At 46.1% G+C, this 72,089-nt stretch overlaps 3 protein-coding genes and 3 pseudogenes across 3 annotated transcripts; 2 read left to right on the forward strand and 4 right to left on the reverse strand.

Annotated features, from left to right (window-relative positions):
• Positions 1-5,185: 5,185 nt before the first annotated feature.
• LOC125507023 (uncharacterized) lies at positions 5,186-10,288 on the reverse strand. Its single transcript, XM_087525330.1, has 2 exons — positions 9,668-10,288; positions 5,186-9,453 (listed from the first exon to the last, which is right to left on the reverse strand). The coding sequence occupies exon 2, from the start codon at positions 6,279-6,281 to the stop codon at positions 5,322-5,324; it is 960 nt and encodes a 319-aa protein (XP_087381456.1). The 5' UTR covers positions 6,282-9,453; positions 9,668-10,288; the 3' UTR covers positions 5,186-5,321.
• A 165-nt stretch (positions 10,289-10,453) lies between these two features.
• LOC125507021 (protein P21-like) lies at positions 10,454-11,437 on the reverse strand. Its single transcript, XM_048671723.2, has one exon. It carries the CDS (start codon positions 11,279-11,281, stop codon positions 10,604-10,606), a length of 678 nt encoding a protein of 225 aa, XP_048527680.1. The 5' UTR covers positions 11,282-11,437; the 3' UTR covers positions 10,454-10,603.
• Positions 11,438-22,344: 10,907 nt separating this feature from the next.
• Positions 22,345-23,086, reverse strand: LOC125507022 (thaumatin-like pathogenesis-related protein 3). The gene has a single exon (XM_048671724.2). The coding sequence runs from the start codon at positions 23,037-23,039 to the stop codon at positions 22,524-22,526; it is 516 nt and encodes a 171-aa protein (XP_048527681.1). The 5' UTR covers positions 23,040-23,086; the 3' UTR covers positions 22,345-22,523.
• Positions 23,087-28,490: 5,404 nt separating this feature from the next.
• LOC125506633 (brassinosteroid LRR receptor kinase BRI1-like) lies at positions 28,491-31,185 on the reverse strand (annotated as a pseudogene).
• Positions 31,186-33,200: 2,015 nt separating this feature from the next.
• On the forward strand, positions 33,201-33,908 carry LOC125507024 (thaumatin-like pathogenesis-related protein 3 pseudogene; annotated as a pseudogene).
• Positions 33,909-63,103: 29,195 nt separating this feature from the next.
• LOC125555457 (protein P21 pseudogene) lies at positions 63,104-64,012 on the forward strand (annotated as a pseudogene).
• Positions 64,013-72,089: the final 8,077 nt, after the last annotated feature.

Raw genomic sequence — 72,089 nt, forward strand, 5'->3', positions numbered from 1 at the left:
GATAAAGATTTCTCCATCCATCCTTGCACATGCTTCCATATTCGATCCTTTAGGTATTTGAAAGAACCCTCCTTAGCTCTCCCCACATCCACGGGAAGGCCAAGGTACCTATCGGAGAGCTGCTCATTTTGGACCTCAAGGATCTGTTTAACTTCATGCTTCAAAGAGTCCGTACAGCCCTTGCTAAAAAATATAGAAGACTTGTCCTTGTTGATGCGTTGCCCCGAAGCATCACAGTAACGGCGCAGCAAAGAATCCACCCTAGTTGCCATCTCAGGTGTAGCATTAAAAAACAATAGACTATCATCAGCAAAGAGCAAATGATTTACCTCGGGAGCATCCGGTGCCACCTTAAGACCCCTCACGCTAGCATTCGGATCATCTGATTTCAGCAAGCAAGAGAGCCCCTCGGCTGCCAACAGAAAAAGGCAAGGAGATATTGGGTCACCTTGCCTTAGGCCTCGGGATGGGTTGAATTCCTCTTGTTTTTCACCGTTGAAAATGACAGAGAAAGAAACTGAAGTAACACATCTCATAACAATCTCAGTAAAACGTGGGCTGATACCCATCTTCAGCATCACCCGTTCAAGATAATTCCACTCGATTCTATCATATGCTTTCATCATATCAAGCTTCAACACACAAAATCTGTTCCCCTTTAACTTCCTTGTCTTCATGTAGTGAAGACATTCATAGGCAGAGATGAAGTTATCTGTGATAAGATGACCCGGTACAAACGCGGATTGTTCCTCAGAGATGATGTTGGGGAGAATAAGTTTGAGCCGATTAGCCAAAACCTTAGATGCAATCTTGAAGATCACATTGCATAGACTGATCGGTCGAAACTGTCCTAGAGTTTTCGGACTTGCAATCTTGGGGATTAAAACAATGAATGTTTGGTTTATCTCCTTCGGGGAATCCTCTCCCTTTAGAACACGGAGCATCATACCTGTTACCTCATCACCACACAACTCCCAGCACCACTGAAAAAAGTGCGCGGGAAAGCCATCGGGTCCCGGAGCCTTGGTGGGAAACATTTGAAATAGCGCTGCTTTCACTTCAGAGTTGGTATATGGAGCATTGAGCAAATTATTCATGGCTGCATCCACCCTAGTTGGGATGTGAGATAAAACTTCCTCGATCCCGATCGTATTTTCAGAAGCGTATAGGTTGCCGTAGAAGCTAGTAGCCATGCTCGCCATCTCTACTTCGTCCATGCACACCGTGCCATCTGGTCGCTGTAGTTCAGTAATGCGGTTCTTGGATCTTCTCGCACTAGCTTTCCTGTGAAAAAACTGTGTGTTGCTATCTCCCTCCGCAAGCCATTGTATGCGTGCCCGCTGGCGCCACATGAGCTCTTCACGTAAACATAGCTCAGCCATTCTAGCTTCAATGCGCTCTTCTTCCGGCGACGGGCCAACACGGTCTGGCAGCGCTCTCCGCTCCGCAAGCTGCGAACGTAGCGAACGCAGCTCCGACCGGACCGCCCCGAACGTGGTTCGACCCCATTTTTTCAAAGTCCCCGCTACAGTAGCCAGCTTGTCAGAAAGCTCCCCAACAGTTTGAGCCTTGCCGGTGGTGTTCCAAGCTTCCACAACCACGTCGCCGAAGCCCAGATCATGTTCCCACATGCACTCATACCTAAACCGCTTCTGCTTTGCTCGTACACCTGTAGTAACGAGCTCCGTTTCCAGTAATATTGGACAGTGATCAGACTTTGCGGCAGTTAGATGTTCAACCGTAGCAAAGGGAAAAAGGGTGGACCAGTCAGCCGAACCCATGGCTCTATCCAGCCGAACTCTGCAAAAATGTCCTCCTGCCACTTTCTTCTCCCAAGTCTAGTCCAGACCGCGGTAACCCAAATCAGCAAGTCCACAAACATCCACCGCTTCCCTGAAAGCTTCCATCTGTGCACTATCACGCTCGTTCGGACCAAATTGTTCCCCGGCCTGCAAAATTTCATTAAAATCTCCAATACACATCCATGGGAGCGTACTCTCTCCCCTCAACCTCTTCATTGTGTTCCAAGTTTTGTATCTGAGGGATCTCGTTGCTTCACCATAAAAACATGAGAGGCGCCACTGTTCCTTCCCTGCTTCAAGTACCCAAGCATCCACATGGTAGTCTGAAAAGGTTTTTATTGCAACATCAACCGAATTTTTCCAGAAGATACAAATGCCTCCACTTCGAACACTACTACCAACACCGAAACTAAAATCAAAACCAAGAGAAAAACGAAGACCTTCAACACGACTCTTCTGTAACTGAGTTTCAACTAAGCAAAGGATAGTGGGCGAACTAAGCTCCACGAGGTCGCGGAGTTCTCGAACTGTCGCGGGATCGCCCATCCCATGACAATTCCAACTTAAAATTTTCATTGGGCCTGGCGGCGCTCCTCGGAGGAGCCCACCAATAACGCCTGCTTTTCTGTTCCCTGCTTCATCGGTGACCCAAATTTCTTTGCTTTCTTAGCGTCCCTTGGGGAGACGTATGCTGGTGGTAGTGGCGGGACTGCATTAGCACCTGAATCAGCTGCTATGTGCCTCTCCATCCCATCCCTAGGAGCCGAGCTGTCGACCAGGGCTGGGGACAGGTTCCTGCGTGCCGTTGGGGCGTCGTGCACTTCCTCCCTTGCATCTCCCGTCTTGAGCGGGCTGGTAACTTCATCCTCTTCAGCAGCATTGTCAAAACCAGCATCTTGAGAAGAGCGCTTGCGCTGTGGAGAGCGCTGGCGGGGTGCCGGAGTGCCTCGGCCTGCCCTGCCTCTTCCTCTTCCACCTGATCGGCCTCCACGGGCTGCCCAGCCGCCTTGTTGCTCTGGGGCAATTTCCCTCCTCTGTGCCAACATCCAGCCTCCCCACTGTTTGTTTTTCTCCTCCCAGACACCATAGCCACACTCCTCATGGTTATGCCCCATGAGTCCGCAAACCTTACAGAAATAGGGGATCTTCTCGTATTTAACCGGAAGAAACAGTCGGCCCTCTCCCACGACATTCAATGGGGTGACTCGTGCGAGAGGTTTGTTGACAAGAACCTTGGCCCGAACCCTGACATAACCCCCTTCATAAAACAATCGAGGAGCGAGCTGGATTTCCTTCACCCGCCCGATGCGACGAGCTAATTGATCAACCACCTCTGCCTTGCAATATAGTTCTGGTATGTTGTGAATCTGAGCCCATACATACAGTCCCTCAAAGTCAAAGGATGTGGATTCCTTCTTACCATCATAGTCCTCAATCAGCATCCCCATCCCCCTGAATAGCCATGGACCACCATGCACCCCCTTCTTCCAGTCGCCAAGGCAGAACATCTGGAAGATAAACAGGTTTTCGCCCGCCTCCCTATACTTGGGGATGTGTGCTAGCGACCAGATTGACTTCATGCACTCAAACATCGAGGACGAACTGAAAGTACGGGTCGTGTTCACCTTCGCAATCGCTAGCCACCTAGCGTCCGCTGCAAACTTCTTTACCTCCTCCTCCCCTACAACCACATCATCAAGCTCATCATCTTGCAGGTCCAAGTGCTGCAGCATCTCTTCAAGATTCTTCCCTGACCACCCCGCAGACGATGATTCCGCACGTCCTGCCATCTAGGGTTTCTTCCTTCGACGATAGAACGCTCCAAAACAGCCAATCCGACTCGCTCTCCTGCCGACCAAGGGGATGATCTGCGCAGGAGGAACAGCCGGCGGTCAATTCACCGGTGAGATCTCACGGCGGCGATGGGATCGCCACCAGAGCCGAAAAACCCTAAGCGAGAGGGTCAATTCACTAGCCCTTTTCCTTCGTGGCATGCCCATCTCTGATTGCTCGATCGCTTCCTTGCACATTGGGCCCTATTTGATGTTCTCTACCGCTGAATGTCGTGGCTTCGCACAAGCCAGCAACCGAGCGTACCGCAGATGGGCCGACCCAAGTAGCTAGGCTCTGTTTGTTTTGTTGTCGTTTCTTCGGGAGCAACTATTTAATGAGCGCTCCTTCGGGAGCCTCGCAACGATCAGCGCCACTTGGCGCGCTCTCAACCATTCGCCACGTGTCGTGCTCTGGACGCTCCCTTCGGATTTTGTTTTTTTATTTTTTCGCACGCGTTTTCAGCTTTTTAAACGGTTTTTTTCCGGGTTTTTTCGACGTTTTGGTTTTCTCCCGGTCTTTCTTAGCTTTTCGATAAAAAAATTAAATTTTTTTCGTGAAAAAACGCGTTTTCTTTTTTTTTCTTTCGTGAAAATCACGGTTTTTCTTCCGCGAGAGGCACGGTTGTGCTTTAGCGAGAGTCACGGCCGTGCCTCTCGGAAACAAAAAAACGCGTTTTTTCTTTTTTTTTCTTTCGCGAGAGTCACGGGTTTGCTTTTGCGAGAGGCACGGTTGTGCTTTCGCGAGAGTCACGGCCGTGCCTCTCGGAAAGGGAAAAACAAAACGCGTTTTCTGTTTTTTTTTCGTTCGTGAGAGTCACGGTTTTGCTTCCGCGAGAGGCACGGTTGTACTTACGCGAAAGTCACGACCGTGCCTCTCGGAAAGGGAAAAAATATGTGTTTTCTGTTTTTTTCTTTCGCGAGAGTCATGATTTTCCTTTGCGAGAGGCACGGTTGTGCTTTCGCGAGAGTCACGGCCGTGCCTCTCAGAAACGGGAAAAAACACGTTTTTTGTTTTTTTCCTTACCCGAGTGTCACGGTTTTGCTTCCACGAGAGGCACGGTTGTGATTTTGCGAGAGGCACGGACGTGCCTCTTTCAGAAAGGGAAAAAAATCATGCTCCCGGTTCGTTTTTTCGCCCGGTTTTTTTCGTCTGTTTTTTTTCATAAAAAATTTTTGTCAAAACCTATCAACATGGGATCTAGTTTTGAATATCTCGACGCGAGGAATCCAACGGTGAAAACGGTTCGAGATTTGGACGCACGGTTTAAGAGATAAAACGTTTTGAATAAATGGATCTACGAGAAAAGGGAAAACTCTCAGGTTGCCACTTGTCACGACCTAGGAAAGTGAAGTGTTCTTTGCAATGAGTACTCCTTAGGGCATCTCCAGCCGTTGGCCCCCCAGGAGGGGCAAAAAATCGCCCCCTGGGGGCGCACCAGCGCTAAACCGCGCACTGGGGGCGTGATGCCCCCCAGTCGCGGCCCCCCACGGGTTTTAAAAAAAGTCAAATATGGAGCAAACACGACTCAAATTTAACGCAAACATCGGGGAGTTCGTTCAAATTTAAACATACTTTACAAAAAAGGGAAAAACTACCGCGGGCTACCCCCGCCGTCTCCCTCGCCGCCCGCCTCGCCGCCCGCCCACGCGGTTCTACATGCCGAGGAGGCAGTAGAACCACGTGTAGTCACCGCCGCCGTCGTCGTCGCCCCAGCCGACGCCTCCGCCGTCTGCATCCCTCCCCCAGTTGGCGCGGCGGGTTGGACGGTCCGGGGGCGTCGTCGTCGTCGCTGTCAAGGACCACGACGCCGTGCTCGTCCTCGCGCCCAAGCTTGTGGGCGGCGATCTCCTCCAGGGCCGGGCGCTGCCGGACCATCTCGTCGCGAAGGTAGTCATCCCGCGCCCACCGCAGGGCGTCCTCGTCGGAGAAGCCACGCCGGGCTACCTCCTCGTACTCCGCGGGGAGGCCGGGCTCCGGCTTGGGCTCGACGAGGACGAAGCGGCCGGTGGGGGAGGCGTTGTCGCCGATGCGGACGCCGGAGCTGAGGGTGCGCGCGCTGACAGGCGCGCCCTGGGGCTCCGGCTTGACGGGGCGAAGGTGGAGGCATGGGGAGCCGCCGGACGAGGAGGAGGACCCCCCGGTCTCCATGCGCCTCGGGGTCCAGGAGCTTCCCCGGCGGCGTGTGAAGGACGGGGGAGCGGGGTACTCGAGGCGCGGCGTGTTGCCGCCCTCGATGTACTCGAGGACGGCCTCCAACGTGCGCCCGGGCACGCCCCACCACCGACGCCGGCCGACGGCGTTGAGCCTGCCGGAGGGCTCGACGCCGTTGGTGGCCTCGAGCGGCTCGGCGTGACGGCGGCGGAAGTAGGGCTCCCAGAGCGGGCTGTCGGGGACGTACCGTGGCCCCTCCCTCGCCGCATGCGGCAGGGACGAGCGGATGCGTGCGATCTCCGCACGCCGCGCCGCGCCCGTGGGTATCGGGGGCACCGGCACGCCGCCGGCGCTGATCCTCCACGCCCCGGGTACCCGCATGTCCGGCGGGACCGGATACTCGGCCTCGAAAAGGAGGCGAGCCTCGCTCTCGTGAAGATGGCGGCGGCCGAAGCCGTTCGCAGCCGCGCCGTCACCTGGGAAGCGCTCGGCCATGGGTGCTGGAGACGGCGAGAGAGATGAGAGGGAGGAACGACGACGGCGAGAGAGAGGAGAGGGAGGAACGACGACGGCGAGAGAGTACGAGTCGCCGAGTGCGCTGGGACGCGTCTTATATAGGCCGAGGCGCCGCCCGTGCGCGAGCCGCCGTGAGTACGCGTGGCGGACGAGGGACGCGCGTCATCCGGTCTTCACTTCGCCGCTCGTGAGGCATCAATGGCGCAGGCTGACCGGCGCGGCAGCTTTGGCATTGATTCGCTGCGGGAAACGAGGTGATAAGGACGACGAAGGGGCGAGAAGAGGGTAGAGTCGCTGACGCGGTGGGCCCGCGGCTGTTTCGCGCCAAAACAGTTTGCCCCGGGGGCGCCCCCCAGCGTGCCGGGTTCGGCCTGGGTCTGCCGGCGCTGTTTTCGGCCCAAGCCGGCAAAAATCGGGCTCCTGGAGGCGCGACTGGGCCGATTTTTCGGCGCCGGCGCAAAAAAAACGCCTGGGGAGGCCTTCCCGGGGGCACGGCTGGAGATGCCCTTAATTAGTGATTTCGCGTTTCTTCCCAGTTTTCTCTGGTTTTTTTCCTTTTATGTAATTTATTCATTGGTTTTCCTTTCCTACTTTTATTTTAAGTAGAAAATTTTGAAAAATGTTCTCTCATTTGAAAAAATGTTCATGTTTAAAAAAAAGTTTGCATGTAGAAAAAGGTTTGTATTTTTTTAGAAAAATAATCATGTTTTCAAAACTATTTGTGTTTCCAAAAAGGTTCTCAATTTATTTATTTTCTTATTTTTAAATAATCTTTGGAAAATACAATCAATGTTCTCATTTTAAATTTTTTGTAAAATTCAAAAATGTTTACAATTTCAAAATTTGTCTTTGTCTGTGAAAAAATGTTTGCGTTTTTAAACTAGGTACAATTTTTAAAAAAATAGTGATTACCAAAAAATTTTCTATTTTATTCGTAAAATGGCTACTACAGTGCTACTTCCTTAACAATTCAATATAACCGTTGTTGACACTGTCGTCGACTCTAAAAACGTCTTGTAAAAATTATAGAGGGAGTAGTTACTACATTGCCTGGCTGCAGCGATTGGGCGCTGCAGCAATTCGCCGCTTCAATGGGCTCATGTGGGCTGCTCCTATGCAGCTCGCTACTGTTGAACACAGTGAGCATTACACAGGTGGTCCGGTCGACAAATTGAGGCAAAAACGGCATATAGGAAACACGATATTCATGTTTTTTTTATGAGAAATCTTGCCTTGATCCAAAACAATATTCATAGGAACAAGGTTTGGGTCATCTTAGGTAAAGGCAACAAAACTTGGGCCGGCCCTAGGCCTACAGCCAATGTCTTGTTTCATATACTCCCTCCGATCTGCTGAGAAGAAAAACTCCCTCCCATTCATATTAATTATCGTAGATTTAGTTTAAAGGGAAACGGTTTGACCCGGCGTGCCGGCCGAACGCTCCACCGGACGTGCGCGGCTCGTTGGATCAAATTAGATCCTACTGCCCAGCAACGCATGCACCCCACCTTATACTTTCGCTCTGTTTATCACTTTCGACGTCTTCCCCACATCTTTCTCTTTCTGTTTGTTTCACCTCGTGCACAGGCCTCTCTCTCCTCCTCCTCCTCCTCCCTGACCTCTCTCTCCTCCTCTCAGGCCTCTCTTTCCTCCTGTCTGGTCGCGAGGTTCGGCTTTCTCGCGCGTGTCGTGAAGCTAGTTCACGGGGAGGCTGCATGTTGCATGGTGTGGCCATGGCCTGCAAGCTCTCGGCATGGCTTGCGAGACCACATGAAGTTTTGTGAGCTGCAACCGGCGAGGGCGTTTGCTAGAACCGGCTAAGCAGGAGTTGTAACCGGCGACACCAACTGCTGGCACGGGAAAAGCTTCAACCAATGTGTAAAATAATTTCAACCGGCGAAGGATAGAGCTTCAAACCCATGGGAAAAAGCTTCATGGAGTGTGGAAAAAAAGTTTCAACAACAGAAAAAAGCTTCAACCGGTGTGTAAAAAAGTTTCAACTGGCGAAGGAGGAAGCTTCAACCATGAAAAAAAATCTTCAATTGATGTGGAAAAAAAGCTTCAAAACATGGAAAAAGTTTCAGCCGGCGCGAAAAAAGCTTCAGCTGGCACAAAAAAAAGCTTCAACCGGTGCAACATGCTGACGATGGTGCAGGCTGCGGGCGACGGCATGGCCGTGCTACGACGGCGACGGGTGAGCCTTTTTTTTTCTACGATGAGCGACGAGTGCGGCAACACCAACGAGTTTTTTTTTGCTGCAACCTGCATGTTTTTTTGCTCGACCAACGGACTTTTTTGCTACTTCCGACAACCCGAGTAGAGTACAGTTCGCGAGCTCGTCGTCGAGGGTGCCTCCACCGGGGGACCGTCACCACCGGAGTTGTGGCGTCGCATCGGTGCTGGGCCGTCGCCACGGAGAGCTACAACCACGGGCACACACTGCTGCACTGGCGTAGCCGACGAGAAACGTAGGAGACGACGGTGGCGCGGGCGGCGACCGGCGGTGAGGGTGGCGACCGGCAGCGAGGGCAGCAACACGCGAGACGAATCGGGGTGCGGTGCTTCGAGGCGGGGCATGTCGATCGTCAATGGAAGTTGGAGTTTTTCTCCAAGAAGATGGCGTCGGGGGAGGAACAAAAACAGATCGTGCGGTGTGCACGGGCGTTGACCCTATTGAATCGGGTGGCTGGCATGCAACCGGCCCAAATTTGGGTCGGCGCGCCGGCGCCTAGCACTGCCTTAGTTTAAAATTACTAAATCAACGATAACTAAAAGGCCACTAATAGGCGCCGGCGCACCGGCCTAATAGTGCGGCCGGTCAACTTTAAGCCGTTTGATTATGTCGTTTGTAGCCGTACGATCGATGCAGTTGTCTTCCTCACGAGCGCGTACGGAAAGAATCCCCCCTGCCTCTCATCGCTCCCTTCACCTTGCCGGGTTAGACGCTCTCCAGTTGCCGCACCTTGCCGGCCGTCCTCGTCGCCGGTCAGCCCTCGCCGGTCGCTGCACTCGCCGCTGGTCACCGCGTGCACTTGTCATTGACTCTACACATGCAATAGCTATGGCCTGCGGTTGCAGCTCCGATAGCGACGGTTGCAGCTCCGGTGGCGGTAGGCCCCCTCGCTCGCCGTCGAAGCTCACCACGGGCATGCTGGCCATCATCAAAATTGCAAACAAAAAGGCATGTTGGTTCCAGCAAAACTGAAGAATACTTGTAGCAAAAAAATACACTGGTTCCAGCAAAAATCCAGGACAATGGTAACAAAAATAATAAATGTTTATTCCAGCAAAAATCAAAACGATGATAACAAAAAGAAATCATGCTTGCAATAAAACAAGAAAATGGTTCCAGCAAAAGTACTTACAGCTTCGAGCAAAACTATGAATCATCGTTGCTGGGGTCGTAGCAAAAAAATTCACTGCTTCCAGGAAAAAAAATGCTGGTTCCAGCAATGATGGATCGTCGCCGTGACCATCGCAACACGGCTGTCGCCGGTTCCAGCATTTGTTTTGCTAGTTGCAACTCCATCGGCCTATGGTTGTAGCTCCGCCGAACTATGGTTGCAGCTCCGTCGCGCTGGGGTAGTAGCATCTCCGCCGGCGAATCGCATCGGTGGTTGGTGGTGGCCGCTCACTTGTAGCCCATCGTTGCCTCCCCAAAAACACGGGGCTCCGCTGCTTGCAGCACCCCCCGCCCACCGTCCCCTGCCCAGAAAAAGAGGGCAGCGGCAGGTGCGGTCGCAGCATTCTACGGCGACGGCGTGCGCACCATGGCGACGAGCTCACCTAGGCGGCCCATGGTGACGAGTGCATTCTGGCTACGCAACTCTCCCCTTTGCAGCAACTCTGAAGGGGTGTCGCGCGGATGCTCTCAATAGCCCTCTGCAGCTCGGGGTAGAGAGAGGAAGGAGATGAGCAAGAGCTGCCGTTCCCATGGCTGGTGATGTAAAAGGAAAGGAGAAAGAGAGATGCGAGGGGGAGATAAGGATAGGAGGGCGTTGGGCGGTGTTGAGACCCACAAAACGAGTGGTCAGGGGCGCTTCTATCGTACAGCGCAGGAACGACCGGCCCGAGCGTTCCGCCGGCGTGCCGCACATAAACAATTTCCTAATTAAAATGGCTCGAAGGGAGTAGTATTTTTGTCCTCAAAACAAAGAAGACTATTCTATCCTCAAAAAAGAAAAAAGTTGTCGAACAATTTTCCCCATAAAGTTTTTCAGTAGAAATTTTGTGGAATCATCCGTCATACATTACCGATACAGACGTATCCATTGACGAAGTAAATTGAATCCCAATCGCCTCTATGGGCAGAAGGTGAGTTGGTAGTCTGATCCGACCGGGCAGGTAAATGTGCTGCTCTTGTCGTCGTAGGCGTAGCTGTAGGCGTCCGGGCAGTGCCCCTTGAAGAAGCGCGAGTAGTCCGTCGGCCCGCAGGTCGACGGCGTAAGCGGCGGTGTGCAGCAGTACTGTGGGGTGCCGAACTTGAGGCAGGCACTCGAGCAGCCTCCGTCCACCTTCAGCTCCGGCGGGCATTTTGCGTTGATGTCCGCGGCGCAGCTGATCGCGTGGCAGCTGCCGCCGGTAGGCCCAAAGCTCATCGGCACGTTGAATCCGTCGACGAGGGAGATGTCATAGAAGTCGGGGCTGCCGCCCTTACCCAGCGTATACTCGGCGAGCGTGGTGGGTGGCTTCCCTCCGGCGGCGCAGGCCAGCACGCCGCCGCAGTCGCCTGTGGCGCACGACCCGTGGCCGCTGGCATCGAAGTTGCAGCCGGTGCGGCCCCAAATCCTGCCAGCCGCCGTGCCCGGGGGGACTTGAATGGCTGCCACCTGACCAGGGTCGAGCCTGCTCCCGCCGCCGACCGGGACGGCGCCGGGCCACACCGTGTAGGGGCACTTGTTGAGTAGGTGGACAGTGACAGCATCGGTGGCAGCGATTGCGAGGAGAAGAGCAAGGATGAAGCTAAGTGAAGATGCCATGGTCGTCGTTGTTGTTGTGTTGCCTCTAGTGAATGATGGAAAACCTGGGATGCTCCTGTATGCTAAATATAGATATTTTTGATATCTGTGTAAATGTGCCCTCTTATATGCATTTTAAATGGCATTAGATATGTCAGATTTTATACACCTCCGAATATATAAGCACTCATTTATATGATCTTAATGAGCCACCTCCGAATATATATAAGCACTCATTTATATGATCTTAATGAGCCATGGTGGCGTTTTCATCAGGCGATTAATACGTATTCACTCTGTTTCTAAATATAAGTTATTTTAGGATTTCAATACAAACTATATACAGATGTATATAAACATATTTTATAGTATAGGTTCACTCATTTTGTTCCGTATGTAGTCCATAGTCAAATCTCTAAAAAGACATATTTACAAACGGAAGGAGTACGACGCAAAGGCCGGGCATATTAAATGGATTCTCGGTTTTCATTCGTTTCCAGCGCTGCTCAAAATTAAAATGGTTAGCCTTGCAACGATTTTTTTTGTTTGAAATTAAGGAGGCAAAACTTTGCCTCATCGTATTAATATTGACGCCGATAAGTATGAATGTTCAGATTTTGACCATGTAAATTGGATTTTTTATGACAATTTTAGTTGACGCGAGACTGACAAGTTTAGTTGACAGGCATGGTAAGTCTGTCTTAGTTTATTTTATGCCAGAAAATTGCCGAGCTTACCAACTAAACCTTGCCATCCACAGGTCAATTAAAGTTGCCATTAAAAACATTCGATTGGCCATGGTCAAATGCCGAACTTTGGTACTTATCATTTCCATATTAATTAAGAGATGAGTACACAGGAACAAAGGCGGTCTAGGTTTGACCGCGCGACATCAACAAGCTCAGGCGTTTGGCAGCCGCCATCGCCATAAAATGGACTCCGCTCTAATACTCGCAATTATTACATTCGACATGGAAGTGACCTTTCAATGAGGTCCGGAACTGAGAGGCCCAAACTTATGTTGATGTTTTGATTCCAGATACCATTCTACCTCATGAATGGAGCCCGCTTGGAGATTGAAAAAAATGGATGGTGCAATGTATTTGGGTTTGTGACATCCTAGCCAAGAAGAGTACAAAAATGCAAGGGTGCCCGGAGATGACCCAAACACAACCTGGGTCATTCCAAGCTAGCCATGGCCATCGTACGTTGAAGCGCCCTTGCGAATTTGTCCATATCAAGAATGCACGGTCCTCCAGACTCCTTAGGCATGCACACGAGGTCCCATTTTATTTTGCACTTTCCTATACACTTTATATGTTCCAACCCATAAATATGCCGTTTGAAGCATCACAATATCTTGCATGAACCCCTTCGGAGGCCGAAGTGACGTGAGGTGATAGATTGCTTGCGATGTGACGGATTTTATCCAAGCACACCTACCTGCCATCATGATGGACTTCCCATTTCCGCACCTAACCTTCCCAACGATCTTGTCAAGAAGGTGTTGGAAGACAACGCTTCACAGTCGGTGCACCGCTAGAGAGAGGTTGAGGTATCACAATGGGTACTGGGACCACATAGCCGGGAAGGCGGCTAGGATATCATCATGATTAATGCCTGCGCATCTGATTGGGGCAACCAAACTTTTCTGGACATTTGTTACTAAGCCAATGACATCTCCAAAACATTGCAGAATGCTCGCTAGCATATGAATATCCTCCTTTATCGGTGAGGGATAACGGCACCGACAGCGCCGCCATCATGTGGTCTGGGAGACCCAAATCAAGGCCTCCCCCCGCAGCATCCCGAACGAGGAGACGATGACTGCAACTCCCGAAGTCAGAGCTCGATTTTCACTAACTGCCACTTCTGCCCAACTCGTAGCCGGCTGGATCGTTGCCAAGTCGCATAGATAAGCTTTGTGCTAGCCCCCAACCGCGTCGCAGTACGACCATTGTCCACGCCACCGACGGATCTGGACGAGTGCCAGATCCGCAGCCCATCGCCACCAATCATCACCAAAGCAGAGCAGCACACCTGAGCCGGCTCAAACCGTCAGGCCATGGAGGCAACGGCCACCGACGCATAGGGGGGGCGTCCTGACCACCGCGCCCGATCACGCACAAGCACCACCCCCAGTCGCCTTAGAGGACACCGCTGCAATCCACCTGCCCAAGCACCTTCGACGCCGGTCCAGCCGCCACCATGGTCAACGCTGGCGACTGTAGCGACATGTGAGATGCCGAGATCAGGGCCTAGCGACGCTACGGATGGGGCCCCAGCGGCGCTCTGGGGAACAATGCGAGGGGTTTTCTTTCGGTTCCTATGAGGTTTGTGCTCAACACTATCATAGAGTTTCCTAGATAAGCGTTATTAACTGAATTTGTAATTCCTTTCTTGTACATGATCTGATATTGTAGGTCCGTCATTTTTGTCATCAACATGGTCAGGTCGGCTCCATTATGAGAGCAGTGATAGCGGCACATATGGGGGCCTCATTCCGGTGGTGGTAGTGGTCGTTCGTTTGCCCGGAGAGCTCAATGTAGTCTTTATTATGTTTGTCGTGTTTATACATCCGTCGAATCTTTATATAATAGATTTGGCTAAAAATAAAAAAATTGTTCAAGATTTTCTTTCAAGCTCCGTGTTAGTCTTCGACATCGCTTTTTTCCCTATTTTTTTCTTCCTGGTTTTCTTTGTCTTTTTCCTATGTTTTTTTCTCATTGGTTTTCCTTTCCTTCTTTTAAGTAGAAAATTGTGAAAAATGTTCGCATATTTGAAAAAGTGTTCATGTCTTTAAAAATGTTTGTATTTACAAAATAGTGTTTTTGCTGCGTTATTTGGAAAAAAACACGCTCCCTTAACTCAATAATCATGACCCAAATCCCAATAAGTTCACGTCCTTTATTTCAACACATAGCATCCCTCTGTGTTTTGATTCATTCCCCTTCCCATCCTTGCTGACGGTAGCCTCAGTGCTCACAGAATCGCAACACGTTTGAACGTTGTCAAGTCTATCTCCTAAGGTGTCTCTCTCTCGGCATAACATGAACGGCTTTATTTTTCCGTGTATTTTTGGCGAGGTATGCATGCATGCATGGTTATAGATGGTTTCTTTCGTCTCCAACCTTCGTTTTGTTGAGGTGTTCATTTCTAATCCGGATCAGTACCGATATGAAAGAAAGATGGATCATGCGCTATTGATGAAGGTTGCACCCTAAATAACATTTCTTAAATGGTTAACAGGTCAAATAACATCATATTAATATATATTTTCACATTTTTTAATCAAATTCCATGTATAACATGTTAAATTTGGAGTTCGTGTTTAAAAGATATGGATATTTTTAATAAGCATTTAATCTGTACTGTGGGTTGATTAACCCAGATATCAGGGGTTTCCTGCATACGCAAAAAATCCGACTTGAACTGGCCTGCAGGTTTATTACCAGAAACATCAGACGGTATTTTGCAAGATTGAAAATCTGACTTAAAACCGGATTGTTGGTTGATTACCAGAAACAAGAAGGGATTTTCTGCTAAATAGCAGTAGGACCGACCTATTTTCTTTATTAGTAGCTAATATAGTTAGCAGTTATTTTCTCAAAAATCTTCACTATTTCACAGTCAGTAGTGAACAGTGTTTTTCTGGCTAACAAGTTGCTACATTTCCAATCGGATTTTTTTGTTGCATTCAAATCAGTAGTATGCACGACTTTTTCTATGTTTACTTCTACTGCTCTTGCTTAATCCGCTATGTTTTGCAACAACAACAAAAAATCCGATGCGACTTCTCGACGAAGAAGTCTACCAACGTGAAACAGATTCTTGCAAAATAGAGAAATAATGCAGGGACGAAAACGGAAGGAAGTTAATTTTAGGGCTGTCAACGAATAAGGCTGCCCAAGTTAGAGGCTAATGGACGCCGCACCGTTGACTATACTCAACTGAAAATTAGTTCTTATATTTTAAATTTATATAGACCAGATTAAGAGCTATTAAAGGTACACTCCTGGTCCAGCTAAGAAAATGAAAGAGCAAATTTGCTCAATTAGGTCCAAATTGATCAATCTTGCACACTCCGGCAACTTTAGTATGTGGAATGAAACATTAATAAAACTTTCTGAAAACAATTCCTTTTGACGATGCTAGTATTATATGACTTTCGATGTGCATGGTTTCATGTGTTCATATAGTTTCGTACAAATTTAAGCAGATTTTGCATGTATTTTCATACTATTTCGAGTTCTGCTTTGGCTTTATGCATGCCAAACCTCCACTTAAACATTTTCAAAATAAGTCAAAACCTCAACAAACCATTAATGAAAGGTCAGAAAAACATGGGGAGGGGGTGTTGTTGAGCAAATAGGAAGAGATCTTTTACGGTACCCCCAAATGAATGTGAGCCATCCATCCACCTTAATCTGACGGCTAATCTTACATGGTACTCAAATACATATCCTAGGGAGTACTATCTCAAAAAAATATGGAGTACCTTGATGTTAGGGGTAATACCGTAATCATGGGTGATTTATTTATTTCTCAATCATATATCAATTTATTACAAAAATTCTAAATAGAATAAGATTCCAATTTAGTATGAACTTGCTTGTAAGGGTGTGAACGCAGACTTCAAACAAAAAATTGTCATGAACCCTAATCCCAAATCAATATCATTCGCCAAAAGAAAAATCACAAAATCGAGATGATGATCATGTGTGGCGGAGCATGATGATCACAGGGTCATCACCATTGAAGGGATTAGGATTAGGCCACATCAGTTCACAATCCAGGTTATGCACCCGCGATGTGCATATCAATGGCCGCTGTTGGTAGTTGCACCTACGCGAATTGGTCGGGGGATGACTCCGCCTGGGATACTGGGGCATCATGGATGTATGCGGAAAAGTCCTCCTACAGCGCCATAGTTCAACTAATCTGCAATTAACAGGAATTCACGGATGGCTACAAGACAAAGTCTCCAGCCGCTACCACGATGGGGAAACAAATAGTGCGATCGCTGCGGCCTGATGCGGTTGGAATAAAAGTCAAAACGAATAAGACAAGAGTTCTAAAATACCCCAATAGATGGATGGTTGGACTTATCCGGCACTCCCTCCTCTCCCTAGGGAGTAACAGGGTACTGTAAAAACTCTCGACAGGGAGAACATATAAAGAACTGAAAATATTAGAATTTTGAACCTCCTGTTGCCGCTGCAAGCTTTGGTCCTGACGTGGTTGCGCTGGTTCTAGGCGTCGGGTCAGCTAGGGTCGCGACACTAGATGTTGAACCCCTTGAGCCTCGTGACGCCGTACTAGTAGCTTCCCTCCAAGACGGAGACCTCGGCCTTGGTCACCGGCGCTACCGGGTCGCCCTCACACCGCACGCTACTGTTGCAGTCGCCGGTCCGACACTGCCACCTATTGGCCTTGTCGAAGAAGCAGCCCGTGCGCCACCAGACGGTCGTGGTGGCGTTCATGATCACCAGCGCGTCGTTGGTCCAGTTGGCCCCTGCGTGCACCTCGGTCCACAAGCCCACTGGTGTGACCGCTGGCCACACCATGAGGAGCACCGGTTGGTGATGGTGATCGGTATCCTGCTGGCCCCGACGGTGAACGCAGTGACGAGGATGGGGAGGAGGACCGGACAGGGCTAGTGCTTCGAGCCGATGATGCCATTATGTTGAACACTAGACCATAATGGCGTGTGTTGCCGCGCCCGTCCATTTTTACAATATATTGATAGAAATTTCTGCCAGGAAGGTAAACATGGATGTTAATTTGCATAAATTAACCCATACATTGGAGTTTGAACTTTTATTCCCATTGAGGCGCGTTGACGCAAAAAGAATCATGAAGCCGCAAAATTGTAAGTTAGATTTCTGTATACAATAGATTGGTTCTCACAAATACGATGTTGATCATTGCACTTTATAAAGGTGCCAGTGGCAAATAAATTCTCAGGAAAGAAGTACCAATGAAAAAAACTCGGTTTCCCTTGTATGTGCGTGTCTCTAGCTATCTATTTATTTTTGCTGCTAGTGAGTTCACGTAAGTGGTGAAAATATCTGGTGCATCGGAGCTTGTGATACGACCAGTGCACCGAACCCACATTGTGGTTTTATAATGTTAAAAAAATTGAAATGTTTTTAGCACACTCACACAACATCAATGTAGGTTGTCACAAAATTTTAAGTTAAAATTTGAAACATAACTAGCAAAAAAAGACAAATTCAACACTAAATAGTACATAACATGATTTGGGCTTTAGATTTGGCCCATTATCACACTAATGTGAAATTTTCATTTTTGTATCTCAAAAACTATTTCAAATTTTTACACGAAATTTTCTGACATCATACATTTATGTTGTGTTAACATGCTAGAATGTTTTCAGATTTTTGAAAAATATTCTATGGCATTCGGTGCACCGGTAGCACCACAAGTGCGGGTGCACCAGATACATTCCCCACATAAGTTTCATTACTCATTATGTCCTCAGCAGTCCTACGTCGGTTGGATATAGTTATGTAATCTTTGCATGATGACAGAGTAGTGAAGAAAGAGCGAATTTGTTGTGTGGTAGAAAAGAGAGAAATAAACAAGTCATCATCACCCTAAATATGCAAAGAAGATATCAAATGAGGTAGGCACTGAACTGCACATATTACAGTTGTTTCCAATATCATGGAAATGTAAATACGAAACCGATACTAAAAGTTTCATCGTCAGAAAAATGTAATTTTGCCCCTTGGCATCTTTCCTATCTAAAAAGAAAACTACTAATATATTCACATACCAATTTGATTGACACATTGAATGTGTTGGTGCTCTCCTTGGAGCTACTTGCATATCCTATGATCGGCAACTGATAGAAGACATGGTACCATCAGACAGCTGAAAGTCACCGAACATTGCCTCATGGTTCCTGCCAATATTGTTATTAGAAAGTGTCTCATTAACCTTCGACATATTTAGGCTTCAAACTGGATGTACATGTGAAACATTAACAGTGCATCGTTTCACAGGGATATGCTCAGCTGCGAGGACATGTGAACTACTACGACGATGTCATGGGAGAGGAGAGAGGAGCCACAAGATGTTCGAGAGAGGATGTCACTGTCATCTGGGCGCCGATCATGCATAAGGTTTCGAGAGAGAAGGAAAGTGTAGCCAATCGATGGAGCCCTGGATTGCGCGGACTCACGTGGCCTGGCAGGCCCTGCGAGAGTTTTTTGGCCCGATCAATGAGAGGGCTTGCTGGTCCATCTCCAGAGCGGCGGCCCTGTGACGTTTTCGACGCGTAAGCAGGCGTTCGATTTAGTACATCCGTTCACGTGATCCAACGGTATAGGATGCCAAATCCTTGTGAAGGGCCCTAACTAGCTGAGTTATACTATTTAGTAATGTGTGTGTAATGGGAGAAAGGACATGTCATGCTTATTTATCATGCCAGGATTGAGTTAAAAATGGCCACTAGCTACTCCCTCCATTTCTACTACGGACTACATACGAATATATATAAACATATTCTATAAGTGTAAATTCATTCATTTTGCTTAGTATGTAATCCATACTAAAATTCCTAAAAAGACTTATATTTAGAAACGAAGAGAGTACTACCTACTTGGATGTGATCAATGTTGGGGTCCAAGATTTGCCGCCTTTTTCCTTTGTCTCGTTGAAGCTTGACGACAATGCCAGGCAGGGTGCGGATCCGGCTTGCCTGCTCCCTTTCCATGCTCCCATCCGTGCTTCCATCTCATCCAACGGTTGTCTTTTTTCTTTTTTTCTTTCTAATCTAATCATCTCCCTCCTGATTTTAAGGGGGTGGGGCCAGGCTTTATTTTGTTCCAATCAAATCAAGCAACATATGCGAGAGCACGGATGGGCACACGGGAGGGGAGCAGGCAAGTCTCGTCCGGCAGGGTGCATGCACAACAGTCCGCAGATTGCTTACACATGCACCCATCAGATAGAGCCGGGCCAACTGAACGATTTTTGCACTATATATATATCAAAGCCTCTAAAAACTCGTGTCCTCTGAACGTGACCAAAGCCTTTTTTTAGGGGAACGTGACCAAAGCCTTGGATGGTATATCGACTGCGGAGCAGTCTTAGTAGTTGTTGATTTATTCAAAAATGCTAGTCATCAGCCGGCTGTTATTTTTTAAAAATGTTTGGTAGTTTTGCAGTCTTTAGTTCTCACACATTTACTTTTTTTTCATGAACAAAAGTTGCTGCATTTAAATCAGTATAGTATGTACAAAAAAATTCTATATATGTCGATTATCGCGCTCTTGCTCAGTCCATGCTCTGAATTAAAGCCACGACACTTTTTTTAATCAGAGGGTGTACTTAACTGAAAGTCGATCCTGCCACTACCAACGAATAAGTCTGCCACACTAGTAGAAAACATGGCTTTGATTGAGGTCTAGGTAAGGGCATTAATCCCGGTTCACTCACAAAATGGGACCAAAGGGTGCATCAATCCCGATTCATGAGGTCAGGGCGTCGGTCGGGCGTCGGGGGCCATTGGTCCCGGTTCATCTAACAGTTTTGGTCCTGATTCCAGACACGAACCAGGACCAATGGGCCTCACTCCTGGCCCAGCACCTTTAGTTCCGGTTGGTGGGTGGAACCGGCACCAAATGTCAGTCTTCTGTCCCCCTTCTAGCCACCAACCAGACTAAAGAGACCCCTATATATACCCCCGCCCCTGCCTGCGAACAGAGTCATTGCTCTGTTTTTTGGCCGGCCGTGGGAGAGGTGTGTGTTGCTCTAGCTCATCTTCTATGCATATGAGGTGTTCGATGAAATGTCCGAGCCACACTTAAGCTTTCTCCTCTCCAAGCTCCTTGTTCAAACTTCATTTTTCTCAAGATTTGTCTAGATTTGACGGTCCGTCCTGTCCCATCCCCGTCCTCACCGCCGTCAATCGCTCGCGCCAATCTCGTTCTTATCTTATTTCTAAAAGAAAAAAAAATTCTTACTTGTATGATTTAGATAGATACTTGTATACTTTTCTTACTTTTATTATTGTTTGTTATTATATAGTGCGATGGGTTTGGTATCCGCACCCGTCGGCCTTCGTCCTGTCTATGATTCAGATGTGGTATATATTATCTTTTATAACTATTTGTTTCATTTAGTGTTTATGACAATTATGCCGACCAACGTGATATAGATGTTTTTATCTAGGAGATATGTGAACCGGAAAAAACCGACCCTCTTGTCGAGATGTTAAATTTAGTTGAAAAAAAACAATTACTTGAAGAAAAATTGAGGAAGAGAAGATGGAATTGAAGTTGCATGTTGCGGATGTCGTCGATGATCAGAAGATTAAGATGGATGCAATGCGCTTGAAGATTAGAAAATATGCCATTCATACTGAGGCTTGGTATCATTATGCCGTTGGATCAATTGTTACCTTAGTTACGATTATGATCGCATTTGTTGTTGTATTGAAATGTTTTACATAGTTTCAATGTATGATTTAATTAGATGCTCTGGGAGCTATATGTTATTCAATGAGAACTATGTATGAACTTTATGTATTTTTTTTAGTAATAACATTTGATCACTACTGTACTATGGTTTTAATGTGATGATGAACTTCTTTTAGCTAGCTAACACAATATGAAACCCCTAAATTAACCCTCCAAAACCCCTAAACCGTCCCTCCCTAAAAAAACAAAAACCCCAGCACCTGCGAGCTACCGACGCGTGGCTGCCTTTTGGTCCCGGTTGGTGTTACCAGCCGGGACTAAAGGTCCTCCTGCCTAGGCGCCCCGCAGCGGCCACGTGGAGCCCCTTCTGTCCCTGTTCGTAAGCAAACCGGGACTAAATGTTTTGGGCTTTAGTCCCGTTTGTTTTGTCCCGGTTCCAGAACCTGGACTAAAGGGTCTCTGAAATCGGGACTAGTACCCTGTTTTTTACTAGTGCCCACGTGAAACAGTTTCTTGCAAGATAGAAAAATAATGAATAGATGAAAAAGAAGAAAGTTAATTTTAGGCCTGTCAATGAATTAGTTTATCCAGACGAGAGGCGAATGAACGCCGCACCTTGACGAACTATAGTCAACTAAAAATTAGTTTTAATATTTTCGGCTCATATAGCCCGGAGTGAGAGCTAGGAAAGGAACACTCCTGGTCCAGCTAAGAAAATAAGAGTATATTTTTTTCTATTAGGTCCAAATTGATCAATCTTGCACACTCCAACCAATTTTCGGACTGGAATTAAACATTAATGAAGCTTCCTGGAATCAACTGTTTTTGATACTCCAAGTATTGTATGGCTTTCAATGACTTTCGATGTGGTTTCATGTGTTTATGTAGTTTTGTAGAAATTTCAGTGGATTTTCCATGTAGTTTCATACGTGTTTGAGTTCTACTTGGGTTTATGTCAAACTTCCACTTAATCTTTTTCAGAATAAATCAAAACCTCAACTAATGATTAATGAAAGCGCAGCAAAACATGAGAAAACTTTGTTTTTGTCACTCTAACTTTTGCCTATTTTGCTTATGCAACTCTAGAATTTAACATATCACTTTTACCACTCTTAGTTTTTGACAATACATCACAAATGTCATTCCGTGGCAAAAGCTATAACTTTTCATTTTATGTTTGTCACTCTTAGATTGTAACAATGTATCACAATTGACTCTAAAATTATTGCTTTTGCCACGGAATGGCAATTGTGATGTATTGTTAAAAATTAAGAGTGGCAAAAGCAATATGTCAAATTCTAGAGTGGCATAAACAAAATAGTCAAAAGCTAGAGTGACAAAAACAAAGTTTTTCGCAAAACATGGGAAGGGTGGCTGTTGTCCAAAGCAGAAGAACCTAAAGAACTAAAAAATTATATGAAACTAAAAGGGCTTCTTAGAATAGTCTGTATGAATCTTGAAGATACGAGGAAGCTAGGGTCTAGATCGATGGATCGGCGACATCAAAATAATGGGGTGTTGTATTTTTTGCTACGATAGCGTCCTTCTGTCCTTGGTGCCTGGTAGTCAGTTTCTAGGTGCGCTAGCTGTTGATCGCGCATATGCTAATAAATCTTGAACATATTAGAGATGTGAAATTAGATATTCTTTACCTTTATTTATGGACTTTATTGGCCACTCGTACACGTATATATCCGCGGCCGGGGCCATTATTACATGGAAAATGGAAGTACAAATATTATGGTCGTATATCTGGTCCGTCCGTGCCACGGCACGCATGCGTATGCGTATGGTAGAGCTATACTAGCCCATCATGGGCAGAAGACTATACTGAACCTCCTGTTACCGCTGCAAGCTTTGGTCCTGACGTCGTTGGGCTGGTGGTAGGCGTCGGGGCAGCTGGAGTCGCGGCACTGGATGTTGACGCCGGTGCTGCAGGAGAAGTCCATGGGGAGGTTGTACCCGTCGATCACCGAGATGTCGTAGTAGTCTGTGCCGCCACCGAGGGTGAACTCCGCCAAAGTCAGCGGGGGCTGGCCGGAGAGGGTGCAGGAGAGCGCGCCGCCACAGTCGCCGGTGCTGCATCTCCCGCTGTTGCCGTTGAAGCTGCAGCCGGTGCGGCCCCAGATCCTGGCGGAGCTGGTGCCGTCGGGGATGTCGAGGTTCCAAGTTTGGCCGTTGTTGAGCTGCCGTCCGCCGCCCACCGGGGTGGCCGCCGGCCACACAGTGAAGGAGCAGCGGTTCGTGATGGAGAAGCTCCTGGCGCTAGCCCCCGTGGTGAGGGCCGCGGCAAGGAGGAGGATGAGCGCCGACGAGGAGACGGCCATTGTTTCTTGCTTTCTTGATTGCTGTGGTATTGTTGGTTGAATGGACGGGATAGCACGTGGTTATTTATAGTACGTAGATAGCTAGGAGAAAATTCAAGATTGGTGGGAACTGCAGTTTCCCCTACATGGATACGTATGCGCCAGCCAATGCTGGCTGAGAAAAATCTCCAAGCTTCACTCCGTCGACGAGCCACTTCACAGTTGGTCTTTGCTACCCCCACTGAGAGTGACGTCCGGCGTAGCTTTGCTAGCTGGTATCTTTTGAATTTTCTCGCCGTGTCAAGTAGGTTGGAAAAAATTGCAACGTTTCTTGTTATTCGTCTTGTGCTGGAAAATATGGGGGATCCGAGAGGGACGTGCACGAATCGATGGAGTCTATACCCTTTGCATGCGGCTACTTGATCTTGCGGACTAAAAAAAACCGGTAGGCTGGAGGTATGCAGCTACCAGTGGCGAATCTAGACAAAAACTGGAGGGTGGGCTCAAAGCCTGTATCATGCCAATATCTGTTGGGTTGGGCTTGCAAGTGGCTGAATTGGGCCATGAAACTAGTAGTAAAAAAATTCTTGCAATGCTGGAGGGGGGGCTCAAGCCTATTAAAGCCCCCCTAGTAGATTTGCCCCTGGCAGCTACGGTTGAATGACGTCCTCCCGCATTCGTGTTCGCGTACTGGTCCCCCCCCCCCCTCCCTTCCCCGTCTGCGAATGGATGCAGAAGAAAATTTATGGGTTGCCGTTGGATGCCCTTAGCTAGTTGGTATCTTTTAACCTTCTCTTCGTGTCTAGTAGGTTGGAAAAAATTGCAATGTTTCTTGGATATTGGTCTTGTGCTGGAAAATAAGGGGCATCTGAGCGTGCACAGATCGATCGAGTCTGTACCCTGTACATGCGGCTACTTGATCGTTTGGACTAGGAAAAAAACCGGGAGGCTGGATGTATTTGGCTATGCTTGAATGCGGTCCTTCCGCGTCCGTGTTCGCAGACTGGTCCCCACCCCACTGTCCATGAACGGATGTGGAAGAAAAATTGTGGGTTGCCGTTGGATGCCCTTAGGTAGCTGGTATCTTTTGAACCTTCTCACCATGTCTAGTAGGTTGGAAAAAATTGCAACGATTTCCTAGATATTGGTCTTGTGCTAGAAAATATGGGGCATCTGGGAGGGATGTGCATGGATCGATCGAGTCTGCACCCTTTGCATGTGGCTATTCGATCCTGAGGACTAAGAAAAAATCCAGGAGGCCGGATATATGCGGCTACGGTTGGATGACGTCCTCCTGTATCCGTGTTCGTGGATTGGCCCCATTGTCCGTGAATGGATGCTTGCCGCCGTCGATCCATCGGCATTGTAGCAATTATTAAAAAAAACGCGGCTCCGCTGCTCTGCTCTATTTTCATGTACTATGTATATGCTTCAATTTGGGTTCCCGTCCGTCTTCCCTTACTCCGGCGAATGACCGTGGGGCTGGCCCGTTCACCTCCTCGAGCTTCCTACCGTTGTCCCTGACCCGACCACGTCCACCAGAACCAAAAATCGACCCCATTCCACCTATGCTCCCCTCTTCCTCGTCTCCGGTCAACAAGTCGGCCGGCCACCAATTCCGAGCAAAAGCAGCCGCCTTTTTCTCCGATTCCTCGCACCAATATACCATCTCCATGACACGGGGAGGAGAACGACCTCCATGCAAACTGCACGTTCTCCACACAGGCTAATGAATGCATGGCGCGGGGAGGCATTTCTCTACAGGACCGAGGTGCAGCTTGCCGCCCTAGTCTTCCCCGGCATAGCTGTTGCCATTGCCGGAGTCCATGCCTCTCCGGCGACTCAAATTTTATCAAAGTTTCAAAAAGCCGGCTATAGACCAGCTATAGTGGTTTGAGCAGATGCCGCTATGTGGCATAGCCTGCTAAACTTGCAAAATAGTTGGCTATAGCGGGCTATAGCCTCGCTATAGCTAATTCATAGGGCCACTGCTATTTGCCATAACCCGCTATTTTAAACATTAAATTTTATATGTAGACTAAAAAGAAACAGAGGGAGTACTATGCTTCAATTTCGGTTCCGGTCCGTCTTATGGGCTTCGGCAAATGACCATGGGTGCGGCCCTGACAAGAAGTCGTCGGCATAGAAAAGGCTGTCGAAATAGCCAGTTATTCCGATAGTGCTTCGGCTAGGGGAATGGATGCATGGCGCATGGCGGTGTCCTCCTCTAGCCAGAAGGCGTTTCTCTATAGGAGCGGGGTGCAGCTCGCCGCCCTCGTCTTCCCCAGCCCAGCCGTTGCCACTGCCGGAATCCATGCCTCTCCGGCGACTCAAATTTTATCAAAGTTCCAAAAAGCCGGCTATAGCCCAGCTATAGCGGTTTGAGCAGATGCCGCTATGTGGCATAACCTGCTAAACTTGCGAAACAGCTGCCTATAGTGGGCTATAGCCTCGCTGTAGCTGATTCGGAGGGTAACTGCTATTTTCCATAACACGCTATTTCAAACATTAAATTTTTTATGTAGACTAAAAAGAAACGGAGTCAGTACCATGCTTCAATTTTGGTTCCCGTCCGTCTTCCGGGCTCCCGTGAATGACCGTGGGTGCGGCCCCGACAAAAAGTTGTCAGCATAGAAAAAACTGTCGGAATAGCCAGTTATTCCGATAGTGCTCTGGCCAGGGGAATGAATGCATGACGCCTGGAGGCGTCCTCCTCCAGCCAGGAGGCGTTTCTCTACAGGAGCGGGGTGCAGCTCGCCACCCTAGTCTTCCCCGGCCCAGCCGTTGCCACTTCCGGAATCCATGCCTCTCCGGCGATTTATGGCGGTGGTTTGGCTGCCGATGCCTAGCTCGTCTGTTGTCGGCCCCAATGTTCGACCGATTTATGTGCTCCAATTTATGTGCTTTCCACCTCCTTCCAGCGTTCGGCCACGTCCACATGCACACCATCGATCGACCCTTCCAACGCCAACGACCTTCTCTTCCTTGTCTCCAGCCAACGACATGGCCGCTACCGATTCCAAGAACCAATTAATAACCTCCCCCACACACCACGGACCCTTCCATCAACCCTCCAATTTTTCGCACGCGGACCTGCCATCGATTCGATTTCATGCTCACCGTCTTCCCTAGCTGGACGGAGAGGAGAAGGACCTCCCTGCCTGACCATATTCACGTGATCTCGCCATCCGAATAGAACCCATCACCGGCGAGCTCCTATGTTTGTCTCAGACGCGCTGCCACGCTCCAGAGCCAGGCTTATTTCCCTAAGACGCCCTCTGTGTCCGAAGTTTTACTCCTTCCTAGATCTGCAATCCTTTTGAATTATTTGGATTGCTTACCACATGTGTCCGTAAATACCCAGCTTAAGCGCAACAATATCTTTTTCATACTAAGAGCATCTCCAACAGAGACGGAGCGCTAGAATAGTTTTATAGCGCAACTGTAGCACTTTTAGCGCGCCGCGGCCAACATTGATTTTCCACATACCTAAAAAGCGCGCCCAAAAAAACCAAGCAGTGCAAATTATGAAGCGTGCGCTGACCAGCGCCCAACATTTACAGCGTGCGATAGCGTTTCTAAGCGCGTGCGCTTAATTCTTTTGTGCGCGCACTATTTTGCAACATTTCCTGGGCGTCTTCGGCGCCCAAAAAAGGACGGCTTTTAGCGTGCGGAGCAGTTTTTGGGCATATGTTGGAGATGCTCTAACTCCTATCTTCTCTTGGATCAATACATAATTGCTGGTGGTGCATTGCAGATGACTGGGGTAAAGGATAGCCAGAGAGAATGGTCATGGAATCCTATGCACCGGCCAATGCTGGCTGAGAAAAATCTCCGAGCTTCACCCTGTCGACGAGCCACTTCGCAGTTGGTCTTTGCAATCTCCACTGAGAGTGTCTTCCGGCGTAGCTTAGCTAGCTGGTCTCCTTTGACACTTCTCGCCGTGTCATATTGGTTGGAAAAACTTGCAACGTTTCCTGGATATTCGACTTGTGCTGGAAAATATGCAGCATTTGAGAGGGACGTACACGGATATCGATCGAATTATTTTGTATAGTGGACAAACTAGTGTTCCCTTCTCAAGCTAGCTCCTCTCCATCGACTTGTTTTTTCTACACAAGCTGCCAGAGTGAAGTTTTTTTTCGGACACAAGACAAACCGAGTGAAGACATCACAGCACGGCTCCATAAGTTTTCAAAACAAATATAGCTCCTGTTGATTTTCCTCATTTTATTCCAACAGATACTATGTTTTATTTTTGAAACTGCATAAGATTTGCTTCATCCATTAATTAAGAAGATAATAGCCATGTATAACAAAATGATTTCTCTCCCAATATTAGTGTCCCTAATTTCTTGGCACTCGCTATGATCCAAAGATTTTATCTCGTCCATGATGATGTTCAGCAAGACCGGACTAAGAATTAACTTTTGGTCATGCCAAACCTTCCAAACCCTATGCTCCATGGGAGAAAGAATATAACTCTGGATTTGACTCCATCACATCTCGCGCACTGACTCCATCACACCTCGCGCGCTGACCGCATCCCCTTCGAGCCCCTCTCCCCGCACGACATCGCCTGCATGGCCCATGCGCCGCCCACATATAGCCCCCGCGCCCGCACAGCCGTGCACCGCTACCACCAGGCTGGGTAACCACCTCGGCATCCAGACTCCACCTCGCGCAGCAACAGGAGTGCTCCCGCCTCGCTTTTGGAAGGAGGCATGCCGCACCTGCGGCAAGGGCTGGCTACAGCGGCGGCGTGAAGGGTAGGCAGGGAGAGGCCTTGCGGCAGGTGGGGCTAGGTTTACCCCGTGGGGGTCAAAGGGACACAACAGGTCTTGCTAATGGAAGGAAATTGATTGCGCAGGAATATAAAATTGGATGTATGTAATATCGTCGTCCAGTTGCGCATTCATGTTGTTATGTGTTTACCTGGTTTTGTCATGCGTATGCATGGAGGGAAGAAAAAACGTCACACTAGAAAAATAATTGGGTCGATGAAGCAGTAAGTTTAACAGAACACTGAGAGGCAAACATCATGCCAGAGTCACGGTAATGGTTGTGGTAGTTAGTATTTCCATGGGTTTACCTCGGGCTATTGGCTGTTGTGAAGTCAGAGTTGTAGTAGTGGAGTCCCGATGGCAACGACGACAGACAATGAGTGGTTCGTTCTGTAGTATTTTGCCGCACCAACATTGTGTTACCCCCCTTCTTTACTAGATGAACACTATTTAGTTCCACTTATCGTTTTGTTGTACTAATAGTCCTGAACTATCATGTGACTTTTTTTTCAAGTACTGTTGCAATTGAATTAAACCAAATCAATAATTATTTTACACATCCATACACATGCCACTCTAAGTAGCATTTAGCTTTCAAAAATATACATAGAATGGCATAGATCACGGGCAAGACAGTAGTCCATTTTCTTAAAAATATATGTATATATATCTAAGCAAGAGTGATTAATTATTGTGGGGCACTCAATGTTGTCTTTGTTGTCCATTTGATGTACTTCATTTGGATCCTTTTTAGCATGATGACAACATCATTCATCTTTATCCTATCACCAGGTGAGTCGTTGGAGCAGAGCAAACCAACTTCCAATACTGGCAAAACACAGTTATCGTGCAAGTCGCATCTTGAAGAGGAAATGACTGGTGAACCCATAGCCTAAGGCTCAGTTCTCCAACGAACATAGCATCTGTAGGCTTCCTTCCAGTGAAGACTTCAAGGAGCATTATTCCATAGCTAAACACATCACTCAGTCGTGATGCTTTTCCATATGATGCATACTCATACAAAAGAAAACGATGAACAAAATTTAAACATGATTCATTAGTCAAAGGAAACGGATATGTATGTTAAGCAAGATAGCCAATCTTAAGGACCCAACTAAACCTGGCATGTTGGAGGACATCGTTGAGGATATGATCACCGTGTAATAACCTTGCAATAACAAAGTCTGCCACACGTGGAGTCATGTCCTCGCCAAACAATACATTGCTTGGCTTCAAATCACAATGCAAGACCACTTCATGGTATCCATAGTGCAGCTACTCCATTGCTATTGACACATCAAGCATAACGCCCAGCCTCTCGCGGAATCCAAATTTCCTATCTCCAACCTGCGAGTGGTGCAATACCGTGTCTATGCTGCCACTGGGCATGTACTGTAGCACTAGCGGCATGAAGTCCATTTAGAACATGTGCCGACTATCCGTATCAGGTTACAGTGTCGTGCCATGCGGAGTACACGACACTCGGCATCAATCTTATGTCGAGAACCTTTACTGCAACCACTAAACCGCTGCTGAGCTGGCCCTTGAAAACTTTTCCGAAACCTCCAGAGCCCAACAAGTAATCTTCACTAAAATTATCAGTGGCACGGACACAGTGGAGGTGAGTGATTAATTGATGGCCTACCGGGTGTCCCAGATCCATTAAAGCTTTGAACTCGCCTTTTTCATGTTTCTTTCTGATTGATAGGTACCAATAGTATAAGGAAAAAGTAATAGCAACGAGAGCTATAGTGATACTGGGGAGTACGATTTTGAGCAAGTGATAATTGTAATATGGAGGCTTGTCTTTACTGAGTTGCGAAAATGGTGAGGACGGAGACGGAGGGAAACCACACAAGCCAGAGTTGTTCTCATACTGACTCTCCGGGAAAGTGACAAGGGATCCAAGCTCCGGTATTGATCCATTCAGCCTATTGTATGACAGATTAATCTCTTACAGGTCCAGCAAGGAGAATGAAGTTGGGATTGGGCCTTCCAACGGATTGTGTGACAGGTCAAGCACTACCAGTTTCTTGACACCTCCAAGCTCCTTAGGAATGGCACCAGAAAGCAAATTGTGTTGGAATAATCCAAACATATGATACCTACGATTAGGTAAGTTTGATTAGAACGTTGTCCAGTTGGACTTTGCATGGCACATTCTAGTTGGAGTACTCTCTCCGTCTAGGACTTTGCATGACACATTCTAGTTGTAGTACTCCTTCCGTCTAGGTGTATAAGTCATCTTACGGAAACTAAATAATCCTTAAACACTTAGGCGCGATACATTAACTTTCATCTCATTTTTTGACATAAATAAAGGAATCAACCAATGAAACATGCGAGGCGTGTATGCTTTCAATGACTTGAGACTACCAAACCCGAAATGCAACGGAAAGTTTATTGCATGCAATGCTATTAATTAGAAAATAAACATTAAGTTCTTTCATTTTCCCTCCGCCTTGATCGCGATGCACAATATAAGATGATTTATACACCTAAATGGAGAGACTACCAAGTATTTGAGTCTATACGTATAGAAGCTGGAGTTCGAGTCATGTTAGGCTTGTGATCAAGCTTGCCGGTGATTCGTCCGGAGAGGTTCCTTTGTGCGTCCGTATTGAAAGTCTTGTACGAGTCGGATAGCTAGCTCATGAGTGAGGCCGTGTATATATATACACCAGGTTGTGTGAGTTTTGTAACACCGTTAGAAAATAGAAAATGAAATAAAGAGAAAAGATGACACATCAGGGATCCTTGGCTATCAGTTTTTGTGCGCAATGTGTTCATCATGATTTGATGTGATTGATCCTGTGAATGAATTTTCAATAAATTGTGCCCAAGATTCATGACCGTGGGGTAGAACATGTTTCCAAGCTCCTTGGGGATCTCAGAAACTAGCTGGTTGAAGGAAAGGTCTAGGAATATCATGGAGCCATCTTCAATGGAAGTGACTCGTCCATGCTTCCCAAGTACATGATGGTGAATTTGCACAGCTTCTTGCTGGACATCCGAGTTAAGTCCTCCGAACAGCCGCCGCCAAACTCGAGCAGGCTCCCCTTGTTGCGACATTCACTGCTCTGCCGCTCGTCGTTGCGCAAGAAGGCATATGGTCGCCCTGTGACGAAGCCCGACGACATCTTCCTTGACTGCCTCGCCAGCTCCAGCGGTATAATTCCATTTAGCTGGTTGTCATTGAGGTCCAGCCAAACTAGTCTCTTGCAGGCTCCTAGCTCCGGCAGTATCAGGCCTGAGAAGGAGTTGTTATTTAGCTTCAAGATTATTAGGTTGTTTGGCCGCCCGAGCCATGCCGGCACCGGGCTGCTTTCGAGCGATAGCCAGTTCAGATCCGAGCAGTTCATCAGTTTGTTGAAATAAGCCATGGCGTGTGTGGTCGGGCTCGTCAGGCGCGACGGATGCGCGCGGGACAGGCGAGACGCACTGGTGTTGTCGGGCTCGTCGGATGCGTTGGTGACGCGCGGGACGGGCGGGACGCAGCAGCGTGGCGTGTGTGTAGTGTGTCTACTGGTAGCGTGTAGGTCTAAGTGCACGGGTTCGTACTTGTGCCAGTTTGAGTTAGTCTGCAGTTTGTTAGTGCATGCAGCAGGGGCCGTTGGAGGCAGCCGCGTCGTGCGTATAGGAGTGCGTCGTCCGCGCGGCCGGAACGTACGGATCAAGTTGCATGTGTAGATGCATATGGTGTTTGTTGTGTACGTGCGCGTATCGGCCGGAAGAGTTGCGTGGGCGCTGCGTCGCTGTATGGCTACAAAAGGCCTTGTAATCATTGATGTAACCTTAGCCAGCAGAAAGAAAAGGGGCGTTTGAGCGCCCGGGCGTTGAAGCGCCGGGCCGTTGGTCGTCAGAAAAAAGTGATGCGTCTACCTTCAGTCTAGCGTGAGAGAGAGCGGCAACAACAATTGGTATACATAGTCAGGTTCGAGGGGCGGCCGTGGCGCGCGGCGGCGTCCGCGATGCGCGCGGTGCACGGCGGACATAAAGGTTTTGGCGTCGGCAACGCGCGGCGAGTCCATGGCGGTGTGGCGTGATGCCGGGCGCACGGCGAGCGCGTGACGTCGGCAACACGCGGCGAGTCCACGGCAGTGTGGCGTGATGCCGTGTGCGCGACGAGTAGCGGCGGTCGCGGAGACGAGAAGGTCGCGGAGGACCTGCGTGGTGTCGCAGAGGCCGCGGCGGCTCGGCGCGACCACCGTGGAGGCGCTGCGCTGCGGTTGACGGCGCAGCGGTGCAGGGCAATAAGCGCGGCAGCGAGCCGGACGCGATCGGTGCGTGTTATGGGTGTGCACCGGATGTGTCGGGCGCGTCGAGACCGTGGGAGTGGACCGCGTCGAGGCGCTGGACCTGGTTACGCAGATCGCGTACGTGCGCGGCGGGAGCGCGGGGACGTGGGGAGTGTGGCTACGACGACAACAACGACGACGGACTCCTCTAGGCCGTGGCTTAAGGGGTGTGTGTTGAAATAACCACGGCGTGTGTGGTCGGCCTCGTCGGGCGCAACGGATGCGCACGGGACGGACGGGACGCACTGTTGTCGTCGGGCTCGTCGGGTGCGTCGGTGACGCGCGAGACAGGCGAGACGTGCGGGACGCAGCAGCGTGGCTTGTGTGTAATGTGTCTACTAGTAGCGTGTACGTCTAAGTGCACGAGTTCGTACTTATGCCAGTTTGAGTTAGTCTGCAGTTTATTAGTCCTATGTCTGATTCTATATTTGATCAGCTGATCTACGTAGTTTGATTGATGTTGCATAATTTAGTATGAATATAGAGATTCGGGTATAAGGTACACGGATGTGGACCACGTGATTTGAGGAGTGCGCGGTCATTGTCCGCGGACGCGCCCGAATGCGTCCGCGGACGTTTGAAGGGGTGGATTTGTCATGTCCGATTATAGATACTCTTAATAACTCCATTCAGTAGTGAACATCAGACAAATTTTTTTTTTGCCGGGTGAACATCAGACATTTCGTGAGCTGCCATATGTTTAGTGGCATAAACTAGGCTAGTGGTCTCAAACCAAACCCACCACATTGTACGTATAATATCTTTGGTGCTCACTAAAGCAGACATTGCAATACATGGATAGCCATATGTTTAGTGCCGGGCAAACATATGTTTAGTGCCGGGCAAACATATATTTTTTTAAGCTACATGGATAAACATGTACTAGACTTATTTGGACGTCCCTGTCAAATACACACTCCTTTTCCAGGCCGAGATCACTAGCTAGCTAGCAACCGTTGCAAACTTTTTCCAACCATTCTCGCACGGCGATAAAGCTCAAAGATACCGTCGCTCTCGGCGTGGCGGCAAATTTTGCAAAGCAAAATGTTCACTTTTCTCTCTAGTTCTCTTCACCCCGGTCATCTATAAATAGGCACGTAATAGCTAGACAAGTACAGCAAGCAGCGACACTAACTATCGTAGTGATACATCCATCAAACAAAATAATGGCGGCCTCCCCGTGGGCGCTCATCCTCCTCCTGGCCGCGGCCTTCGCCGCAGGGACCGGCGCGACGACCTTCTCCATCACGAACCGCTGCTCCTACGCAGTTTGGCCGGCGGCCATCCCGGTGGGCGGCGGCAGGCGGCTCAACAGCGGTGACACGTGGAACCTCGAGGTCCCCGGCGGCACCAGCGCCGCCCGGATCTGGGGCCGCACAGGCTGCAACTTCAACGGCGACTGCGCTGGCGCGTTGCACTGTGGCCTGTCTGGCCGCCCGCCGGCGACACTTGCGGAGTTCAGCCTCGGCTCGCAGGACTACTACGACATTTCGGTGATCGACGGGTATAACGTCCCCATGGATTTCTCCTGCAGCACCGGCGTGGCGCTCCGGTGCCGAGACGCCGGCTGCTACGATGCGTACCATCAGCCCAACGACGTCAGGACCAAATCTTGCGGCGGTGGCAACAGGAGCTTCCGTGTTGTCTTCTGCCCATGATGATGACCTTACGATGCATGACGCGTACGAGATGGCTGGATTGTACGGCTCACATATATGTACACGGAGTGTAAGTGTGCGACGATCGAGCGAGACACAAGCACATTAAATAAACTGTTGAATAAAGGTAAGGTAAAAAAATTACTAGTACTCCCTCTATTTTTCAGTTGGCTACAGACTTCATTAACGGGCATCCGAGGTCCGACGCGTCCACGGGTCCGCCCCCGAAAATGCTAAACATTCGGGCACCTAAAGCCCCTTACAAGCAACTTCCAACAAACTAAACATCCCCCCTCTAAAAAATGTAGGGAGTGGGGCTCGCTTTGGCAACTGAAATCCAACCACAAACTTCCACGTCACATTATTTTCAAATCAACCGGTAAAACCCCTACATGTAGCATTACTGGGTCCACCACTGTCCGGATTTATTGATTTTGATTAGCTCAATTGTAAAAATAGCAGTGATGAGGTCATTTTCGGTCTTATGGAGGGTCGCGGACGCGGTCTGTTTGCATTCCTACGCATGGAGCAATTTGGCGCGGTCGTGGTGCTCATGGTAGAGGAATCAAATGCATAACGGCGACCGATCTTAGCACTAGGGCCTTTACCATTAAGTATTGGCGCCTAGTAATGGAACTTAAAGTCTGAAAAAGACCTTAAATTCGTACTCCGAGTCTGAATCAGATCCTAAACTTGAATTCGCTGAAATTGTCACCCCAAGCTCTTTGATCCTAGCCAATCCCGGCTGGATGTTTGTTTGTGAGAATGGGATTTCTTACTTGGCAGGGATGTGGAGAGGAAATCATCACGATCTGGACTGTCTCTGGGCCATACTGCCCCCTCTTAAACCCACCACCAAGTCGGGCCTTCCCCCCTCTCCCCTGTCTCTCTCCGATCTGTTCCTATTCTCCTCCATCTCTCGCTCGTCTCCTCAGTTTCAGGCACACCGGCGATGGTGAACGGGGGCTGATCGACAGGAAGGCGAGAAAATCGCGGGGACCGGAGTAGACGCAGGTAATGTGCAAGCCTCCTGCCTGTGTGTTCTTGTTTGCATTTGCCACCGTCTGATGGATATGGCTAGGGTTTCATATAGAGATGGTTGTGGCGTTGGATGATATTTTCTAGAATTTTTTTGGGGATGTGAGATTTCTGTGTGGTTCTATTTCTTCTCAAAAGTTGTATTAGACATGGCGTACTGAATTTATGTGTATTATTGTAGGTTTTCTTTCTGCAAGCATGGATCCGAGTGAGAAACTGAATGTTCACTTTCACTTTGGAGGGGAATTTGTCCGAGTTGGTCATGAGTTAGATTATGTTGGAGGAGATGAGGAGATATCAGAGATAGAAAGGGACAAACTGTCCTTACCAGAAATCACATGGCATTTGGCTGATCATATCACATACAAAGATTCCATGAAGCTTTATTTCTTGGTTCCAGGTAAAGAATTGTCAAATGGCTTGATGTTTCTCTTTGATGATGATGGTTGCATGAAAATGTTAGAGTACACAACCGATAGAGGAGTTGCTGATGTGTATGTTGAGTACTTTGGAGAGCAGGATGAGGAAAGTGAAAGGAGTGGTAGTGATTTTGAAGATGAGATACAAAATGAGGAAGAGGGAGACAATGAGGAAGCACCTGATGCTATCATTTCTGCCGAAGAACAAGTGTAGTTCAGTGTTGCAAATGTGAATGGGTTGGCTGACAGAAATGAACATACCAGATGACACTGGAGTTATAACTTCAGTTATTGCCAGCCCTTTAAGGAGTACAATGAAAGAAACTTTTAGAGTTGAGTGTGGACAGAGTTCACAGATGATTGATGCTCTAACCGGAAGCTCTCAAGTGCTCTATCCTCGGTCTCAAACTTGCAAAATTTCACTTGCTACAGAAACAATTCAAAAACCAAGTATATCTTGAAGAGAATAACATAATAGTGAGTCTGAACATGACAGTGATTCAAGCAGTGAGGATAGTGATTATGTGCTAGGTAGTGATGACAGTGGACTGGAGGAAGAGTATGTGGAACTTAAGGAAGAAGCAAAGGCATTTAAGAAGAGAATAAGAGATTCTAAGAAGTGGGCACAGAGAAATCCAACAGGTGTTGTTCCAATTGATTTAGTTGCAAATGTGGAAGAGCTGATGGGAGAAGATCACTTTGATTCTGATGATGAAGATTATTCCTATGATGAAGATTGTGATCATGATGGACATGTTGTCAGGAGGAAGAGCAAGTACCCCAGGTATAATCCAAAGGCAGATATTCCAATGTTCTGTTTAGGGATGGTTTTCAGGAGCAAGGAGGAGATGAGAAAGGCACTAATGAAATACAGACTGCTCACATTTAGGAGCATAATCTTCATGAAGTCAGCAGAAGATAGGATCAGGGCTAAGTGTGGATGGCTTGGATGTTCATGGCTTATATATGGTGCTAAGACTACCAGGTGTTCTAGGTTCCAGGTGTTAACATTTGAATCTGAACATAGTGTGCACCTAACAGAGACAATCACCTTGTTACTGCTAAGGTTATAGCAAGAAGGTATGAGCACATCTTAAGAGCTAACCCCACATGGAAGATTGACACTATTAAAGCTACTATTCTGAAAGATTTCTTTGCCGATGTGTCAACATCCAAGTGCAAGGCTACCAAGAAGATTGTGTCAGAGAAACTACTAGTAGGTATGAAAGAGGAGTACACCAATGTGTTTGATTACCAGCTAGAACTATTGAGGAGCAATCCTGGAAGTACAATACTTGTTGGCTTGGACCCTATCAATATGGATCAAAATATTTTCCAGAGCTTTTATGTATGTTTCAGTGTTATGAAGCAGGGTTTTAAAGCATGTAGAAGGGTGATTGGACTTGATGGTTGCTTTTTCAAAGGAGCATGCCATGGTGAGCTTCTTTGTGCTGTTGGTAGAGATGCTAATAACCAAATGTAAGTAGCTTGGGCAGTAGTGGAGAAGGAAACAATAGAAACTTGGGAATGGTTCATTGGTCTTATGATAAAGGACCTAGATATTAATGATCAAGGTGACGGCTGGGTTTTTATTTTAGATCAACAGAAGGTATATTAGCTTGTTGATGTTAAATCATATTACTAGCATGCTTTCATGTAATTAAAATATGATTTAAAATACTGAAAATAGCATGCTTTTTACTAATTAAAATATGGTTTCAAGTACTAAAAATAGCATGCTTTCAACTAATTAAATTAATGTGCAGGGGTTGTTAAGTGCCATGAAAGACTATCTACCAAAGGCACAACACAGAATGTGTGCTAGACACATATATGCTAACTGGAAAAAGAAGTTTAGAGAGCATGCTCCGCAAAAGAAATTTTGGGCAATTGCCAAGGCTGCAAACAGAGAAGACTTCATGTATACGAAGGCCAAGTTAGCTCAAGATACACCTGACGGTGCAAGGGAAATCATGAATACATAGCCTAAGCATTGGGCTAGAGCATTCTTTCCAGTTGGATCGCTATGTGACTCAGTGGATAATAATCTATGTGAGTCCTTCAACAATGCTATAATTGAGGCTAGATTCTATCCTATCATCTCTATGGTAGAGAAGATTAGGCACAAGATGACACTTAGAGTTCAAGAGAACAGAACCAAAACTGACAAGTGGACTGCTAGTAATACAGAGATATGCCCAAACATTTTCAAGAAACTTAAGATGGCCATCAAATTAACTCAGTTCTGTGATGTGCTCTGGAATGGCAAGGAAGGGTTTGAAGTAAAACATGTTAGTGGCAGAGGAAGGAGTTATACTGTGAATTTGGATAAACGGACTTGTTTTTGTGGATACTGTCAACTGGCAGGGCTACCTTGCTGCCATGCCATTAGTGCCATATACAAGTGTGGAAAAAATGTATCAGACTTCATTCACAAATGTTATTCAGTTCAGCAATTTAAAAAGGTATACGAGCACTGCTTGGAGCCAGTTGAAGGAGAGGAAAGATGGCCTATTTCTGAAAATCCTAGACCACAAGCACCTGGTTATGTGAGAATGCCAGGTAAGCCTAGGAAGAATGACATGAAAAGGGAAGAGGGAGAAGCACCAAAAAAGAAAATTTCAAAGCATGGCATTAAAATTACTTGCAGCATGTGTGGCCACAAAGGGCACAACAAGACGGGTTGCAAAAAGAATCTTGAAAAGGCCCAGAAGAAAAATGCCATCTTGAAGAAAATAGGGAAGAAAATTAAGTCAACTGAGGTAAAACACTTGTGCACTTTCTAATTACTTGAGTATTGTTTGAATTGTTTATGTACTATTTGAGATGCTTATGTATTGCCTTTTGTTGCACCAGCAAGCAAACACTAATTCTCAAATTAGAGCAAGCCAACAGGCTAAGAGCAAAGGAAAAGATCAAGCAGAAGCAGGACCAAGTGGAGGGAAGAGGAACGCTACCAAGAAGAATGTGCAAGCCAAGAAAAAAAATCAAAGAATTATTCCTGATTGTCTACTGCTTCTCTAGTCTAATTACTATGTTAAATTAGATGTCAGTAGTACTACAGAAAGTAGTACAACAGAACTGGTGGTTATGTCCTTTTGGTTTAAATTCTTAAGTCAGTATGGTCGTGTACTGGTGGTTATGTGTGTCACTGTGAACTGATGCTATTTTTCCTGGTACTTATGTGTTAAGTGTTTCTAAAATGGCACTGCAAAATCTTTACTGGGTGCTTTTGTTATATTTTGCTGCTTGATACTACTACATAATGCAAACTGAATGCTTTTATTATAACTAGCTGCAAATGCAACCAAAAGTTCACTGATCTATAACTTCCTCTCAAATTCCATGCTACAAGTGCCATATTCTGCTAGTTGGTCTTACAGAAAGGTGTCAAATGCAATACAACCTCCATTCACTTGATAATTCAGTGTTACAAAAGCTCATACTACATTCACTGATGTATGGCACTAGGCCATTACATTCACTGATCACCCTAATAACCTAGTGCATTTGCTGCAGCTCGTTTGCTTTCTCAATCAGTCAAACAATTGCTCCACATCTCTCCCTCATCACTTCAAATTGATGTCTTGTTGCAAAATCTGCTACATATCTCTACCATGACTGTCGGCCATCATCAAGTTCATCTAAATTTCTCGAAGATCAATAAGAAGTTGCCTGATCAAAAAGGATGCAAGGATCATGAGGCCACACAAAATAGCCACAGCCATATCTTTGATTCAACAGTTCACCGAATCATAACAGAGAAAAATGAAAAAAGAAGAAGCAAAATTGGTACAGAACAACATTGGGAGAGAGAGCTTACTTTTCCATGGACGCAACAATGGTACAGAACAAGGAAAAATCCAATGGCCTTCTTCTTCTCGAGTACCCCTTCTTCGCCGGTCTATAATCCATGGGTTCTCCCAATAAGGCAGTGGTGACGACCTAGGCGCTGCCCTCCTTCGTCCGTGCCCTACGCTCCAGTACGCCGCGCCGGAGGATGAAGCCATCGCCGCCCGCCGATGCCACAGCCACCGCCGCCTCCCGCCTCTCCTCCGATTTGTGCCGCCGCCCACCTGTCCTCCTCCGATTGCAGCCGCCGACGAACCCTACAAATATTCCCCACCTCGAGTCCTTCTCTGTTTATTTCCCCGCATGGCCACAAACTAACTGTGGGGCCTATTTTCATCACTACGTGGCATCTTATTTCCGCTAATCCCTGCCACATAAGCGATCCTGTTCTCACAAGCAACCATTAAGCGCAAAATCAGCCAGGATTAGCCAGGATCAGAGAGCTCGGGGTGGCAATTTCAGGGAATTCAAGTTCAGGGTCTGATTCAGACTCGGAGTACAAATTTAAGGTCTTTTTCAGACTTTTCCCAATGGAACTTAAAGTCTGAAAAAGACCTTATTCCCTAAAATAAACTCAGGAACAATCAAGCTATAAAGAAAAGTTTGAAAATGAAATCATACAACTACAACTAGTTAGATTTTGTAGAAAATTAAGGAACTTAGTTAATTATGTTGATCTTGTTTGCAAAATACATTTGCAATACCAATTGTATGTAGATTAGATGCATCCCTGACAAAAGAAACTATAACAAAATATTACATATAAATATGCATGCACCGACGAAAAAACAGGCAGAATCAAAAGAGTTGGACTACAATAGGAAATGATAAAATTACCAGCTAGCGAGCGAGAGCCTAGGCTGCTCTTGCTGCTCACCGGATCACCATGCGCCGGGGTCTGGCTCGCTAGGTGCCCAAGCGCAGCCCGCGGCCAAGATGTAACGTCGGAGACAAACCTTGATGGCCTGACGACCACCTTGTTAGGGAATGAAGCATGAAAATAAAAATAAAAAATCTACGAGCACTTGAGTTCCATCTAGAAAAAGCATATCAGCGAGAGGGAAGAGTGTGTCTACATACCCTCGTAGACCGTTAGGCCGAAGCATATATCACGCGATTGATATAGTGGTACTCGTCACGATCCAATCGCGATCTAGACCGATGAAGTACCAAATGGACGCCACCTCCGCGTTCAACACACATATGGCTGGATGATATGTCACATCCTCCTTGATCCAGCAAGCAAGGGAGGAGAAGTAGATGGGATTGCTGGGAGCACGACTGCGTGACGGTGATGGTGGTGGAGTGATTCTGGCAGGGCTAAGTCGAGCGCTATCAAAACAACAAATACGAAGGAGTTACGAAGTAACGGGAGAGGGAGGGGGGCCAAGGGCTTGTGTTTCTTCTTGGGGGAGCCCCTGTTGTGGAACGTAGTAATTTCAAAAAAAATCCTACGCACACGCAAGATCATGGTGATGCATAGCAACGAGAGGGGAGAGTGTTGTCTACGTACCCTCGTAGACCGACAGCAGAAGCGTTATGACAACGCGGTTGATGTAGTCGTACGTCTTCACGGCCCAACCGATCAAGCACCGAAACTACGGCACCTCCGAGTTTTAGCACACGTTCAGCTCAATGACGATCCCCAGACTCCGATCCAGCAAAGTGTCGGGGAAGAGTTCCGTCAGCACGATGTCGTGGTGACGATCTTGATGTTCTACCGTCGCAGGGCGTCGCCTAAGCACCGCTAAGATATTATCGAGGAGTATGGTGGAAGGGGGCACCGCACACGGCTAAGAAAACGATCACGAGGATCAACTTGTATGTCTAGAGGTGCTCCCCTGCCCCCGTATATAAAGGAGCAAGGGGGAGGAGGCCGGCCCTAGGAGGGGCGCGCCAGGGGAGTAGGATTCCTACTCCTAGTTAGAGTAGGTTTCCTCCTTTCCTAGTCCAACTAGGAGAAGGGGGGAAAGGGGGGAAGAGGGGAAGGAAGGGAGAGAGGGGCCGCGCCCCAAACCCCTTGTTCCAATTCGGACTGGGCTTGGGAGGGGCGCGCGCCACCTCCCGGTCCTTCCCACTAAGGCCCATTAAGGCCCATTGCTTCTTCCTCGTATTCCCGTAACTCCCCGGTACCTCCGAAAATACCCGAACCACTCGGAACCTTTCTGATGTCCGAATATAGTCGTCCAATATATCGATCTTTACGTCTCGACCATTTCGAGACTCCTCGTAATGTCCCCGATCTCATCCGGGACTCCGAACTCCTTCAGTACATCAAAACTCATAAACTCATAATATAACTGTCATCGAAACCCTAAGCATGCAGACCCTATGGGTTCGAGAACAATGTAGACATGACCGAGACACGTCTCCGGTCAATAACCAATAGCGGAACCTGGATGCTCATATTGGCTCCCACATATTCTACGAAGATCTTTATCAGTCAGACCGCATAACAACATACGTTGTTCCCTTTGTCATTGGTATGTTACTTGCCCGAGATTCGATCGTCGGTATCTCAATACCTAGTTCAATCTCGTTACCGGCAAGTCTCTTTACTCGTTCCGTAATACATCATCTCGCAACTAACTCATTAGTTGCAATGCTTGCAAGGCTTATGTGATGTGCATTACCGAGAGGGCCCAGAGATATCTCTCCGACAATCGGAGTGACAAATCCTAATCTCGAAATACGCCAACCCAACATGTACCTTTAGAGACACCTGTAGAGCTTCTTTATAATCACCCAGTTACGTTGTGACGTTTGGTAGCACACAAAGTGTTCCTCCGGCAAACGGGAGTTGCATAATCTCATAGTCATAGGAACATGTATAAGTCATGAAGAAAGCAATAGCAACATACTAAACGATCGGGTGCTAAGCTAATGGAATGGGTCATGTCAATCACATCATTCTTCTAATGATGTGATCCCGTTAATCAAATAACAACTCTTTTGTTCATGGTTAGGAAACATAACCATCTTCGATTAACGAGCTAGTCAAGTAGAGGCATACTAGTGACACTCTGTTTGTCTATGTATTCACACATGTATGATATTTCCGGTTAATACAATTCTAGCATGAATAATAAACATTTATCATGATATAAGGAAATAAATAATAACTTTATTACTGCCTCTAGGGCATATATCCTTCAGTCTCCCACTTGCACTAGAGTCAATAATCTAGTTCACATTGCCATGTGATTCAACACTAATAGTTCACATTATCATGTGATTAACGCCCATTTTTCACATCGTCATGTGACCTACACCCAAAGGGTTTACTAGAGTCAGTAATCTAGTTCACATCGCTTATGTGATTAACACCCAATGAGTACTAAGGTGTGATCTTGTTTTGCTTGTGAGATAATTTTAGTCAACGGGTCTGTCACATACAGATCCGTAAGTATTTTGCGAATTCTATGTCTACAATGCTCTGCACGGAGCTACTCTAGCTAATTGCTCCCACTTTCAATATGTATCTAGATCAAGACTTAGAGTCATCCAGATCTGTGTCAAAACTTGCATCGACGTAACTTTTTATGACGTACGTTTTGTCACCTCCATAATCGAGAAATATTTCCTTATTCCACTAAGGATAATTTTGACCGCTGTCCAGTGATCTACTCTTAGATCACTATTGTACTCCCTTGCTTAACACAGTGTAGGGTATACAATAGATCTAGTACACAGCATGGCATACTTTGTAGAACCTATGGCTGAGGCATAGGGAATAACTTTCATTCTCTTTCTATCTTCTGCCGTGGTCGGGCTTTGAGTCTTACTCAATTTCACACCTTGTAACACAGCCAAGAACTTCTTTCTTTGACTGTTCCATTTTGAACTACTTCAAAAACTTGTCAAGGTATGTGCTCATTGAAAAAACTTATCAAGTGTCTTGATCTATCTCTATAGATCTTGATGCTTAATATGTAAGCAGCTTCACCGAGGTCTTTCTTTGAAAAAAAAACTCCTTTCAAACACTCCTTTATGCTTTGCAGAATAATTCTACATTATTTCCGATCAACAATATGTCATTCACATATATTTATCAGAAATGTTGTAGTGCTCCCACTCACTTTCTTGTAAATACAGACTTCACCGCAAGTCTGTATAAAACTATATGCTTTGATCAACTCATCAAAGCATATATTCCAACTCTGAGATGCTTGCACCAGTCCATAGATGGATCGCTAGAGCTTGCACATTTTGTTAACACCTTTAGGATTGACAAAACCTTCTGGTTGCATCATATACAATAAATTCATTAAGGAATGCACTTTTGTTTATCCATTTGCCAGATTTCATAAAATGCGGCAATTGCTAACATGATTCAGACAGACTTAAGCATAGATACGAGTGAGAAACTCTCATCGTAGTCAACACCTTGAAATTTTCAAAAACCTTTTTCGACAATTCTAGCTTTGTAGATAGTAACACTACTATCAGCGTCCGTCTTCCTCTTGAAGATCCAGTTAATCTCAATGGCTTGCCGAACATCGGGCAAGTCAACCAAAGTCCATACTTTGTTCTCATACATGGATCCTATCTCAGATTTCATGGCCTCAAGCCATTTTGCGGAATCTGGGCTCATCATCGCTTCCTCATAGTTCATAGGTTCGTCATGGTCAAGTAGAATGACCTCCAGAACAAGATTATCGTACCACTCTGGTGCGGATCTCACTCTGGTTAACCTACGAGATTTGGTAGTAACTTGATTTGAAGTTACATGATCATCATCATTAGCTTCCTCACTAATTGGTGTAGTAGTCACAGGAACAAATTTCTGTGATGAACTACTTTCCAATAAGGGAGAAGGTACACTTACCTTATCAAGTTCTACTTTCCTCCCACTCACTTCTTTCAAGAGAAACTCCTTCTCTAGAAAGGATCCATTCTTAGCAACGAATGTCTTGCCTTCGGATCTGTGATAGAAGGTGTACCCAACAGTCTCCTTTGGGTATCCTATGAAGACATATTTCTCCGATTTGGGTTTGAGCTTCTCAGGATGAAACTTTTTCATATAAGCATCACAATCCCAAACTTTAAGAAACGACAACTTTGGTTTCTTGCCAAACCACAGTTCAGATTGTGTCGTCTCAACGGACTTAGATGGTGCCCCTTTTTAACGTGAATGCAGCTGTCTCTAATGCATGATCCCAAAACGATATTGGTAAATCGGTAAGAAACATCATAGATTGTACTATATCCAATAAATTACGGTTATGACGTTCGAACACACCATTATGCTGTGGTGTTCCAGGTGGCATGAGTTTGTGAAACTATTCCACATTGTTTTAATTGAAGACCAAACTCATAACTCAAATATTCGTCTCTGCGATCAGATCGTAGAAACTTTATTTTCTTGTCACGATGATTTTCCACTTCACTATGAAATACTTTGAACTTTTCAGACTTATGTTTCGTCAAGTAGATATACTCATATCTGCTTAAATCATCTGTGAAGGTCAGAAAATAATGATACTTGTTGCGAGCTTTAATATTCATCGGACCACATACATCAGTATGTATGATTTCCAACAAATCTGTTGCTCGCTCCATTGTTTCGGAGAACGGAGTCTTTAGTCATCTTGCCCATAAGGCATGGTTCGCAAGCACCAAGTGATTCATAATCAAGTGATTCCAAAATCCCATCGGCATGGAGTTTCTTCATGCGCTTTACACTAATATGGCCTAAACGGCAGTGCCACAAATAAGTTGCACTATCATTATTAACTTTGCATCTTTTGGTTTCAATATTATGAATATGTGTATCACTACGATCGAGATCCAATGAACCATTTTCATTGGGTGTGTAACCATATAAGGTTTTATTCATGTAAACAGAACAACAATTTATTCTCTTACTTAAATGAATAACCGTATTATAATAAACATGATCAAATCATATTCATGCTCAACGCAAACACCAAATAACACTTATTTAGGTTCAACACTAATCCCGAAAGTATAGGGAGTGTGCGATGATGATCATATCAATCTTGGAACCACTTCCAACACACATCGTCACTTCACCCTTAACTAGTCTCTGTTTATTCTGCAACTCCCGTTTCGAGTTACTAATCTTAGCAACTGAACTAGTATCTAATACTAAGGGGTTGCTATAAACACTAGTAAAGTACACATCAATAACATGTATATCAAATATACTTATGTTCACTTTGCCATCCTTCTTATCCGCCAATCACTTGGGGTAGTTCCGCTTCCAGTGACCAGTTCCTTTGCAGTAGAAGCACTTAGTCTCAGGCTTAGGACCAGACTTGGGCTTATTCACTTGAGCAGCAACTTGCTTGCTGTTTTTCTTGAAGTTGCCCTTTTTTCCTTTGCCCTTTTCTTGAAACTAGTGATCTTGTCAACCATCAACACTTGATGCTCTTTCTTGATTTCTACCTTCATCGATTTCATCATCATGAAAAGCTCGGGAGTCGTTTTCGTCATCCCTTGCATACTATAATTCATGACGAAGTTCTACTAGCTTGGTGATGGTGACTAGAGAATTTTGTCAATCACTATCTTATCTGGAAGATTAACTCCCACTTGATTCAAGCGATTGTAGTACCCAGACAATCTGAGCACATGCTCACTAGTTGAGCGATTCTCCTCCATCTTTTAGCTATAGAACTTGTTGGAGACTTCATATCTCTCAACTCGGGTATTTGCTTGAAATATTAACTTCAAATCCTGGAACATCTCATATGGTCCATGACGTTCAAAACGTCTTTGAAGTCCCGATTCTAAGCCGTTAAGCATGGTGCACTAAACTATCAAGTAGTCATCATATTTAGCTAGCCAAACGTTCATAACGTCTGCATCTGCTCCTGCAATAGGTCTGTCACCTAGTGGTGCATCAAGGACATAATTCTTCTGTGCAGCAATGAGGATAAACCACAGATCACGGATCCAATCCGCATCATTTCTACTAACATCTTTCAACACAATTTTCTCTAGGAACATATCAAAATAAACACAGGGAAGCAACAACGCGAGTTATTGATCTACAACATGATTTGCAAAATACTACCAGGACTAAGTTCATGATAAATTTAAGTTTAATTAATCATATTACTTAAGAACTCCCACTTAGACAGACATCTCTCTAGTCATCTAAGTGATCACGTGATCCAAATCAACTAAACCATGTCCGATCATCACGTGAGATGGAGTAGTTTTCAATGGTGAACATCACTATGTTGATCATATCTACTATATGATTTACGTTCGACCTTTCAGTCTCCGTGTTCCGAGGCCATATCTGTATATACTAGGCTCGTCAAGTTTAACCTGAGTATTCCGCGTGTGCAACTGTTTTGCACCCGTTGTATTTGAACGTAGAGCCTATCACACCCGATCATCACGTGGTGTCTCAGCATGAAGAACTTTCACAACGGTGCATACTCAGGGAGAACACTTCTTGATAATTAGTGAGAGATCATCTTAAAATACTACCGTCAAACTAAGCAAAATAAGATGTATAAAAGATAAACATCATATGCAATCAAAATATGTGACATGATATGGCCATCATCATCTTGCGCCTTTAATTTCCATCTCCAAAGTACTGTCATGATCTCTATCGTCACCGGCATGACACCATGATCTCCATCATCTTGATCTATATCAATGTGTCGTCGCGTGGTCGTCTCGCCAACAATTGCTCTTGCAACTATTGCTATCGCATAGCGATAAAGTAAAGCAATTATTGGGCGCTTGCATCTTATGCAATAGAGAGACAACCATAAGGATTTTGCCAGTTGCCGATAACTACAACAAAACATGATCATCTCATACAACAAATTATATCTCATCAAGTCTTGACCATATCACATCACAACATGCCCTGCAAAAACAAGTTAGACGTCCGATACTTTGTTGTTGCATGTTTTACGTGGCTGCTACGGGCTTAGCAAGAACCGTTCTTACCTACGCATCAAAAACCACAACGATAGTTTGTCAAGTTGGTGCTGTTTTAATCTTCGCAAGGACCGGGCGTAGCCACACTCGGTTCAACTAAAGTTGGAGAAACTGACACCCGCCAGCCACCTGTGTGCAAAGCACGTCGGTAGAACCAGTCTCGCGTAAGCGTACGCGTAATGTCAGTCCGGGCCGCTTCATCCAACAATACCACCGAACCAAAGTATGACATGCTGGTAAGCAGTATGACTTATATCACCCATAACTCACTTGTGTTCTACTCGTGCATATGACATCTACGAATAAAACCTGGCTCTGATGCCACTTTTGTGGAACATAGTAATTTCAAAAAAATTCCTACGCACACGCAAGATCATGGTGATGCATAGCAACGAGAGGGGAGAGTGTTGTCTACGTACCCTCGTAGACCGACAGCGGAAGCGTTATGACAACGCGGTTGATGTAGTTGTACGTCTTCACGGCCCAACCGATCAAGCACCAAAACTACGGCACCTCCGAGTTTTAGCACACGTTCAGCTCGATGACGATCCCCGGACTCCGATCCAGCAAAGTGTCGGGGAAGAGTTGCGTCAGCACGATGTCGTGGTGACGACTTGATGTTCTACCGTCGCAGGGCTTCGCCTAAGCACTGCTACAATATTATCGAGGAGTATGGTGGAAGGGGGCACCGCACATGGCTAAGAAAACGATCACGAGGATCAACTTGTGTGTCTAGAGGTGCCCCCCTGCCCCCGTATATAAAGGAGCAAGGGGAGAGGAGGCCGACCCTAGGAGGGGCGCGCCAGGGGAGTAGGATTCCTACTCCTAGTTGGAGTAGGTTTCCTACTTTCCTAGTCCATCTAGGAGAAGGGGGAAAGGGGGGAAGAGGGGAAGGAAGGGAGAGAGGGGCCGCGCCCCAAACCCCTTGTCCAATTCGGACTGGGCTTGGGAGGGGCGCGCGCCACCTCCTGGTCCTTCCCACTAAGGCCCATTAAGGCCCATTGCTTCTTCCTCGTATTCCCGTAACTCCCCGGTACCTCCGAAAATACCCGAACCACTCGGAACCTTTCCGATGTCCGAATATAGTCGTCCAATATATCGATCTTTACGTCTCGACCATTTCGAGACTCCTCGTCATGTCCCCGATCTCATCCGGGACTCCGAACTCCTTCGGTACATCAAAACTCATAAACTCATAATATAATTGTCATCGAAACCTTAAGCGTGCGGACCCTACGGGTTCGAGAATAATGTAGACATGACCGAGACACGTCTCCGGTCAATAACCAATAGTGGAACCTGGATGCTCATATTGGCTCCCACATATTCTACGAAGATCTTTATCGGTCAGACCGCATAACAACATACATTATTCCCTTTGTCATTGGTATGTTACTTGCCCGAGATTCGATCGTCGGTATCTCAATACCTAGTTCAATCTCGTTACCGGCAAGTTTCTTTACTCGTTTCGTAATACATCATCTCGCAACTAACTCATTAGTTGCAATGCTTGCAAGGCTTATGTGATGTGCATTACCGAGAGGGCCCAGAGATATCTCTCCGACAATCGGAGTGACAAATCCTAATCTCGAAATACGCCAACCCAACATGTACCTTTGGAGACACCTGTAGAGCTCCTTTATAATCACCCAGTTACTTTGTGACGTTTGATAGCACACAAAGTGTTCCTCCAGCAAACGGGAGTTGCATAATCTCATAGTCATAGGAACATGTATAAGTCATGAAGAAAGCAATAGCAACATACTAAACGATCGGGTGCTAAGCTAATGGAATGGGTCATGTCAATCACATCATTCTTCTAATGATGTGATCCCGTTAATCAAATAACAACTCTTTTGTTCATGGTTAGGAAACATAACCATCTTCGATTAACGAGCTAGTCAAGTAGAGGCATACTAGTGACACTCTGTTTGTCTATGTATTCACACATGTATGATGTTTCCGGTTAATACAATTCTAGCGTGAGTAATAAACATTTATCATGATATAAGGAAATAAATAATAACTTTATTATTGCCTCTAGGGCATATATCCTTCACCCCCTCCCCTCTATGTATAGGTGGTGGGGCGTGGTGGCAAGCCCTCCAAGCCCTAGGGCTGCACCAAGGGGAGCAGTTGGACTCCTAATCCAGTTCCCTCCTTTTTCATACACATGTGGTCTTTCCACCTCTCCCAAGCCACATGGGCCTTGAGGGCCATGTGCGCCTGGCCCAATAAGGGCAGGGCGCCTCCCTCTGCCCATACTGGCCTTGGGACATGGTGGAACCCATGGTGGACTTCCGGACTCCTCCGGAGGTTTTCGAAACCTTCTGGAAGCTTCCCAGTACAATACTGAAAAAACTGAATTTTTTCTGAAACCCTGAAAGCAACTTTCCATATGTAAATCTTTACCTCCGGACCATTCTAGAGCTCCTCATGATGTCCGGGATCTCATCCGGGACTCCGAACAATATTCGGTCAGCAACATGCATATCCCAATAGTACTCTAGCGTCACTGAACGTTAAGCGTGCGAACCCTATGTGTTCGAGAATCATGTAGACAAGACCGAGACACCTCTACGATCAATAACCAATAGAGGAACCTGAATGCCCATATTGGTTCCTACATATTCCACGAAGATCTTTTATCGTAACTCAAATATTCACCTCCATGATCAGATCATAGAAACTTTATTTTTCTTGTTACGATGATTCTCCACTTCACTATGAAATTCCTTGAACTTCTCAAATGTTTCAGACTTGTATTTCATTAAGTAAATATACCGATATCTACTCAAATCATCTATGAAGGTAAGAAAATAACAATATCCACCGGTATGTTTTATTTCCAATAAGTCACTAGCTCGCTCCATTGTTCTGGAGAACAAAGTTTTAGTCATCTTGCCCATGAGACATGGTTCACATGTCTCAAATGATTCATAATCAAGAGATTCGAAAAGTCCATCAGGATTGAGTTTTCTCATGCGCTTTACACCAATATGACCTAAGCGGCAGTGCCATAAATTTGTGGTACTATCATTATTAACTTTGCATCTTTTGACATCAATATTACGAATATGTGTATCATTACGATCGAGATTCAACAAGAATAAACCATTCACAAGGGGTGCATGACCATAAAAAATATTACTCATATAAATAGAACAACCATTATTATCTAACTTAAATGAATAACCGCCTCACAATAAATACGATACAGAAATAATTTTCATGCTCATCGCAGGCACCAAATAATAATTATTTATGTTTAAAACTAATTCCGAAGATAGATATAGAGGTAGTATGCCGATGGCGATCACATCAACCTTAGAACCATTCCCGGCACGCATCGTCACCTCGTCCTTAGTCAGTCCTCGTTTATTCTGTAGCTCCTATTTCGAGTTACAAATATTAGCAACTGAACCAATATCAAATACCCAAGTGCTACTATGAGCACTAATAAGGTACACATCAATAACATGTATATCAAATATACCTTTGTTGACATTGCCAGCCTTCTTACCTACCAAGTACTTGGGGAAGTTACGCTTCCAGTTGTTGGAAATATGCCCTAGAGGCAATAATAAATTAGTTATTATTATATTTCCTTGTTCATGATCATCGTTTATTATCCATGCTATAATTGTATTGATAGGAAACTCAGATACATGTGTGGATACATACACAACACCATGTCCCTAGTAAGCCTCTAGTTGACTAGCTCGTTGATCAATAGATGGTTACGGTTTCCTGACCATGGACATTGGATGTCGTTGATAACGGGATCACATCATTAGGAGAATGATGTGATGGACAAGACCCAATCCTAAGCATAGCACAAGATCATGTAGTTCGTATGCTAAAGCTTTTCTAATGTCAAGTATCATTTCCTTAGACCATGAGATTGTGCAACTCCCAGATACCGTAGGAATGCTTTGGGTGTACCAAACGTCACAACGTAACTGGGTGGCTATAAAGGTACACTACAGGTATCTCCGAAAGTGTCTGTTGGGTTGGCACGAATTGAGACTGGGATTTGTCACTCCGTGTAAACGGAGAGGTATCTCTGGGCCCACTCGATAGGACATCATCATAATGTGCACAATGTGATCAAGGAGTTGATCACGGGATGATGTGTTACGGAACGAGTAAAGAGACTTGCGGTAACGAGATTGAACAAGGTATCTGGATACCGACGATCGAATCTCGGGCAAGTATCGTACCGATGGACAAAGGGAATTGTATACGGGATTGATTAAGTCCTTGACATCGTGGTTCATCCAATGAGATCATCGTGGAACATGTGGGAGCCAACATGGGTATCTAGATCCCGCTGTTGGTTATTGACCGGAGAACGTCTCGGTCATGTCTGCATGTCTCCCGAACCCGTAGGGTCTACACACTTAAGGTTCGATGACGCTAGGGTTATAAAGGAAGTTTGTATGTGGTTACCGAATGTTGTTCGGAGTCCTGGATGAGATCCCGGACGTCATGAGGAGTTCCAGAATGGTCCGGAGGTAAAGATTTATATATGGGAAGTCCTGTTTTGGTCACCGGAAGAGTTTCGGGGTTTATCGGTAACGTACCGGGACCACCGGGAGGGTCCCGGGGGTCCACCAAGTGGGCCACCAACCCCAGAAGGTTGCGTGGGCCAAGAGTGGTGAGGGACCAGCCCCTTAGTGGGCTGGTGCGCCTCCCACCAAGGCCCAAGGCACAGGGAGAGTGGGAGGGGCAAACCCTAGGTCCAGATGGGCCTTAAGGCCCACCCTAGGGGCGCCTCCCCCTCTCCCCTCTCTTGGCTGCCACCCAAGACCCATCTAGGGCTGCCGCCCCTCTAGGGGTGGGAACCCTAGAGGGGGCGCAGCCTCCTCCCCTTCCCCTATATATATGAGGCCTAGGGGCTGCCCATAACACACGTGATTTTGATCTCTGCCTGATGGTGCAGCCCTCCCTCTCTTTCTCCTCATATCCCGTGGTGCTTGGTGAAGCCCTGAAGGATTGCCACGCTCCTCCACCACCACCATGCCGTTGTGCTGCTTCTGGATGGAGTCTTCCTCAACCTCTCCCGCTCTCCTTGCTGGATCAAGGCGTGGGAGACGTCACCGGGCTGTACGTGTGTTGAACGCGGAGGTGCCGTCCGTTCGGCACTTGGTCATCGGTGATTTGGATCACAACGAGTACGACTCCATCAACCCCGTTCACTTGAACGCTTCCGCTTAGCGATCTATAAGGGTATGTAGATGCACTCTCCTTCCCCTCGTTGCTGGTCTCTCCATAGATAGATCTTGGTGACACGTAGGAAAATTTTGAATTTCTGCTACGTTCCCCAACAGTGGCATCATGAGCTAGGTCTATGCGTAGTTTCTATGCACGAGTAGAACACAAAGTAGTTGTGGGCGTTGATTTTGTTCAATATGCTTGCCGTTACTAGTCTTATCTTGATTCGGCGGCATCGTGGGATGAAGCGGCCCAGACCAACCTTACACGTACGCTTACGTGAGACCGGTTCCACCGACTGACATGCACTAGTTGCATTAGGTGGCTGGCGGGTGTCTGTCTCTCCCACTTTAGTCGGATCGGATTCGATGAAAAGGGTCCTTATGAAGGGTAAATAGCAATTGGCATATCACGTTGTGGTTTTTGCGTAGGTAAGAAACGTTCTTGCTAGAAACCCATAGCAGCCACGTAAAACATGCAAACAACAATTAGAGGACGTCTAACTTGTTTTTGCAGGGTATGCTATGTGATGTGATATGGCCAAAAGGATGTGATGAATGATATATGTGATGTATGAGATTGATCATGTTCTTGTAATAGGAATCACGACTTGCATGTCGATGAGTATGACAACCGCAGGAGCCATAGGAGTTGTCTTAATTTATTTATGACCTGCGTGTCAACATAAACGTCATGTAATTACTTTACTTTATTGCTAACCGTTAGCTGTAGTAGTAGAAGTAATATATGACGTGACAACTTCATGGAGACACGATGATGGAGATCATGATGATGGAGATCATGGTGTCATGCCGGTGACAAGATGATCATGGAGCCCCAAGATGGAGATCAAAGGAGCTATATGATATTGGCCATATCATGTCACTACTATTTGATTGCATGTGATGTTTATCATGATTATACATCTTGTTTACTTAGAACGACGGTAGTAAATAAGATGATCCCTCACTAAAATTTCAAGAAGGTGTTCCCCCTAACTGTGCACCGTTGCGACAGTTCGTAGTTTCGAAGCACCACGTGATGATCGGGTGTATAGATTCTTGCGTTCACATACAACGGGTGTAAGACAGATTTACACATGCAAACACTTAGGTTGACTTGACGAGCCTAGCATGTACAGACATGGCCTCGGAACACAGAAGACCGAAAGGTCGAGCATGAGTCGTATAGAAGATACGATCAACATGAAGATGTTCACCGACGTTGACTAGTCCGTCTCACGTGATGATCGGACACGGCCTAGTTGACTCGGATCATGTAATCACTTAGATGACTAGAGGGGTGTCTATCTGAGTGGGAGTTCATAAGATGAACTTAATTATCCTGAACATAGTCAAAAGGATTTTGCAAATTATGTCGTAGCTCGCGCTTCAGTTCTACTGTTTAATTATGTTCCTAGAGAAAATTTAGTTGAAAGTTGATAGTAGCAATTATGTGGACTAGGTCCGTAAACTGAGGATTGTCCTCATTGCTTCATAGAAGGCTTATGTCCTTAATGCACCGCTCAGTGTGCTAAACCTCGAACGTCGTCTGTGGATGTTGCGAACATTTGACATACACGTTTTGATAACTACGTGATAGTTCAGTTAAACGGTTTAGAGTTGAGGCACCAAAGACGTTTTTAAACATCGCGAAACACATGAGATGTTTCGAGGGCTGAAATTGGGATTTCAGGCTCGTGCCCGCGTCAAGAGGTATAAGACCTCCGACGATTTTCTTAGCCTGCGAACTAAGGAGAAAAGCTCAATTGTTGTGCTTGTGCTCAGATTGTCTGAGTACAACAATCGCTTGAATCGAGTGGGAGTTGATCTTCCAGATGAAATAGTGATGGTTCTCTGAAGTCATTACCACCAAGCTGCTTGAGCTTCGTGATGAACTATAATATATCAGGGACATATATGATGATCCTTGAGATGTTCGCGATGTCTGACACCACGAAAGTAGAAATCAAGAAGGAGCATCAATTGTTGATGGTTGGTGAAACCACTAGTTTCAAGAAGGGCAAGGGCAAGAAGGGATACTTCATGAAATGGCAATTCAGCTGCTGCTCTAGTGAAGAAACCCAAGGTTGAACCCAAACCCGAGACTAAGTGCTTCTGTAATAAGGGGAACAGCCACTGGAACAGAATTACCCTAGATACTTGGTAGATGAGAAGGCTGGCAAAGTCGGTAGAAGTATATTGGATATACATTGTGTTAATGTGTACTTTACTAGTACTCCTAGTAGCACCAGGGTATTAGATACCGGTTCGGTTGCTAAGTGTTAGTAACTCGAAATAAAAGCTACTGAATAAACGGAGACTAGCTAAAGGTGAGATGACGATATGTGTTGGAAGTATTTCCAAGGTTGATCAAATATCGTCCGCTCCCTCTACCATCAAGATTGGTGTTTGCGTTGAGCATAGATATGATTGGATTATGTCTATCGCAATGCGGTTATTCATTTAAGGAGAATAATTGTTACTCTGTTTATTTGAATAATACCTTCAAATGGTCTTACACCTAAAATGAATGGTTTATTGAATCTCGATCGTAGTGATACACATGTTCATGACAAAAGATAGTAATGATAGTACCACCTACTTGTGGCACTGCCACGTAAGTCATATCGGTATAAAACGCATGAAGAAGCTCCATTTGATGGATCTTTGGGCTCACTCATTTTTGAAAAGTTTGAGACATGCGAACCATGTCTATTGGTGTATATGCATGAAGAAACTCCATGCAAATGGACCATTTGAACTCACTTGATTTTGAATCACTTGAGACATGCAAATCATACCACATGGGCAAGATGACTGAAAGCCTCGGTTTCAGTAAAATGGAACTAGAAAGCAACTTGTTGGAAGTAATACATTTTGATGTGTGCAGTCCAATGAGTGCTGAGGCGTGTAGTGGATATCGTTATGTTCTTACTTCACAGATGATTTGAGTAGATGTTGAGTATATTTACTTGATAAATCACGAGTCTGAATTATTGAAAGGTTCAAGTAATTTCAGGGTGAAGTTGAAAGATCGTCGTGACAAGAGGATAAAATATCTATGATATGATCATAGAGATGAATATCTGAATTATGAGTTTGGCACAGAATTAAGACATTGTGGAAATTGTTTCACAACTAATACAGCCTGGAACACCATAGTGTGATGGTGTGTCCGAACATCATAACTGCACCCTATTGGATATGATGCATACCATGATGTCTCTTATCGAATTACCACGATAGTTTATGGGTTAGGCATTAGAGACAACCACATTCACTTTATATAGGGCACCACGTAATTCCGATGAGATGACACCGTATGAACTATGGTTTAGAGAAACCTAAGCTGTCATTTCTTAAAAGTTTGGGGCTGCGACGCTTATGTGAAAAAGTTTCAGGTTGATAAGCTCAAACCCAAAGCGGATAAATGCATCTTCATAGGACACCCAAAACAATTGGGTATACCTCCTGTCTCAGATTCGAAAGCAATAAGGGATTGTTTCTAGAATCGGGTCCTTTCTTGAGGAAAAGTTTCTCTCGAAAGAATTGAGTGGGAGGATGGTGGAGACTTGATGAGGTTATTGAACCGTCTCTTCAACTAGTGTGTGACAGGGCACAGGGAGTTGTTCCTGTGGCACCTACACCAATTGAAGTGGAAGCTTATGATAGTGATCATGAAACTTCAGATCAAGTCACTACCAAACCTCGTGGGATGACAAGGATGCGTACTACTTCAGAGTGGTACGTGATCCTGTCTTGGAAGTCATGTTGCTAGACAACAATGAACCTACGAGCCATGGAGAAGCGATGGTGGGCCCAGATTCCGATAAATGGCTCGAGGCCATAAAATCCGAGAGAGGATCCATGTATGAAAACAAAGTGTAGACTTTGGCGGAATAGCTCGATGGTCGTAAGGCTGTTGAGTACAGATGGATTTTAAAAGGAAGACGGACAATGATGGTAAGTATCACCATTAAGAAAGCTTGACTTGTCGTTAAGATGTTTTCCGACAAGTTCAAGGAGTTGACTACGGTGAGACTTTCTCACTCGTAGCGATGCTAAGAGTCTGTTGGAATTATATTAGCGATTACTGCGTTATTTATGAAATCTTGCAGATAGGATGTCAAAACATTGTTTCCTCGACGACTTTCTTGAGGAAAGGTTGTATGTGATACAACCGGAAGTTTTTGTCAATCCTGAAAGATGCTAATAAGTATGCAAAGCTCCAGCAATCCTTCTGAGGACTGGAGTAAGCATCTCGGAGTTGGAATGTACGCTTTGATGAGATGATGAAAGATTTTGGGTTTATACAAAGTTTATGAGAAACTTGTATTTCCAAAGAAGTGAGTGGGAGCACTATAGAATTTCTGATGAGTATATGTTGTTGACATATTGTTGATCAGAAATGATGTAGAATTTCTGGAAAGCATATAGGGTTATTTGAAAAGTGTTTTTCAATGGAAAACCTGGATTAGGCTACCTTAACATTGAGCATCAAGATCTATAAGGATAGATCAAAACGCTTAATGGTACTTTCAAATGAGCACACACCTTGACATGATCTTGAAGGTGTTCAAGATGGATGAGTCAAAAGAAGGAGTTCTTGCCTGAGTCGTAAGGTATAAAGCTCGACCACGGCAGAATAGAGAGAAAGGACGAAGGTCGTCCCCTATGCTTAAGACGTAGGCTCTACAGTATGCTATGCTGTGTACCGCACCTGAAATGTGCCTTGCCATGAGTCAGTCAAGGGGTACAAGAGTGATCCAAGAATGGATCACAAGATAGCGGTCAAAGTTATCCTTAGTAACTAGTGGACTAAGGAATTTTCTCGATTATGGAGGTGGTAAAAGAGTTCGTCGTAAAGGGTTACGTCGATGCAAGCTTAACACCTATCCGGATAGCTCTGAGTAGAGATATCAGATACGTATAATGGAGCAACAATTTAGAATAACTCCAAGTAGAACAGTTATTTGAAATGGCTCCAGATAGAGCGTGGTAGCTGCATCTAGGAGATGACATAAAGATTTGTAAAGCACACACGGATCTGAAAGGTTCAGACCCGTTGACTAAAACCTCTCTCACAAGCAACATGATCAAACCCAGAACTCATTGAGTGTTAATCACATAGTGATGTGAACTAGATTATTGACTCTAGTAAACTCTTTGGATGTTGGTCACATGGCAATGTGACCTGTGAGTGTTAATCACATGGCGATGTGAACTAGATTATTGACTCTAGTGCAAGTGGGAGACTGTTGGAAATATGCCCTAGAGGCAATAATAAATTAGTTATTATTATATTTCCTTGTTCATGATAATCGTTTATTATCCATGCTATAATTGTATTGATAGGAAACTCAGATACATGTGTGGATACATACACAACACCATGTCCCTAGTAAGCCTCTAGTTGACTAGCTCGTTGATCAATAGATGGTTACGGTTTCCTGACCATGGACATTGGATGTCGTTGATAACGGGATCACATCATTAGGAGAATGATGTGATGGACAAGACCCAATCCTAAGCATAGCACAAGATCGTGTAGTTCGTATGCTAAAGCTTTTCTAATGTCAAGTATCATTTCCTTAGACCATGAGATTGTGCAACTCCCGGATACCGTAGGAATGCTTTGGGTGTACCAAACGTCATAACGTAACTGGGTGGCTATAAAGGTACACTACAGGTATCTCCGAAAGTGTCTGTTGGGTTGGCACGAATTGAGACTGGGATTTGTCACTCCGTGTAAACGGAGAGGTATCTCTGGGCCCACTCGGTAGGACATCATCATAATGTGCACAATGTGATCAAGGAGTTGATCACGGGATGATGTGTTACGGAACGAGTAAAGAGACTTGCCGGTAACGAGATTGAACAAGGTATCTGGATACCGACGATCGAATCTCGGGCAAGTATCGTACCGATGGACAAAGGGAATTGTATACGGGATTGATTAAGTCCTTGACATCATGGTTCATCTGATGAGATCATCGTGGAACATGTGGGAGCCAACATGGGTATCCAGATCCCGCTGTTGGTTATTGACCGGAGAACGTCTCGGTCATGTCTGCATGTGTCCCGAACCCGTAGGGTCTACACACTTATGGTTAGATGACGCTAGGGTTATAAATGAAGTTTGTATGTGGTTACCGAATGTTGTTCGGAGTCCTGGATGAGATCCCGGACGTCACGAGGAGTTCCGGAATGGTCCGGAGGTAAAGATTTATATATGGGAAGTCCTGTTTTGGTCACCGGAAGAGTTTTGGGGTTTATCGGTAACGTACCGGGACCACCGGGAGGGTCCCGGGGGTCCACCAAGTGGGGCCACCAACCCCATAAGGTTGCGTGGGCCAAGAGTGGTGAGGGACCAGCCCCTTAGTGGGCTGGTGCGCCTCCCACCAAGGCCCAAGGCACAGGGAGAGTGGGAGGGGGCAAACCCTAGGTCCAGATGGGCCTTAAGGCCCACCCTAGGGGCGCCTCCCCCTCTCCCCTCTCTGGGCCGCCACCCAAGACCCATCTAGGGCTGCCGCCCCTCTAGGGGTGGGAACCCTAGAGGGGGCGCAGCCTCCTCCCCTTCCCCTATATATATGAGGCCTAGGGGCTGCCCATAACACACGTGATTTTGATCTCTGCCTGATGGTGCAGCCCTCCCTCTCTTTCTCCTCATATCCCGTGGTGCTTGGTGAAGCCCTGCAGGATTGCCACGCTCCTCCACCACCACCATGCCATTGTGCTGCTGCTGGATGGAGTCTTCCTCAACCTCTCCCTCTCTCCTTGCTGGATCAAGGCGTGGGAGACGTCACCGGGCTGTACGTGTGTTGAACGCGGAGGTGCCGTCCGTTCGGCACTTGGTCATCGGTGATTTGGATCACGACGAGTACGACTCCATCAACCCCGTTCACTTGAACGCTTCCGCTTAGCGATCTACAAGGGTATGTAGATGCACTCTCCTTCCCCTCGTTGCTGGTCTCTCCATAGATAGATCTTGGTGACACGTAGGAAAAGTTTGAATTTCTGCTACGTTCCCCAACACCAGTGACCATTCCCCTTATAGTAAAAGTACTTAGTCTCAGATGTGGGTCCAGCCTTGGGTTTTTTCACGGGAGCGGCAACTGTCTTGCCATGCTTTTTAAAGTTTTCCTTTCCTTTCTTGAAATTAGTGGTCTTTCTAACTATCAACACTTGATGCTCCTTCTTGATTTTTACCTCTGTGCCCTTAAGCATCATGAAGATCTCGGGAAGCGTTTCTCCATCCCTTGCATATTATAGTTCATCACAAAGCCCTTATAGCTTGGTTGCAGTGACTGGAGAACTTTGTCAATGACCATGTCATTTGGAAGATTAACTCCCAACTGAGTGAAGCGGTTGTGGAACCCAGACATTCTGAGTATGCACACTAACAGGATTTTTCTCCTCCATCTGGCAGGAAAAGAACTTGTCAAAGGTGTCATACCTCTCAACCTAGGCATGAGCTTAAAATACCAGTTTCACCTCATGAAACATCTGATGTCCTCCATGGTACTTAAAACGTCGTTGGAGCCCTGGTTCTAAGCCGTAAAGCATGACGCACTGAACTATCGAGTAGTCATCAGAACGTGCCTACCAGATGTTCGCAACATCCACAGACGATGCTGGAGGGGGTGCGGCACCTAGCAGTGCATTAAGGACATAGGCCTTCTGTGCAGCAATGAGGATAATTCTCAAGTTACAGACCCAATTATACCCATGTTCAAGATACGAGGTCTATAAAAAGCCATGCACACGTGTAAACTACTCCGTAGACAAATGTGAACCAACTTGTGGTTGGATGGTTAGGAGGACAGTGGTATCTCCAGTCCACCAGAGTTGAAGTCATAGAGTTGACATTGGTGCTCGCATTATTCCTGAATTTATTTCAGGCATTCGGCGATGTTCGTTCAGTGGGAGGAGATTTTCCCGTCAACTGCGAGACGTTTGTGGTGACCTCGTAATATCTCGAGATGTTGTCGGCCCAGTCTTTCGGAGGTGCTCATATGGGTAGTGTGCGTGTATGTGTTCACTAGCAAACATGCCCGTGCGTTGCAACGGGTACACATTCACTAATTTGACAACATAGGAAGTACTAATATTATAAATAGATACAATATTACTAAAGCTTAATTTCTCACCTTAACTTGCATGCTATGGAGCCTACAATCTAAATTACTAATAGTTAATAGCAACAATATTAGTTACAAAGGCACACAGTGTTTTGTACACCGATTGATAGCTTATAGAATATGTATATTATGTGTTAATCCTCCTTGAAAATTAATTCCAAAATTCCACCGGTAATGTAGATTTTCTAACACCTAGTTTTTTTAACTGTTTTCTAGCATATAGTTGTACAAAATAAGAGTCAGTTTTATAATTAAAATTTCATTTAACGACATTTGTACCAAAATTTCTGTAGCTTGAAACCCCATCCAACTACTAAAATTTTAAATTGATGAAATCTGGGGCTCAGAATTATTTTAGGTGATCCCTTATTTATTTTTTGCCATTGTCAGTTTATTTTATTTTCTTAATCAGTATTTTTTTACATGATCTTCCTTGGTCATTGTAGAAAAATATGACTATGTTGGTGGCAAAAAGACAAAAAACATCTAAGTGCGTATTTTTTATGTAGAGTATACATGTTTTGAATGTTTGCACATAATTTTATTTTTGAAAAAAGAAAACATATTGAAAGGTTAGTTAATTTTCTCATCGAGAGCACGCACGTTTACAGTTTGCATGTTTGCGGCAATTTTGTCATGGGAAATCTTCTTGGAAAGCTCTATCAAATTGCATAATTAACTGTTATGTTGCATTAGGAGTTATCCTATGTGCATGCATGATATACTTATACATTAGAAAAAAAATCTTGTTATGTGACTTGAACACTGGTTAAAAGATGCACTTATATATGATGGGTGCTTGCATTGCATGATGCATATATAAAACGAATGAGAGTGTGTGTTTGCGTACAAATAATTCTTGTCTAAAGTGTAGGGAATGCCTAACCCCGCAAAAAAAGTAGGGAATACCTTGTTAATAGTATAATTTCTTTTGAATATACTGAGAGAGAAAAGGGAGCCATATACACTTGAATGTGCTTGCTTGCATGGACCTTGTAACATGGAGGAGGGCACTCGTATACACATCCGTCCATGGGCACCAGCATGTCCGGGTCTGCGTGCATGAATGTGACATTTAAACCGGTCCGCTCTCTTTCAGTTTTTTCGCTCTATAAATTCCTTTCCTTCTTAATGGCATAGCAAATTTCAATCCTTTTCTTTCCTGATTAATTACTTACCTTCTAAGGGCAAGGCGAGTTTTATTCCTTCCAGCCAATGATGAACGCATCTCCCTCTCTATCCTCCCACGTGCATGCATTTTTTTCTTTATTGGGTCTTTTTTTGTTGTTTTTTTGGGCTACTCATGGACGTATTTAAATCGGTGAGATTTGATCTAAAGCAGCCAGGTGGGATTAGCTGATATCATTAGATATATAGAAGCGACACGGGCTATTTAATTAGATAAAGAACCCATTATCTTCCACAACAATAATGTAGCTTAGTTAGTTTTGTCCCTTGAATGGTAGGTTGATGGTCTTGAGTTCGAAACAACACTAGCGTCACCTTATTTTGTTTTTCTGTGAGGCGCAACATTAGTATAACCAGTATAAAATGTATTCTTCCTTAACTTTTGACAACAATTGGTTTGTTGGGTCGGTTGGTTTGGGCATCTTGGCTAAAACCAAGTGGGCATAGTTCGAGCCCTCATGAAGCTATTTTTTTTATGTAAGACAAAACGGAACTTAAAACGCAAAAGCGACGGACGAAAAAAAAGATGACGTACAAAAAACGCCTGATTGACCAAAAAAGATGAAGAAACAATCCTTCTTTTAATATTAGGTAAAGATAAAGATAAAAATAAAGGTAGGGCTTAGTGTTTGCTCATGTATGTGAGGGACTTCGATTTTACTATGTTAAAAAAAGTGAACGTAACAAATGTGTATTCATAAAATAATTAAATCTGCTCCCCCGGTACAGTTCCACAGACCACAGCCATGTAAGAAGTTCCACTAAAAACAATTTAATTGAGTGTATTATCTAAAAAGTGAATTTTTTATGAACGGGTTTCAACTCTCTCAACTCTCTTTATACTTGGTACATTGACCATGAGCAGTGGCGAGTGCATATACTATTTCACAAAGTTCCTCTAAAAACAAACCTCACGATGTTTTTGACGTGGTCCAGTGATTTCTTAGCGGGAGATATTTGGTAATTAAAAAATTATCAGGCCTAAAACCCATTTAATAATATTTGTTGGATAAACCTCAAAGGCCGATTGTTATAGGTATATACGGCATTTTAAAGAACATTTTTTTCTTCTACTTCCAACATGTTTTACATCAATTACAAATTTACAATACACATTTGTACCACAACTGCAGTGAGCCAGAGAGCTAGTCAGCAAATTTCTACTCCCATATTAAGATGGAACGCACGCTTATGTGCTTGAACGTTGCAACAGACTTGGCAATACATTAATTAAAGGCTACCGTGGTTTCAGGGGTCAGTTATTCACTTCTTCCAAGTATAGAGCAACCGTAGTTATCTATTTGTAAACGTTACAAGTTTCTTCTTTTGCGGGAATTAATGCTTGGACATTACAAACTTATCTTCTTCCAAGTATAGAACAATGAATTAGTTAGTCCTTATCTACTTGTGAACGTTAATAGCAATTGATTAATTGGTGCCATATATTGGAGGGGTCATTCAAACTGCATGACGTTGCACATTTACATAGATACCTTCCAATTATCTATATTTAGCAATACAGGATCGAGCTACAATTAGCCTATAAATACCGTCAGATAGGCCTTCAGTCCACATCGGTCACTGCATACACACATCACCACCACCATCATCAATCACAACACCCAACCATGGCGTCTTCACTCTTCATCCTTGCCCTCCTCCTCACCGTCGCTGCAACCGACGCAGCCACCATCACGGTGGTGAACAAGTGCTCCTACACGGTGTGGCCAGCCGCCATCCCGGTGGGAGGCGGGACCAAGCTCGAACCAGGCCAGTTGTCCACAATCCACCCGCCCGCCGGCACAAATTCTGGTAGGATCTGGGCGCGTACGGGCTGCAAATTCGACGCCAGCGGCAAGGGGTCTTGTACCACGGGAGACTGCGGCGGCGTGCTGGCCTGCCGTGCCGGCGGGAAGCCACCCGCCTCGCTCGCCGAATACACTCTTGGGACAGGCAGCAATGCTGACTTCTACGACATCTCCCTCGTCGACGGATTCAACGTGCCGATGAGCTTCGGGCCCGTCGGCGGCAGCTGCCGCGCGGTTAGCTGCGCTGCGGACGTCAACGCAAAGTGCCCGTCGGAGCTGAAGGTGGACGGGGGCTGCATGAGTGCCTGCGGCAAGTTCGGCACCCCACAGTACTGCTGCCCGGCGCCAAGTACGCCGGCGACCTGCGGGCCGACCAGCTACTCGCGTTTCTTCAAGGGGCTCTGCCCAGACGCCTACAGCTACGCCTACGACGACAAGAGCAGCACATTCACCTGCGCCGCCGGAACAAACTACAAAGTCACCTTCTGCCCGTAGATCCGTCATCGTCATGCATATTCATGCATGCTAGGAACTGAATTTGGTTTGATGAATAAATATGTACTGAAACTAGAATTAGAATGAATGAATGAGGTAGTTTCCCAAAAAAATGTTGTCAAATAATTTATAAAACTGAAGCAAATTTCTTCAACTTTTTTCTATGGATAAACCGAATATTACGTGATACAGTTCCACCTAACGAATATTAATAAGAAAACCAATTGATGGCAATCACTTGCCCCCATTCTGATCACAAATATGAGGTACTACATGTGTTCTGGATTTGTATCGTCTTGTGACTTGTCAGCGTAAGTTTGTTTGATGAGCTTATAATTTGAATCGATGGATCGATGAGCTTGCTTTTCCAGATTTACTAGTAATTTGTTCTTCATTCTACGATTTGTGATGTTTACCGATAAAGGCTTTCAACCCGCTTTATATATATAAACCAACAACCACACCTTACAACCAACAGGACAATAAGAAACAGAAAATACAATCGATACGGATACAAAGCACACTATGGAACAGCTAACGAACTCCGAAGAACCCAAAAGGACTTCGGAGCCCACGACGGTTACAGATCATGACATGGACACACCCGCGACAAGGGAGCTAATCGTCGCCAGAGGAGAGCCATGCTTCGTCGCCTCCCAGGGCCACCTCGTTCACCATCCGAATCTGCCGCCGAAGAGGGCACCCCGCCCTCTCGTCCTGGATCGAAGGACGTCGACCCATCAGCAGGCAAAGCAGCTCACCCCTGAGCACGGTTGGACCGGAGAACCAGTTGCCGAGGAGACAACGACCGCCCTAGCGACCTCACCTCTAAAAGAAACCCATACATCGCCACCGTCCCCGGCCAAGACCCAGAAGCCCACCGCAGCTGTCGAGCATGAACCCTACTGAAGAAGTTGACCAACATAACGCCAAATCCCAGCCCGTTGATCACATAAGACAGCGCCTTCAAGAAGTACATGGCGCTGACGCACCATCGCCGCCCCAATCCAGAGATTGACGCACCATCATCAATCCATGATTTGTGATGTTTTAATCTGTTATGTTGCATGTGTTGCGCCTGAGATGCAGTTGTACAACAGTGATAATTTGGTTCCATTGAGATTGATGATGCCGATGTTGTCACCCCCAAAAGTGGCAAGGCGCGGAAGAGTTGAGATGTGGAAGCATTATGTAAAAAGGCTCATCATGTGTTTTTCCTTGTTGGCTGGCAGCTGTAGAAGCAATGGAGGATCATAAATCATGTTTTCTGTTGTTTTGATTGCACCAAGACACAACAGCCATGGATGGGATGGGTGTATCCATTTTACTTTTTTATAATGCTGTAGCTAGCGTTGGGTTTGGATGCTTGCTTGTATACTGAGAGCGAATTTTGTTTTGGTTTGGATACTTTTGTATACTCAGAATTTTACCTTTCGGAATCCTCTGTAGTACCTTGTCTGTGAGAAAGAAAGAAGTTTGGCTTTGTGAGAAAGAAAGAAGTTTGGCTTTGAGAAATCCTTGTTGGTATATGCTTGTTCCAACAGAGCCTTTTGACTACGATTGAATGAATCAGTTTAATGAGTTCCAAGCTGTCGTGTTTCTGAATCAACATGCATATAGTTAGTGTGTGCTTGTATGCGGCATTGGAATCAGTCAGTTCTAAGCAAATGTAATCCAAGTTTGGATCTATAGGTCCGTTTGGATCTAAAATGATTTACGCCGACATATTCATTGGATTGACCATGATTAGAAAATATAGTTACTTATATAATTCTAGTGCGCAATGCATCAATTTGATTGGAAGTGAATACAAGCTATAGCACCTTTTCTTCTTTGTTAGAATTTGAAGACAGATGAAATGACAAGGCAATATCAGGAGGGGTCAAAAAGAAGACATGCGAGTGGCATGAGAATGTTTGTTTGAATCCTCGGAAATGAACTACATATAGGCCTTCTTTGGTTCATAGGGTAGGAAAATCGTAGGAATAGGAAAGTCATAGGAAATGAGATGACATGTATCTCAAATCCTATGAGTAAGATTAGGGAATGAGATGCCCTTTGATTCACATCATAGGATTTTTTTTCCATTGAGTCTAGGCTAATGTTTATTTTCCTATAAAATGTGAAGGATAGGAAGAATTCCTTGATAGGAATAGGATTTCATCCTACAAACCAAAGGGCTTTAAATAAATTTTTTCTATAGAAATCATATCCTATGAAATTCCTACAAGATTCCTCTAAACCAAAGGAGGCCATGTAATTTTAGGTCTCCTTTGGTTCATAGGGTAGGAAAATCATAGGAATAGGAAAGTCATAGGAAATGAGATGACATGCATCTTAAATCCCGTGAGTAGGAATAGGAAAGGAGATGTCTTTTGATTCACATCATAGGTTTTTTTTCATTGAGTCTAGGTTAATATTTATTTTCCTATAAAATGTGGAAGATTGGAAGAATTCCTCCATATGAATAGGATTCTATTCATACAAACCAAAGGGCACTAAAGAAATTTTTTCTATAGAAATCATATCCTATGAAATTCCTACAAAATTCCTCCAAACCAAAGGAGACCTAACCAGAGTCCAAGTTCATCCCTCTATGATATGTAGACATAATGAGTAACTGGTTTCATTTGATAATACTCTGGTCCCGATCCATCCACTAGTAGTATTACATGTAACGAAGCGTCTATGATTGATTAATGTTGTGGTTGTGGCCATGGGGATGTAAGTACATAATAAATAATGTTGATCAATCAACATGGAGGAGGCAACGAACATGCGCAGCCACTTAATTGTGTTTCCTGTAAATGAGATTAATGCGAACTTAGGGGGTGCTCGTCAGCCACTAAGAGCATCTCCAGCCGCGCCCCCAGAAAAGTCTTCCTAGGCGTTTTTTTTCGCACCGGCACTGAAAAATCGGCCCAGTCACGTCCCCAGGAGCCCGATTTTCGCCGACCTGGCCGAATTTAGCGCCGGCGGACCCAGGCCGAACCCAACGCGCTGGAGGGGAGGGCTCGGGGGCGCCGGGGCGAGCGATTTTGGCGCGAAAGAGCCGCGGGCCCGCCGCATCAGCAACACCGCGCGTCATCTTCCGCGAACGCCTCGGTTTCCCGCGGGGAATCAATGCACTACTAGGAAACTGCTTATACATAGAATTTTAGCAGTAGCGCCTGTTTGGGCACACACGCTACTGGTATTTATCAGTAGCGCCGGCCAGAACGGGCGCTACTGCTAGTGAGTAGTAGCAGCGCTGGTTGGCGCGGGCCGCGCTGCTGTTTAGCGGGCCGCCGGGGCCAAAGGGCAGGCCACTTAGCTGTAGCGTGTGTTTTGCGCCAGCGCTACAGCTAGTGGGCTTAGCAGTAGCGCTGGCCCATTGCCCACGCTGTTGTTAAGCCCACTCCCTCTTCCCCCGCGCGCCCCCGACCCGGCCTGCCTCATCTCTCACTAAAGCTCACTCACACTCTCCACACTCCACCCTCTCAATCCCCCGCACGCCGCCGTCGACCCGCACGCTGCCATCCCCCGGGCCGGCCCTCCTCCCTGCTGCTTCGGCCGCCCTCACCCGCGCCGGCCGCCCTCCCCTGCGTCGGCCTACTCCCCCGCCGGCCACCCCGCCCCCCGCGCCGGCTCTCCTCCCGCGCCGGCCCTCCTCCACCATACCGAGAGGTACTCCTCCCTCTCCTTCCTCCTCCTCCCTCCCCCCTAGCTAGTTATTAGAGTAGTTATTTTGAATCCTATGTAGTTGAAATAATGTAGGTTATTAAAATAATTAGGTATGAACCCTAGTTAATTCGTATGAACCCTAGGTTTTTAAATTTAGCTAGGTTTTAAAGTTAGGACAGAAATTTAGCTAGGTTTTTAATTAGGTGTAGTTAATAGAATTTAGGTGTTTTAGTTGTTTTAGGTGTAGTTAACAGAATTTTAGGTGTTTTAGTTGTTTTAGGTGTAGTTAACAGAATTGTAGGTATTTTTTAGTTAAAGCAATTGTTGTTATTTTTTTAGTTAAAGCAATTTTTCCTGTTATATGCAAATTTGCAGTGGACATGTCATATTTGGAACATGTCATATTTTTCCGAGTGGCCTATCTTTTGCCAGAAATGTCGATTCGTTTACGTTCTGGCAAATTTCAGGCGCTCGATACGTCCTATTTTTAGCAAAGGTCATGCCAAATTTTGCTAAGTGTTTATTAATTTTGTTTTCATAATTAAGCATTTAGTTCTCGACGTCGACGATGCCTATCCCGCATCCTCGTCGTCGACTCGGTGGAGGACTCCTGGTTGAGCCGAGGGGCCATGTCCGGGACTGGGCTCCGCCGGGCTGATACTGGGTTGGGCTACCTTTTGGTGAGCGCAGCTTAGTGAGGAGCCAGCCCGTCGTCGACCCGGAGCTTCTTTGGTGGCAGTCACGTGGGCCTGCATCGGTGGAGAGGCTTGAGTCCCCCGCGCAGGTGGTACAGCACCGTGTCACGGAGGAGAACGCGCACGTCCATCGCTACTTGGTTGCGTTGGCGAACGGCCGGTTCTCGAACACCTGGCAGATTATTTGGGGATCTCACCGGAGCTATGATCCGGTGATGGTTCCTTCTCTTTGGGTGTACACCGCAGCCCACTGAACCTAGAGGAGCTATTATTCGAGATGTATTAGTGATATTATATGATGATCTTTGCTACAAACTACTATATATGTATTCGATGATGGATTATTAATTACCTATTAGTTATTTGCTTATTGAATGCAAAAGATGAGCGCCGTTTGTGCTACAAACTACTATATATGTATTCATGATGGATTATATGATGATCTTTGCTACAAACTACTACAAACTACAAATTTTAGGTGTTTTAGTTGTTATATGATGATCTTTGCTACAAACTACTATATATGTATTCGATGATGGATTATCAATTACCTATTAGTTATTTTCTTATTGAATGCAAAAGATGAGCGCCGTTTGTGCTACAAACTACTATATATGTATTCATGATGGATTATATGATGATCTTTGCTATAAACTACTACAAACTACAAATTTTAGGTGTTTTAGTTGTTATATGATGATCTTTGCTACAAACTACTATATATGTATTCGATGATGGATTATTAATTACCTATTAGGAAATGTCTGACGACGAAAGGGAATTCGCTATGTGCGAGTACTGTGAAGATAAGTGTGGTCTGTGCGACAGGCCTCACTTGGTAGAAGGTCGGCGCTTCAGCATCAAGCTCCAAGAGACCTTCGATGTTGAAACGGTACGCAACGACGACAAGTGTTTTTTGTTATTTTTTGCACGACTTCTCTGCTTCTTCAACGTGTAATTTTCGTCTTTTATAATTCGACTAGCTTATCCCATGCCATGCAAGACGCTATGTCTTGGAGAAGACGAGTTTTGAAGATCATGAAAGAATGGAGACAAAGATAATTCAACTAAGGAACCATCATGGTTATGATTTTGCTGTAAATCTATACAATTCTGTGAACTCATCCAATTTTGGTTGCTTGAATTGGGAAGCCCTTTGCAAGGCATATGATTTTCATGAGGGTATGCTTCTCACCTTCGATCTTGGTGATCTTGACATCAACGAAAATGATATGACCATTTGGGTCCTTGCTGACACGCTTCCAGTTCTACCGCTGTGTGAGTTTCTTAAACATATTTACTAAGTAATTTATATTGTTTATTTCAAAATATTTGACAGTTTATTTCCATTGACAGCTTATTTTCATTCTTCAAAAATTTTACGAAAAATGCTGGACAGAACCTACTACTACAATGATGAAGCACAATTAACTTATAACGAGCAAGATGGTCTTATCGCATTTTTTACTGATATTGAGAATTACAATAGCTATTACCAAACTCCTTCACATTATGGTCAATACGTGCCACTAGTGCACGTGTTGAACTACAGTAACATCAATGGAGATATCATGGTAAGATTTTCTAGTATTACGACATCCGTGCATCTTTTGCATAAATTCTTCTAAAACTAAACTATATTGCTAAATACAAAGTTATTACTATGTTTTTGAACAGAAAATCCTGATGGATTGTGTGCCTCATCTGATATTGACGAGTGGTCGTGTTAATGTTATGAGCTTACGGCCACCACAGCCAGGTCAGCCGCAGTATCCACATCACTCCTGTCCATACCGGATTTCTAAAAGCGAGGAAGCCATGATAATTGATGATTTGAAAAAAAATGTTTGAACCATCATAGAGAGCTACTTGGAAGCAAAATTGTGCGTAGGCCAAGACTTGGAGACAAGATGATCTCCGTTCTTTATTATGGAGAGTCAATTTTCCTTAATGCAGCGTCAATGCCTATCTTGTTTTATGATATTTTACCTAAGAGAGGGTAGAGTAGGTCCATTGAGAGGAGTAGGTCGTATCTAGAATGTGTTATTATATGCTACAATTTGTTAGAGTTGATGATGATGAGGAGGAGTTGTGATTATGACTAGTGACCAACTTGTTATATGATGTCTTATTGACGAACATTGTTTGATGGTGATGACAAGTGGTAATGAATATGCTATTTAAATATACTAATTCATGATGAGTTGTTATTGTATAAAAGATATACCTGTTTAAACATGTACAACGCCAAAATGCTAAAAAAACCATAAAAGTTAGCAGTAGAGCTGGCCTAAAAACGCGCTAGTAGTAGTTGAACTTACCGGTAGCGCTGGCCTAAAAACGCGCTACAAGTAGTTGAACTTACCAGTAGCGCTGGCCTAGAAACACGCTACTGCTACAAAATAGCTATAGCGTCATAGCAGTAGCGCTGGTGCCAGCGCTACTGGTAGCACAAAACCGGCGCTACTGGTAAGCATTTTCCTAGTAGTGATGGCAAGGCTGCCGCCGGTCAGCCTTACCAGTGATTCCTCACGGGCGGCGTGTTCACGGGGCGGCGCGCCGACGCCTCCCCTCCCTCGCACGCGTACACACGGGGCGGCACCGCTATATAAGCCGGTGGCCTCCCTCGCCCCTGGCTACACCAGCCACACCCGCCCTAGCCCGCCCTCTACCTCTCCCGAGCGCCGCCGCCGAGCCCTGCCTCTCCCGAGCGCCGTCGCCGAGCCCTCCCTCTCCCTCCCTCTCCCAATGGCCGAGCGGTTCCCCGGCGATGAGGCCGCGGCCAACGGCTTCGGCCGCCGATTGCTCCGTGAACAGGAGTCTTGGCTCATGTTCCAGGCGAACATCCTGGCGCCGCCGGACATGCGCGCCGGGCCGACGGGCTGGAAACTCAGCAACGGGGGAGTGCCCATTCCCCCGTTGCCCAACGCCATGGCCAAACCCGGGTACTTCACCGAGGAGGTCGACGTCGTGCACGCCTCCCTCACCGCCGCCCAACTCTCCCTCCCCCAGTACGCCGCCGACAACCATGCGGCTTGGGCGGCGTACTTCGAGCGCCGTCAGCAGCAGCGGCTGGCATCCACCGACGGCGCGGCAGTCATCGGCGGCATGAAGAACAGCGATGGGCGCCGCCTGTGGCGGGAGTCCCCGGCCGCACACTTGAGGTCGTGCTGATGCACCTCGAGGACGGCAAGCAACCCGCAGTTGGCGTACACCCTGGCGAGGGCGGCCGCCATGGCCACGGCTCACCGCCGACGCGACGGGCAATGGTTGCCCAGGAGGTTCGGCGCCTCCTCTTCTTCCTTCTCATCACGCTCTTCTTCGCACTCTTCCGGCTCTCCGGCGTTGCTCGGCATCAAGGCCGAGCCCGCGGCGGAGACGCCGCTCGGACGGCGCAATCGCAGCGCCGGCATCGTCATCAACGAGGGCGGCCGGCGCGCCTCCTCGTCAGCTCCTCCTCCGCGCTTCGTCAAGCCCAAGACGGAGCCGGGGCTCACGTCGGTGAAGACGGAGCCGGGCCTCCTCCCCGCAGTGAAGACGGAGCACGGTGGCGACATTGAGCTCAACGACGACGCGGCCCTGGAATGGGCGCGCGCGGACTCCCTGAAGATGGCGAGGGAGCGCCAGTGCGCCGCCCTGCAGCGCTTCGCGCAGCACCGCCGGGGCCGCGACGAAGGAGGCGTCATCGTCATCGAGGACAGCGACGACGACGACGCGCCGCCGCCACCAGCCCACGTTGGCGACGCCGGTCAGGGGCCCACCAGGGACGGCCGCGTCAAGGAGGAGAAGCCCGACGATGGCGGCGACGATGGCGGCGACGACGGCGACTACTCGGCATTCAGCCAGTTTCTTTTTTAGATTAGTTATCTATTTTGCTATGT

Source organism: Triticum urartu, chromosome 5A (assembly GCF_056163025.1).
Source record: "Triticum urartu cultivar PI428250 chromosome 5A, HENAU_Tu73, whole genome shotgun sequence".
Taxonomy (NCBI): Eukaryota; Viridiplantae; Streptophyta; class Magnoliopsida; order Poales; family Poaceae; genus Triticum; species Triticum urartu.

Coding starts and splice junctions, on each gene's coding strand:
- LOC125507023 (XM_087525330.1), bottom strand. CDS start 6,281: ATGGCCGAGCGCTTCCCAGGTGACGGCGCGGCTGCGAACGGCTTCGGC.
- LOC125507021 (XM_048671723.2), bottom strand. CDS start 11,281: ATGGCATCTTCACTTAGCTTCATCCTTGCTCTTCTCCTCGCAATCGCT.
- LOC125507022 (XM_048671724.2), bottom strand. CDS start 23,039: ATGGCCGTCTCCTCGTCGGCGCTCATCCTCCTCCTTGCCGCGGCCCTC.